This window comes from Pinus tabuliformis, chromosome 9 (genome assembly GCF_031772625.1).
Source record: "Pinus tabuliformis cultivar Carrire ecotype Pingquan chromosome 9, CPIR1, whole genome shotgun sequence".
NCBI lineage: Eukaryota > Viridiplantae > Streptophyta > Pinopsida > Pinales > Pinaceae > Pinus > Pinus tabuliformis.
The window spans coordinates 1,557,269,804-1,557,341,892 of NC_142307.1; positions in this window are offsets into that span (position 1 = coordinate 1,557,269,804).

Below are 72,089 nucleotides of genomic sequence, written 5' to 3' on the forward strand. Positions count from 1 at the left end.
AGGTTGTTTACAGGTTTACAGGTTTACAGGTTTTTAGGCTTATAGGTTTGTACGTTTGCAGGTTTGGTTATTTATAGGTTGTTTACAGGTTTGTAGGTTTGGTTGTTTACATGTTACAAGTGCAATTACAAGTTACAATTTACAAGTTAGTGTAGTTGGCTATAGGTACTAAGAAGAGAGTTCATCATTGGGTAATAGATTGTGAATTTGAGTTGAATGGTATGCCTACATTAGCGCATCTGAATGTACTTCCAATGGGATCATATAGTATGCTTCTGGGTATGGACTGGTTGTATCTTCATAGGACTAAGGTGAATTGTTATGAAAAGGCTATTAAGTGCCTATATGATACTAGAGAACAAAGAATATTGCAGGATAAGAAGAAGGCTACATCAGTTAGAAAGGTTACAACTATGCAAGCAAAGCACAGTTGCAACAAAGGGTGTTTCTTGTTTGTAGTTCATATTTCTAGTGACAAAGGAAAGGATGTTGAGGATGCTGAAGTGTTGAAGAAGTATCCGGTTTTGCAGAAATTTTATGATGTATTTCTAGAAGAGATTTCAGAGATGTCACCTCATAGGGAAGTGGACTTTTCTATTGATTTGGTACATGGGGAAACACCAACATCAAAGGCACAATACAGGATGAGTACTCCAGAGTTAGTGGAATTGAAGTTGCAGTTGAAGGAAATTCTTGATAAGGGATACATTAGGCTAAATGTATCACCTTGGGATGCACCCATGTTATTTTTGAAGAAGAAGGATGATACTCTCAGGTTGTGCATTGATTACAGGTAGTTGAATAAAGTGATGTTTAAGAATAGGTATCTGTTCCCGAGGATTGAAGACTTGTTTGACTAATTGAAGGGAGCATCAGTGTTCTCGAAGAGATCAATGTATCATTAGCTATGCATTAAAGAAGAGGACATCTACAAGGCTACTTTCCAGACCAGGTATGGGCATTATGAGTTTGTTGTAGTTCCTTTTGGTTTGAATAATGCTCCAGCTACTTTTCTGTGTTTGATGAAAAGTGTTTTGCATCCTTATCTAGACAATTTTTTTATTGTATTCATTGATGATATACTGATATATTCTAAGAATGAGGAAGATCATGTCGAACATTTAGCAGAAGCATTGAGATTGCTAAGAGAGCATCAGTTGTACGCCAAGCTTAGTAAATGTAGTTTCTTTCAGACAAAGGTACATTACCCAAGGCATGTTGTTTCCAAGGAAGGCATAACAGTGGATCTGGAAAGGATAAGGGCCATCAATGAATGGGAAACTCCTAGGAATGTGGATGAGGTCAGATCATTCATGGGACTAGTAGGTTATTATATGAGGCCCATCAGGAAATTCTCACGATTTCATATCCTATTACATCATTACAGAGGAAGGGAAAGAAATTTGAATGGACAAAGGAATGTGCAATAAGTTTTGAGTAGTTGATCTAATTGTTGACAAATGATCAAGTTCTCAAGATTGCAAATCCAAATAAACAATTTGTGGTGTGTACAGATTCTTGCAAGATAGGACTTGGTGGATTCCTGATGCAGGAGGGACGGGTGGTATGCTACGAATCAACGAAATTGAATGAACATGAGAAAAAATATGAGACACGTGATCTTGAGTTGGCAACAATAATTCATGCATTGAATATGTGGAGGCACTATCTTCTTGGTAGGAGCTTCATTTTGATGAGTGATCATAGTAGGTTGTTGAGATATTTATTTTACCAACCAAATTTTAATGCCATGCAAGCTAGATGGTTGCCCACAATCAGTCAGTTTTACTTTGAGATCAAGTATATTAAGGGAAAGGAGAAGAGGGTTACAGATGCTCTTAGCAGAAGAATACAAGTAAATCATATAGCAACTATGAGCTCTTATGGGATAGATTTACAAGCTCATATCTTATAGGCAAGACAATAAGATGACATGTATAAGGAGCTTAGGCACTAGTTATAGCAGCAAGGTACATGTGATCAGAATGTCAACTATCGTCTCATAGCGGATGGTTTGGTTAGATTTAGGGACAATATCTATGTGTCGAACACCAGTGAGCTTAAGAAGCTTATCTTGAGGGAATTTCATTTTAAGCCATATTAAGGTCATCTGAGATACTAGAAGACTCTAATAATGGTGAAGAAGTTCTACTATTGGTTGAATCTAAAGAAATAGGTAGCCGATTTTGTGGCTAGATGTTTGGATTGTCAACGTGTTAAAGCAGAGTGTAAGCATCCAGGTGGTCTACTACAGCCAATTCTGATTCTAGAGTGGAAATGGGAGGTCATTTCCATGGATTTTATTACAGGTTTATTGATGACATATAAACATCATGATTCTATTATGGTTGTGGTTGACATGTTGATAAAGGCAGCAAACTTCATTCCAGTGAAGTCTACTTGTTCAACTAGTGATGTAGCACATGTTTCCATCAAGGAGATAGTGAGGTTTCATGGTGTTCCAAAGAAGATTGAGTTAGACAAAGATGCTAAGTACACTTCTAGGTTTTGGAAGGAGTTATTTGTAGGTTTGGGTACAAAGTTGGCCTTCAACACAACTTATCATATGTATACATATGGATAGACAGAGAGGGTCAATAGGATTTTCGAGGACATATTGAGAATGTATGTTATGCATCAGCAACGAAAGTGGGAAGAGTACCTACCACTGGTAGAGCTTACTTACAACAATGGGTATCAGAAGTCACTAAGGATGAGTTCTTTTGAGGCACTTTATGGGTGGAGTTGTAATACTCCCATAAGTTAGAGTGATCCAGTGAATAGGGTGTTGAAAGGACCAGAAATGCTGGCAAAGATGGAATAGGAAATGTAGGTTATCAAGCATAATCTAAAGGCAACGCATGATAGACATAAGAGTTATGCAGACCAACATAGGTAATTTAAGGAGTTTTATGTTAGGGAACATGCATACTTTTGCATCAATCCCAAGAAGATATCCTTGAGGATTGGTTCATGTGCGAACTTGGCAACTTGGTATTGTGGTCCTTTCGAGATCCTTGAAATGATTGGACCAGTGGCCTACAGACTTGCACTACCTCCGACAATGTATGTCCATGATGCTTTTCATATTTCATTTCTTAAAAGATATGTAAAGGATGTTGATCATGTTATTGATTGGTTTGTATTGTATGTGGAGCCAAAAGGAGAATTCCATCCGGAACCTCAGTGCATATTGCAGCGAAAGAATCTCAGGCTCTAGAATCAAGCAATCGAGAAAGTTAAAGTGCAGTGGAATCACTTTGGGTTCGATGAAGCTACATGAGAGATGGATGATTAGATACGAGGTATGTATCCTTCATTATTTTTCGGTGAAGGAAAATGATTTTTGGTATATCTACATATTTATGTATGTTTGTCATTGTAAATAATACAATGAGTTATGTTATAAAGCTCCAATAAGCAGTATGGGTGTCATGTTGGTTTTCTTTTCAGTAGGTTTATCATTTTAAATACTGCATTGATATAAGTTATAAAGCTCCATGGGAAGTGTGTTTTTCTTTTCAACAGTCTTGTTGGTTATAGGTGTTATTAAACGCCGAGGGTGGTGTTCCCCTAAGTGGCAGGGGTTTGTAATATCCCTCAGTTAAAACTTCATGTAATAAAGTTAATAAAGGCAAAGTAAGACTAAGGTCATGGGACATGTATTCCAAATTTAATGTTGGGAAAAACATCCTAGTGGGTGTTCATTTGGCTTATTATGGCTAAGGGAAATTGGAAAATACATTGCCAAAGACTTTGAAAAGGGAAAGAGGCATTAATTGGCATTTTATTTATGAAAATAACAGAAAATAGGAGAAAAGGAAGGTGAAATTTAACAAGTTGCATATGAGGAGGAAATTGAAGGAAATTTGTGGAAATTGAAGAAAATAGAGGCCTCATTAATAAAAAGGATTATGAGGGTTAGTTCATGGCATTTTTTAGTTTATCCTTTTGACAATTTTGGGTTGGAGCTCACTCTCTATTCTCCCTCTCTCTCATACTCTTTCACACTTAGATAATTCTTGGAGCACTCTAGCATTGGACAAAGGCGAAGGAAGGACAAGGAGGCAAAGGGAAGGAAATATCAAGCAAGGAAGAGTTGGATTAGGTGACTTCAATGAGATTACTTATAGGTATTGAGTTGCATATATGATTTCCTTGCTAGTTTTGGCATGCATGGTATATGCATGCGTGTATTTGGTTCTCTTTCTTTCATTGGCATGGGTTTTTCCTAGTGTGATAGTGATTTCAACCTTGACTTGTCATTTCCAGATATCCATGGTGTGATGGGGTTCTTTCATTTAGTTGAGCTAGATTGTTGGATGGTTTCAGAACCAGGTGAGGTGGTCTAAGGAAAATTCCCAAAGGCCTAGAAATCCCTTAACCGATAATGGTGGGATACACGGTAAATCCTGAGGGTGGAGACGGGAAAATTACTCAAGGTATTGGTGAAGAAATCTGGAGGCATCCATGCTTTTTAGGGCCTAGTGATCCCTTAACCGATTTTGGCGGGATTGCGGTAAAGCTTGATAGTGTATGTTTTGTTATTTGGGCCTAGGAATCAATTGACCAATAATGGAGGGATACATGGTAAAGCCTGGTTGTACAGATGAGGGTTTCGAGCCTATAAATCCCTTGATCGTTAATGGTAGGATATGTGGTAAAGCTTGAGGAATCCCTGGTTGGTTTTGTTGTGAGTCCCACATTCATGCTTGGAATATGGCATGGGGGTGATTGGTTGAAAGAAAGATTTGGTTCAACCCAATATATGGTTGGGTGGTACGTGGAAGTCCCTGACTTGGTGGCTTTTGCATATGTTAATAAGAGCTCCATTTTCCCTTATATTTCATGGGTAAATGTACTTGCTATTATGTGGCTTTGATGGATGTTCTATCATTGTTATTATTCTCGTTATATGTTGGTTATAAGCATGATTTATGATAGACTCTAGTTATGGCTTTCATCATTTTTTCATTAGTAAATGAATGGTGATTGAATTCATGACATAATAGATGTTTTTTAAGCTATTATAGAGGTCATTGGACCTTCTTGATGATTCTTGGATAAGTATGAGACCCCTATGTTTAGATATGTAATTATGACCTATATATTACATGTTCACGATGTGCTTGATGAAATGTCTGTCATGGTTGAGACAGGTCAAGTTAAGTCCCTTTTTAAGTTTTGAATTATATGCCTTCTCTGTGTGTTATTTATCATTTCTGAGAGTTTCATTAATTCATGGGTATAGGTTTGGATCCTAGCCCTAAAAAAGTGTCTCAAATATCAGGGTCACTAGCACAAAACTGAGTGAATTAGTCTACAGTCTCTAGGATGTAGACTTATGGGAGTGACTAAAGGGTCTCAGTTGTTGGATTTCCTTGTCATGGGAGTGACTGATAGCCTGGGTCAGTGAAAAAGCAAGTTAACCCAAAGCTTGGGCACCTGAAGTGGTTGGTTAGCTCCTGGGGGTCCTGTAGCTCCTGAGGAAGTTTTGTTTGGTTTCAGTTCATCAATTCCACTTTCTTAACCACACCTAGGAGGTTGATTCATATCATAGTAGTGCCTCATCACATATTTACCCCAATGGACCGGTTAACTTGGGTAAGTGTGGGAGGAGGGTGTTACAAGAAAGCTATGTCACATTTCCTTGAGGATGCATACTTCATCATGAAGAGGGGAGAGCCTTTCTACTGCGCATTCTATCATTTGAAGGGTCTTCAGATGACTCACTTCCCACTAGAACTACACCATGCATAATGGAGGCAAGTAGGAGTTAGTCTTGGGCACATTCATCAAGGGTGAGTAGGAAGAGACTAAGTGTTTGTAGAAGAGATTTCCCTTCGGATGGAACAGTGCACGGCTGTAAGAGCTAAGGGATGCATCCTTGCTGACTAAGAATGTGCAATTTTCTCTTCCAGTAGCAGGGAGTTTAGGTATGCAAAGTGTGAAGACAAGGGAGAGGCAAAAAATGGCTAAGTGTTGAATCAATGGAACAAGAGAGAACACATGATATAAGCAAGTTCCAAAACAGATTCACACACATGTATACCATCAAACACAAGCCAAAAGAATTCATAGTGTTATCACTCATAATTTCTTGGTTTTAACAAAAAATTATCGAGGTAACCTTGAACCAATATTTTATATTGGAAGCTAGCCCTTCCAACCCAGAGAGGGCTCTCTCTTAAACTTAGTCACTCAATGTCAATACAACAACTGGTTTTGAATAAATGAAATGACTAGATCTTATGTGTGATAGGATTTAACATGTGGTAGGGCAGAGTGAAATATCCATTGGGCCTGTGGTCATGACTGTTAGCAAGAAATCTGAAGGATCATCCATTACTGTCGTGGCAGAAAAAGTCGTTTGTGCGGACACAACTGACCTCCCTAGGAGTCTAAACTCTCTAGCGACAAACAAGACAAAATGGAGCAATCTTTCTCTAAATACATCTTTTAAAATATGAAAACTACAAGTGTTTAGGCTTACCTTATTCCAAAACGCTGTTGTTGTAGTCCGTCCTTGTCGATCCGGATGAGCTCCTCCTTCACATCAATTCCTGCAACCACAAACAATCAAACAATTACCAAGCACTTGCATCTCATATAATAAAACATATATTCAACATGCAGACCAAGGAACACATGAAATAACTCATTAACACAAGCTATTGAGAAAAATGAACCAGTTTGTATTAATAACGAAACAAAGAAACTCTTACAACCTGGCCTTGGTGTTGTGCAAGTTCCTTCCAGGGTCCATCAAGGGTTTTCCTCTACTTTGACAAAGCTCACCCACTTCCAAGTAGAATCAAGCAAAGACAATCTCTCCTCACAAGGTTCTAAATGGGAGTCCTAATTCCTGCAGCATTTACCCAAAGAAAATGTATAGCTTCAACCTCCCCTCCCTCTGGCTCAATGCCTTTATTTATAGTGTTGTAAAGAGGTTATTCAGGTCCACCATCAATGGGATAATCCCCCTCTTTGGGTGGGATAGCTCCCTTATTGATGGGATAAGTTCCTCCTTAATAGGGATACATGAACCAACTGGAGGCGCATCCATTTCATCAAACCGACCTCTAGAAAGTTCTAGAAGTAACCACAAGTAACTTTTTTAAGATGAAACTTGCGCATTTTGCCTTTTACAGAAGGACGCACCTGTCCCTTAATATACAGAGCGTCCAAAGACGCAGTCTTTGTGAACATTGTGAGCGTCCCCGCAGCTAAGGCTTGAGAGAACCTGCGTCCCCAGAGATAAACACATTTTTTACAAGACTTTCTCTCTTCTTTGAGTTTGAGATGGATAGCAGAGGCATAGGACTTGCCTAAGAGGGTAGCATGACTGTTGATTGAGCCATACTAACTGTAAATAGTCATGGTGACATTTTTTAGTGTAACAGATTGCCCCCTAAAGTGCGAAGCCTGGAATAGATTAGGGTTTTGTAAATCTAGGAAGGGTGAAGCGCTTTATCATTTCAAGGATTGTCTTGTGGATGACCTGGTTGGAACCTGCAATTTTCAACACAAAATACATGTATAAGATTATATCATCACTGAGGTAGGCATTCCCATACTCAGATTCAAAACTTTAACTAATGGACTAACTACTTTGATACAGGAATGATCTTGCAGTACATCATTTTTATAGACTTTTGTAGACACAGTATGGACGCAGCCATCTGTTTATGATTAGTCTACATAGATAATGAATACAAAACTCCTCGCAGCCTGGATGGTAAAAACTAGATCCAGGGTCTTCACTTCTACTTCCCGAATTGGTACGATTCTAGCCATGTGATTAAATGATTTGATGTCGAACATGTTAGAAACCACTTGATTACCAGTCGATGATGTAAACTGTTAACAAGCGTGAGAGAGACCACCAGTAATGTCAATGGTTCTCAAAGTACCAAGCACAACCCGTGAAATGTGAATAGATGTTTTGATGTCGAACACTTCACGGAATCCTTTGATCGAAAGTCAATGATGTAAACTGACGTCAAAGGCGAGAAACCTGCCATTGATGCATGCAGACTTCAAGGTACTGTCGATTCCTAAGTCATCTTTCTAGATAATGTGTCGATGTCGATAGAAAGCGACCCGTTGCAGGCAAGCCCGCAACACGAAATCATTGTTCAAGTTGAAGAAATGTTGCTGTAAGGACTGACTCAGGGATGGTCAAATGGATGACAAGTATTTTGCAGATGAAAGTTTTGCTTGCAGACCTCTTGAACACATAACGACACGACAGATGGCTTGGTGACGAATAACTCAAAGTTAATCCCCGGAACCCGGTTAAAGACTTTCAAAGTGGTTTGATCAACTGTGAGGTAAAAGATTTCCCAACCCAGGTGAATGAAAAGTGTCGTGTTCAAGAGCGGTAATAAAGTTTCTTTCGAGACAAAAGGTAACAAACAGGTTCATTCTTCTCTCTTTTCCCCCACCATTTCTGGCAAGTACCTCTTTATTTTTAACAAGCTTGAGGAGGATAACATATGCTTGATTATAAGCTCATCCTTCGGACGAGTCCAACCTAGTTTAAATTCGAACCCTAGGAAGGAGTGGTTCGTTCCTGTTTGTAATTGAACAGGTCCTCTACTGTAAAAGTTTAACGAGCCCAGTATAGGAGAAACTCGGCGTTTTTCAATTTTAGAGAGTCTGAAAAAACTAAAGGAGACTCCACGTTGAACTTTTTCGTACATTTGTGTCCCTCAAGCCCGAAAAAGTATAAAATAATACCTGGGGGAACCGCTTGATCTTGCGACCAAGGAGTACTTTCATAATAGTGTCGTTGACCTGAAAAGTAAAAAGCGATCAAGGACACGTCGTTTTATTTCCTTATCGAGTTTGAAACGACAAAAACCCGGCAATCTTTTCCTGATTTTGCGGTCAGAAAAGAGCTAAAAGGGGACCGTCTTTTAATTCCGTTTTAACGAGTGTAAAAGAAACGCTCGGCGATCTTTTCATGTTTTAGGAGTCAGAAAAGGGCTTAAAAGATGACTCTGATATTTTTGTTTGTGAAAAATTACAATTTCCCTCGAAATCCCTTTGTCCTGCACAAAAGAAACACATTACTCATACCTGTTTAAAATAGGCAAAAATACATCGAAAAATATCTTTTCATGGTAAAAAATGAACTAATTCATCCAAAAAACCTATAAAAAGACCTTTTACCATGTCATTTTTACCGTTTCACTGTTGAGGTTGAAAAAGGAGCTTTTGACAAGAAAATTTCCCGTGGTCGCTGCGGAAAATCCGACCGTCGGAATCGAACGCCGTCTTATCCAGGTATTTTACACATCCTACTCTGCATTTCTATCCGTTTAGAATTAATTTTTAGGTCTTAGTTTCATTTTTTGGGGGGGTTTTGGTTTTGGAATGCGCCTCTCGGCGGACGCGGGTGCCCTTCGGGTGACCCGCGTCCCCCGACTTTTTCTCATACGGGAAAATGGTCGGAAGACGCGGCCCGCCTTCAGGCCAGCCGCGTCCGGGCGCCCTGTGCTACAAAGCCGGGGTGCGTCTTCCGAGAAGTGCGCATTTCAAAACCCCAACTCCCTCAAAAACTACCAAAAATTCCCAAATCAATTTCTAATTGCTATTTTTGATGTGCAGGGTATTAACCATGTTAGATTGGAGAGAAAGAGAGCATGTAGAGGATGATGAAGTTGCAATAAATCATCAACCTTCCCTGGATGCCCTAAGAGCATGCGGATTATACAAATACTGGACCATACCGGGCATGAGGGGCCAGGTAAGATTCTTGGAATGGCTGGTTGAGCGATGGAACGTTCAAGAACAATGCTTTTACATAGGAGGGCACCAGCTCGAGATAGAGCCCTCGGATGTATACTTTCTCACTGGCTTGCCGAACAGAGGCGAGCAACTCAGTCTTGCGGGGACTAGGCCGGGTGGCCAATCCCTTGATAGTCTCCGCGACGAGTGGTGCACACCTGGGGCTCACCATTCGAAAGGCATAGAGATAAAACACATCACTCTGCGTGAACTCAAAGTCATAGCGTTCACGGTTACCAGAATTTGCGGCGCGGCCGCTTTACACATTGCTTCCGGATCCCAAATGCGGATGGCAATTGACTGTTACCAAGGCACCATTTTCAACTGGTGTGAAGCTGTGTCGGCTCATATGAAGAGCCAACTGACCAAGGCAAAGAACGGACGACTAAAGACTTTTGGATATGGGCCTCTAGTCGTGAGCTTTGCCTTGGAGAGAGTTCCAATGCTGATCCCTCAGCAACTCACTGTTGATATCTTGGGTCCTCGGGAGCCAAAGCTGATACGATGGGTTGCGGTGATGGCCCGGCATCCTGACGAGGGCACGGCGGTGGTTCGATTCTCAGATAGTTACTTTCACTGGTTAGAGGACCAGGTTTTTTCGATACAGGACTTTCCGTATGCCGGAGTGGATTTTAGAGGTGATCCGGACATGGTTCTTCCACAGGGAGAACAATGGGATGACAGAGGTACTTTATTTTTCACAAGTTTTCTAATTATGTATTTTTTTATTTTTCATATATATCGTCTCAAAACTAACAGTAAAATTTTCAAAATGCAGATGTTGGTCCACAGCGTCCAGCCAACCTCCGGCCTTTTGATAGACTACATCCAGCTGCACCGGTACCGGCCCCACAGGACGCGGCTACAGAAGTACTAGCTGAGTTGGAGCATGATCTAGAGCGTCTCACGGCAGATATACCTGAGACTACTATGGACGACATTCCTACCAGGCTTCAGCGCTTCGTAGTCGCGGTCCCTGGACCGTTTAGGAGATTTTTGCGTAAGGTAGCCCGTGCAGTGGTGTCATACAGAGAGCACCACCAGTGATTGACTAGTCACTTTTGTAGTCACATGTGACATTTTGACTTTTTGTACTTATCATTTTGCCGATCATAAGGTGTTTTTCAACCTATGATCGAAGACGATGTATATATTTTGACACACTCCTATCTATATATATATATCACTATTACCGGCTTATCTTGTTTAACATATGTGATGAAATGTTTTTAAATTTACTTGCATGATTATCGTAAATGTCTGTCCAACATTCGAGAAGCAATTGCATCTGCTAATGTATTCAAAGACCTTGGAATATGCTGATATTCAATGTAATCAAATTCACGTTCCAAGAGACGCACTCTCAAAAACAACCTTAATAACACAGGATTTCTAATGGCATAAACTCTATTAAGCTGTAATACAACAAGTTCAGAATCTAACCTCACTATCAAACGTCGAATTCCAAATGAAATAGATTCGGATAATAATTCAACCACTGCACTGTATTCTGCAATGTTATTCGTTGTTTGACCGAGGCTTACCCCATGCATAGAAACTAACTCGTCAGAGGGCGAATAGATAACCCAAGCTGCGGAAGAGATATTCCGTGTACTACGACAAGCACCATCAGCAAATCCAATGTATGTTTGGAGAGGCGTCGACATCTGCAATATCAAGAGTAAAACCAAGATAAGCCAGAATAATGACGAAAAAACACACTCTCTAAGCTAAGCACACTGACTAAACTAACAAACACGCTAGCTAGAAAGAAAATCTAACCTATCTAAAGATTTCTCCATCCACCATTTAAGCATAATACCTCTTTAGGTAAAGTCCATTTCTGGGTTTACCCAAAGAGTCCCCATCAAAATCAACAGCTCATAAGCCCCTTTTGCTAGCTTTCGCTTTACAATGTAGGGTCCATGCCACATAGGAACGAATTTTCCAGCACCTAGCTTATCGTTAGCTTGATCATATAATAGCACTAGGTCTCCTTCCGAAAAACTTCGAGGGGTTACATTTCTATCATACTGAGCTTTCATTCGTTTCGCGTGAGTCTCGATTGCCAATGTAGCGTCACGTCGAGTCTCATCTAATTTAGCCAAGTACAATAAACGTTTCTCCTCTTCGGAAGTAGCTGGAAGTAATTCGACAGCCATTTGAAGTGATGGGATTTCGCATTCAATGGGTAACACAGCTTCCAAGCCATAAACTAGCTGGAAAGGAGTGAACCCTGTTGAATTTTTCACTGAGGTTCGGTATGCCCATAGCGCTGAAAATAACATGTTGTGCCAATTCGACCGATGAACACCAATGGTTCGTCGGATCATGATAACCAGAACTTTGTTGATAGACTCAACCAAACCGTTGGCTTGCGGATAATAAGGAGTAGAGCTATCGTGGCGCAAACCAAGCTGGCTTGTAAGCTCAGTCATCATGATGTTTCGAAAATGGCTCCCATGGTCAGTAATGATTGCTTGTGGGACACCAAACCTAGTTATGATATGATTGAATACGAAAACTGCAGCTGTTTTGCCGCTTGCGTCGAATGTAGGCATCGCCTCGGCCCACTTAGTAAAATAATCAACCGCAAGGATGATATACGCATGCCCCCCGGCCGAGTGAGGGTTACAAGTAATAAAGTCGATACCCCATTTGGCGAATGGACCAGCGGCAATTATAGGGTGGAGAGGAGCAGGTGGAGCGCGCATCTTGCGATCAAACACTTGACAGTTGTGGCATTTTCTGACGGCAATGATACAATCCTTAAACATAGACGGCCAGAAATAGCCAGCGCGCAACACCTTCTGAGCTGTGGCATACCCAGACATATGACCGCCACATGCTCCAGAGTGACAATCATTCAAAACTCTCTCAGCCTCTTCGTGAGTTAAACAACGTCGAAAAACTAAGTCTGCCCCCCGGCGATAAAGTGTATCTCCAATAATTCTGTATGGCTGGGATTGAAACCGAATTTTTCGACGTTCCGCTTTGGAAGCTTCAGGCCGAAAGGTTTGGGTTTGGAGATAGATGATTATATCCCCGTACCACGGATCTACAGTACTGATAAGAAACAAAGATTCGTCCGCAATGGACTCTTCTGCCACAGTCTCTGTGTCAGCACTCGGGAAATCACACATCAATTCCGCGAAAACTAAGGATTTCTTAGACTTGGACTTCTCGAACTCCAAGTCGAACTCTTGCAGGATAAAGATCCATTTAGAGTACTTGCCCCCTAGCAATTGTTTTGTCAAAATATAAATCATAGGGTTGCAATCCGAAATAACTGTAGTTTTACGGAGAAGAATGTAGTGACGAAAACGCTGGACAGCTTGAACGGCTGCCAGGGCCAATTTCTCCACATGCGAATATTTTAGCTCAGTGGGATTCAAGGTCCTACTAAGATAATATATCACATGCTCCGCTCCGAATTCATCTTCTTGAACTAACACCATTCCAATGGTGGAATGCGAAGCTGCGAGGTATAAGAAGTAGTCCTGGTTGTAGTTGGGAGGATGCAACAACGGTGCATGGGTCAACGCGTGTTTAAGTGCATCAAAAGATTGTTGGGCAATCTCGTCCCAAAAGAATTGTGCGTTCTGTTTCAACAACCGTGTAAAACCTTTAGTGACCTCGGCGTAGTTTGGGATGAATCGGCGTAAAAAGTTCGCTTTCCCTTGCAAACTTTGGAGTTGGCGCAAACTCGAAGGAGGAGGCAATTTGATGATAGCCTCGACTTTCGAGGGATCGACGCGAATGCCGGCTTTTGAAACAACAAATCCCAGCAATCGACCTGTTTCTATACAGAAAACACACTTGTGGGGATTCAACCGAATTCGATAATGCCTACACCTCATAAAGATTGCTCGTAGGTGGACAAGGTGATCAGCTCGATGTAAAGAATGAGCAGGCAAATCATCGAGATAGGGTTGCACAATGTGCTTGATGTCATGAAATGCATAAGACATCGCCCGTTGAAAAGTAGCCCCGGCATTCTTAAGCCCAAAAGGTAATTTGCAATAAGCAAATGTCCCCCATGGACAAATGAATGCCGTTTTTGGTTGATCGGCAGGTAGAATATTGATTTGATTATAGCCCGAAAAACCATCCATAAAGGAAAACATTTCACTTCCGGCACAATCATCAATAATTTGATCGATATAAGGCGTAGGATAGTTGTCTTTTGGACAAGCTCGATTTATATCCCTATAGTCGATACAGATTCTTATTGTTCCTTGTTTCTTGTTGACTGGAACAATATTCGATACCCAATCCGTTAACGGGATCGGATAAATGAAACCTGCTTTCAACAGCTTTTCGACTTCTGCTTTAATCGCAGCCGCTTTTCGAGGGTGAATCTGACGCAACCGTTGCCGGACGGGTTTAGCATCCGGGTAGGTCTTTATTTCATGAACAACAATGGCAGGATCGATTCCCGGCATTTCCTCGTAAGACCAGGCAAACACATCGCGGAATTCTTGGAATAGGGCCTTGTAAATTTGGATTTCTTCTTCAGTACATGCGGCACCTATATGAATGTTCTCCTCAATTCCGGGCTTCACTGAAATATCAATGGGAATAGTACGAGAAATATTCCCTAAATTCAGCTCTGAATCAGAATGTTTCGTTGGATCCTGAGCGTCTTTGACATATTCAGCGGTAAAGATAGATGAAAAATCATTTTCAAATGCATCATCCTTAGGTAAAAACGAAGATCTGTGATGGAGATCCTCCCATGGTAGATCATCTACACTTAGGATTTCGCGAAGTTGTTCGTCAGATGACACGACTTCGGGAAATGCTATCCGTTCTAAGGTTGAGGTGAAAAGTGATTCTTCACTGACCACATTCATTTGGTCGATTTCGGTTGAATGCGAGTCGGTAAAAGACATGACAGCTTCATAAGCAATTTCATATGGACTCAAAGGCATAGCATCACCGAATGAGTCTATCTCAGAGTCAGATGGGACAATCCAAGGATCGTCATAAATAATATTTTCTGATGTAATCATATGAATTGTCGCAAATGAAGGGTCTACGTTGAGTGGAGGGAGAGGAAAAGTTCCCAGTAAACCGGAATCCTTAACTAAACCTACACCAACGTCCCTATAAGGGATTGTCGTCTTACCGACATGCTGGATACTCTCTGAAGAGGCTGGGTCGGATGAAAAGTATGTCAGCTGATCAATAGTCACGATCTTACCGTTATGTGGAAACTTGATTATTCTGAAGACCGATGAAACAACCGCTGTCATAGCATATGACCAACTTCGACCCAAAAGAAGGTTGTAGTCTAGAGGGGCATCAACCACTTCCACATCCAGACTAACGGTTTTACCTTCTACCCCTATAGGCAATTCTTGTAGAATACCAAACGGACGGAACCCACGGCCATCAAAGGCCTTAAGGATGGTGGGGGATTGGTTCAACGAAGGAGAACCAAGGGATCTCCAACATTGAATCGACATAATACACGTAGAAGCTCCCTCATCAATCACAGTCCGATGAATAGGTCTGTTTTTGACTATCACTGGAATTTGGAAAGCCATTTGATGGGGGAGACGCGGTGTACTATTTTCTAGATCGAAGATCATTAGATTTGGATCCTGAACATCAACAGCTCCGATAGCCGACAAAAGCAATTTTCGTTGTGCTAGGCATGATTGCAGCACTTCTAACGCCGACATTGCTGAGGGTGAAACAGCTAAGTCCTCAACAATGTTGTAATTCTGGGCTGCTCTCGCATGTGGATTGAAAGCAGACCTTCGAAGTACACCCTTGGCGGGCGGCTTAATCACTAAGTCTGGGTTAGGTTTTTCGATCTGTAGTGGATCGGAACCAGGAGCTGAGGTTGATGGGTTAGAGTGAGAAGATTCTGCTTCCTTACCATCAACAGGATTCTTACTACCATAATCTTGCGATCGAGTCGCAATCCTCACATGAGACATCATCAAAATGGGTTCTTCACTGGCATTCGAAGAAGAACCTATCATCTTATTCTCCTGCTCCGGAAATGGATTTTTTAACACAGCAGGAGTGGGAGCACCTTTGACTATTTTCACAACCTCGGCCCGATGAGGGCAATCTCTCGTAAAATGATCCTCTTCACAAATAAGACAAGGATATCGAGGTTTGCGCTTTTCGTCATTGGTTTCCGACTTTTCTGTTTTCTCCTTCGAAGCCTTGTCTGCTTTAGCCTTCTTCTTTCCTTTCTTCTTTCCACCGTTTTTTGATTTGGCCGTAGATGACTCTACAGCGTGAATATCGGCGGTAAGTTCAGGAGGAGAAGACTCTCCTGTCGGAGAATCAGGCAAAGTGATAATTGGAGTATTTGAAGCCTTGGAAGACTTCTTCTTGCTCTTCGTAGTCACGATACCAATCATACCATCAGCGGCATGAGATCCCGAAGGAGCAGCAGCGATTTGATTTGATTTTGGAAGATCCGGAATCTTCTCGTGTAATGTACCCGACTGAGTGTAAACTAAGTCAAGGTATTGTGCCTGAGCAATGACTTGCTCCTCAGTAACTACTCCGGCCTTAGCTACATCTTCAGTAATCTTCGGTAATAATGATTTGACAAACCATTCAGCTAAGATTTGGTCCGGGATAAAAACTTTCACTAACCTCCTACGACGTCTCCACTCATGAATGTGATCAGAAATATACGTGGACGTCGATTGTTTTAGTGAAGTTAATAACTCCGTGCCGTTATCGTATCTGACCGGCAACTGAAAGTGAGTTAAGAACGACGTAGCTAACTGACTAAAGTTGTAAAAAGAGGCCCGTGGTAACTCAATGTACCACTTGGCCGCGAGACCAATGAGTGTACGCTGAAAAAGACGTAAGCGGATGGAATCATCTGAGATAGAATTCGAAGCACACCAGAGGTGGTAAGTCATCACGTGATTGGACGGATCCTCTCCAGACTTACCTTCAAACTTGGGTATATCACTGGGCAACTTGTTTGGCATTGGCGGCCAGAACGGAAGATATTGAATTGGATCGTTCGTTAGGCGCGTCAAGTCTGGTAAATCCAAAGTTGCGATAAACGGTAACTGCCGGTTAGGATCTCTAAAACTCTGGGTCACAATACCAGCCCCAGGAGGAGGATATCCAGGATAACTAGGAACAGGAGTCGCATTTGGGATATTATATCCTCCTGGAAAACCAGGATTAACCGGACCGTACTAGGGTTGTTGAGGTTGTTGATAAGTATACCCAGGATACGGTTGATACTGGTAAACCGGTTGTTGGACAGCTTACCCATGTTGGTACTGTCCCTGGTACGGAGGTTGAACAAATTGAGGTTGAGTAGTAACAACCGTACTTATACCAGGCTGACCTATAGGCATCTGGACTGTGGTTTGAATCGTAGATCCGGACAACGGTAAAGATGTCTGAGGTATGGTAACAGAGACAGTAGAAACTGGAGCCGTCGATACTCCAGAAGTAAGTATGGTAGATGTAGCGGTAGTTGCAGCAGCCGTTTGAGATGGAGTGCTAGGTGCAATTGGCGGCTGAGTAACTACCGAAGTTACAGAAGTTTGAACATTTGGCTGGACAGGTTGCGGTTGCTGGGTTGGACCAGAAACTACGGGTTGTCCAGCTTGAGGAACCATCTGTACACTTGGCTGCAACACCTGTTGACCCTGTGATGGATCCCATACTAACATTCCAGGGTATTGACCCGTAATAGGTTGAGGATACTGAGATCCATAACCGGATTGAGGGTAGGATTGATAATTGTAAGGTGCAGTTCCCATACTTGGAACATATGACTGACCTTGAGGCGGTTGATAACCTTGACTCGAGTATTGACCTTGAGGTTGATAACCTTGAGGTAAATACTGATACTGGGGTTGACCTTGACCTTGAGGTTGGTACCCTTGAGGTTGATAACTTTGGGGTTGATACCCTTGAGGTTGCCATCCTTGAGGTTGCCATCCTTGAGGTTGATATTGATACTGAGGTTGACCCTGGGGTACATATTGAGGCTGGGGTTGACCTTGAGGCGCGTATTGCACCATAGGTGCATACTGACTTTGAGGTTGCCCCCCAGACACGATTTGCGTACCTTGAGGTTGCCCCCCAGGCGTTAACTGCGGTTGCCCCCCAGGCGGTAATTGGCCACCTTGAGGTTGAGAAACGGGAACTGAACCTGACATCATGTAAATGTCTCCTACACCCAATGGTACATTACCACTGTTTCCAATTAATAACCCACGATCAACGGGTTGAGGAGATGCCCCCGCAAAGGTACCAGAAAGAGATTGATACCCAGTGGGAACAGAAGGACCGCCGTGTAAAAAAGATTCAGGACTTTGAGTAAACACGGACGACTGACCAGTCATATTTACAGGAGTATAAATACCTCTAGGTGGAAAAGGAGTACGAGGTGGAGAAAAACCTACCCCTGAGTTGTCCAAATAATTGGTTAACGAAAGGTACCAAGTAGTACTTCTAGGAGGACTGTAAAAGATGGATTCACGCTCCCTTAGATCAATAGTAAGTTGACCTTCAAGGTTAGAGACACCTATATCCTCCTCTGGAGCAAGTTCTTCTATAGCAATCAAACCAGTAGGAAGATTTTCGGTGATAATTCTTTCTATTCTCGGTGAATCTGGAACACTAGAAGTTGGAGTAACAGGTTCAGATATTTCAGGTTCTTCGCCTGTATCACTAGCAGACGAAAAATTACCGACAAGCTCAGAAACTGAAACAGCTTCGGGATTATAACCTGTCTCTAAACTTTGGTAATCCGGATGGACTACCAAGGAAGATTCTCCTCCTTCAGGTGAACCTACTCTACTGTCACTAGGAGGAGTTACAAGGACCTTTAAACCTTCTAAATTACCTGGGTCGTCTCGAGGAGGTGATCCCCTAAGTCTACGGGATCTTCTCAACAATTCGGCCACAGAAACAACTTCAGGAGACTGGCCCCGAAGTCTACGGGACTGTCTCGGTAATTCCGCCACAATTAAAGATTTTTAACTACAACACACAAAAACAAAGTAAAAATTTCAAATCAAACCACCTAAAGTCTTCTAAAGAAGCAAACAAATTTGAAGCACACGCCTAAAGAATCTAGAGCGTCAAACCAAACACAAACAGTAGTCTTCCGGACCAAAAGCGCTAGTTGGTGATGAAATCCAACCTCGCTGGATTCAGTACAGAAATGGCGGGTGGAACAGTTACCCCGGCAACCTGCTTAATGAATAGACCGGCACAAGTTCCTCCACTTTAACCGTCTCGAAGTGAAGTGAACCCCCCGGAAAATCCAAGTGAGTATAACCGACGTCTGTTCCAGGTACAGTGGGACCTTCCCTCCACCGTCACCTCGGTAGAACCCTAAAGATTATGGTCACTAAAGTTACCAATCACAACAATTACACCTGGGGGAACAGTCTAAACTCCGACAGCACGCAAGGGCAGAGTAACAAGCTCAATCCCCTTACCGGCTCCTTGACAGTAATCCAAGGTTTACCGATAAGTGACCCCTGGCTCCTCGACAATGGTTAATCCGAGGTTTACCGTTTGTAATACGTACTGTCTGGCGTCGTTCCCAACGAGGGGGGAATGATCCCCTCACTGGTTCGGACACGAGCTCGTGCTTCTCCTTTAAGAGGAGCTTTCCCAGAATGCAATTGAAACAATTGGATTTATTCTACTCAAGATAAACTATCTGTTTGGTTTTGTAGTCTTGGAGAGTTAAGTACTCACCTACTCCAAGACCCTAGCCTAAGCTATGTTGGTGTTTCAGAGCCCTAGAAAAATAAAAATTACTAGATTGATTTTAATTTAAGCGTTACTTTTAAGGTTGTTTCTTAAGTCAAAAGGTGATGGAAGTGAAACCAGTGGTGTGTTGACTCGACTCGAAACCACTACAAAATGCACCTAGGATGATTTACCCACTACTTTACTTTTTCGATGAATTGTTTAACTAAAAAGTGGAGAGAATGCACTTTTTATAAAAGCAACTTCTTAATTAAAGACAATCAAAGAAACAATTTGTTTGTCTTTTCCAAGCATAAAAACATGACCGCTCTTTACATGCACGAAAAAACTCTTTTTCTCTTTCAAAAACAAAAAGCTACTTGAAACAAGACTTTTAAAGAAGATGTTTTTGTATTTTGCTTATTTAACGAAAAACATAAATCTATTTTAATAAAAATCAATTGCAAACTATGAAATCTATGAAAATTCACTCAAAAAACAAAACAAAGCAAAAGGAAATTACCTTAATTAATCCTAATGAGGCAAAGCCAACAATGATTATTCTAAGGTGTTTTACTTGATCACAATCAAATCAAGGACTAGCTTATTGCAGAACCAAAAACTAGTCAAAACAAAACTCTAATCTTTTTGTTCTTTTGTAAAATGGAAATCAATACTTTATAAACAAGTAATTCGAAATTTGACCCAAAAGACAACTTAAATGGCAAGCTGCTCACACAAGGAGACTTTACGACAGGCCCGACTTCTAAGAAGGCTGACAAACCAGAGAGATCTAAGGCTGGACAACTTTCTACCGTCAAAGTCACTACAGGACCTATTCAAAAATCAAACCCTAGGCCTAAACTTCGTTGAAATCCACTAAAACACTCAAAGCTCACAAAACAAGTTCAGGTGAAAATTTTTGACAGGGTACTAAAGGATCTGGGCAGAAAACACTGAGAAAAAACAAAATCTAAAAGCAATTAAAGCAAGAATGGAGTTTTTCTAAATTTTTACAGGAAGACGCAGGCAACCCGTTATAACAGGCGCGGGCCCGCTCTGTGCAAACGGCAACAGCGCGTCCAAAGACGCACTGTGCAGTACTCAGAGGGTGCGTCTCTCTGGAAAAGTTAAGAAAAACCAAATCTAACTAAATCTAAAGCTAAGCCACCCAAATACTAATTCTCACAGTCAAAAACTAGAAAATAAAAATGATTTTCTCAGAGCAAAGTTCACACAAAGGAAAAGACTTTCACATTAATGGAGTCCCCAGTGGAGTCGCCAATTTGTCGTGGCGGAAAAAGTCGTTTGTGCGGACACAACTGACCTCCCTAGGAGTCTAAACTCTCTAGCGACAAACAAGACAAAATGGAGCAATCTTTCTCTAAATACATCTTTTAAAATATGAAAACTACAAGTGTTTAGGCTTACCTTATTCCAAAACGCTGTTGTTGTAGTCCGTCCTTGCCGATCCGGATGAGCTCCTCCTTCACATCAATTCCTGCAACCACAAACAATCAAACAATTACCAAGCACTTGCATCTCATATAATAAAACATATATTCAACATGTAGACCAAGGAACACATGAAATAACTCATTAACACAAGCTATTGAGAAAAATGAACCAGTTTGTATTAATAACGAAACAAAGAAACTCTTACAACCTGGCCTTGGTGTTGTGCAAGTTCCTCCCAGGGTCCATCAAGGGTTTTCCTCTACTTTGACAAAGCTCACCCACTTCCAAGTAGAATCAAGCAAAGACAATCTCTCCTCACAAGGTTCTAAATGGGAGTCCTAATTCCTGCAGCATTTACCCAAAGAAAATGTATAGCTTCAACCTCCCCTCCCTCTGGCTCAATGCCTTTATTTATAGTGTTGTAAAGAGGTTATTCAGGTCCACCATCAATGGGATAATCCCCCTCTTTGGGTGGGATAGCTCCCTTATTGATGGGATAAGTTCCTCCTTAATAGGGATACATGAACCAACTGGAGGCGCATCCATTTCATCAAACCGACCTCTAGAAAGTTCTAGAAGTAACCACAAGTAACTTTTTTAAGATGAAACTTGCGCATTTTGCCTTTTACAGAAGGACGCACCTGTCCCTTAATATACAGAGCGTCCAAAGACGCAGTCTTTGTGAACATTGTGAGCGTCCCCGCAGCTAAGGCTTGAGAGAACCTGCGTCCCCAGAGATAAACACATTTTTTACAAGACTTTCTCTCTTCTTTGAGTTTGAGATGGATAGCAGAGGCATAAGACTTGCCTAAGAGGGTAGCATGACTGTTGATTGAGCCATACTAACTGTAAATAGTCATGGTGACATTTTTTAGTGTAACAATTACCTAGATATGGCTATCAAAGGCAGGGTAGATGACACTTTCTTAGACACTTAGATTATCATTGCATCTGAAATTTGAATGGAGACAATATTCCACTATAGTAGAGCATCAAGCAATGATGAATTCTAAAGTAGCTTTAGAGGGAAAACATGAAAGTATTTTATTGTAGGAAATTAGAGCATCACTATTAAATTTTGAAACCTTTGCTTTCAAGTATTTACTAAAGATTACACATAAAATGAAATCACTTAGAAAATAAAAAAAAATTGACCATAAGAAAACATATACATGAAAGTATCATCACAATAATCTTTGGGCCATAAACTCAAGAACTTATGATCCAGTCAGATTCAATTAATCTCAAAGATATTGCAAACTTACACAACATTTTTTTTCTCTTTGAAACCAAATCCCTCTTACATTACAAATCATGAAATATACAGCAAATACTATCTATTAGTTGTTGCTAGTTTTTAGGAGTAAAATCTGATTATTAAATCTAAAATTAACAATAAAATAAAGACAATCTTCTAATTTGTTACAAATATTTTGAACTGTTGAAGTTCTTCCTTGCTACTTTATGTCACAAAATCTGGGACTGATATCTTTGATTTCCATCAACAATTGACTCGTCGTTCAATTTGGAGCTAACCAACTATTCCTAGAGTTACGAATGGTTTGAGTTGCAGGACTGAACCTAGAACATGCTGTCAAGTATCTCAAATGTTGGAGGTAGAATCTAAAGTCGTTGGATTTTACCCCTTTAAATCTAGGCTTAAGATTTGACCTGTTGATATTACTCCTTCGGATAATGGATATTGATCTCGAATAACTTCAAGTCTGAATATGTGCCACTATTTGTTGATATTTAGACATTTGTCCGTTTTGTTTACATTTCTGTAATGAACATTGTAATGACATATATAAACAAATGATTGGGACCACTATGATAATCTTCAAGAATGAAGTATAATAAAAAATATTCTACAACAATCTTGGCATTTGGATGATAACATTGAACAACTTTACAACTACAATACCAACCATAATCACGACAAATACAACAACCAGGGCAATTGATAATGCATATATGAATTTCAAGGAATGAAATCTCTAAAAGGACACCAATGAAATCCAAACCATTCTTTAAGTATACATGCATGATGCATGTCGTTTGAAGATGCTCCAAATATCATATCACCTATGATATTAATGTATACAATAAGAATGCCCAAATTTTTAATAATAACGCAGATTTGTAAAAGCATTCTGAAAATTGTAACGCTTTATTTCACATTGTCTACACTTGGGCTTTTGACTGCTTCATCTGAATCCACAGTTATTACATTCATAGGCATTTTTTGAGACATATGTAGCATGAAAAACAGTGACAATTTACTGTTGATTTGGAAATTTCTTTTGGCTATTCAACGATTTACAGTTGGAATATCGCTCTTAAAAGGGTTTGGAGTTATGCCTTTTAATGAATAGATATGATATGCAATGAGTAGAGCAAAATAATTCTTCTCCTATGATACGGGAACTTGTCTATTTGATTCTTTCGAAGTTGGAACCTTAGCATTAGATTTGTAAGCCAAGCTCTGTAACTAAAACCTCATTTTATCCCTTCATTTGACTTGTTGCTAAACTGCTCATTTGGGAAACTGGCATGATTCTACTGTTGAGTGCTACATTTGGCATTCATAAGATATCATCTTGCACTTGTCTCTAGCGTGTCATTCTAAGTTTTAATCAAACATAAAAGGAGGAGGCATGTCCAAATTTTGTTCATCAATATGATTAAATGCTCAAGATTTTGGACATGTGGATTTGACAAATTCAATGTTGTGCATTGTTGTTTTTTTTATTTGTTCTGTGGGATTTATCCCATATCGGTGGGTGGAATATAGCCTTTGTTTTGTATATATTTCAACCCTTTCCAAATTCTTTGACATGTTTGTCACAATGCACGCCTCTTGTTGGCTCCTCCCTCCGTGGCTTGGTGTTGGGAGTTGATGTATGTTGTATTGGCTTTAGTGTTTGTAGACTTGGGTGATAACTAGGTTGCAAACTTGGAGATTGGGCCTTGGGCCTAATATTTTGTAGACTTGGGTGATAACTAGGTTGCAAACTTGGAGATTGGGCCTTGGGCCTAATATTTTGTAAAACAAAGTTTTCTCCCTACTAAAAAAACTTGGGTGATAACTAGCTCTCCCTACTAAAAAAACTTGGGTGATAACTAGGTTGCAAACTTGGAGATTGGGCCTTGGGCCTAATATTTTGTAAAACAAAGTTTTCTCCCTACTAAAAAAACTTGGGTGATAACTAGGTTGCAAACTTGGAGATTGGGCCTTGGGCCTAATATTTTGTAAAACAAAGTTTTCTCCCTACTAAAAAACCTAAAAGTATTAGTAGATTTGTTTTCTCCCTACTAAAAAAACCTAAAAGTATTAGTAGATTTAAAGATCAATTTATTTGCCCAAACTTATAAATTTTTTTGCCAAAATTTTGTATTTTTGTTGTTGGTAAATATGGCACCAACAACTAGCTTCATGGGGAATTTGGGCACTGCAAGAAAAACTTGAAAACACAAGCGTTGTGAAATGACTGAAATCGCAAGAACTACGAAATAATTTGGTAGCACTCATGAGTTTGCATAGAATTTATACAGTGCCAACATTTATCTTTAACTCATCCAATGTCATCAAAATAATCCAACTATAGGAGAAAATGCTTCTAGAATGAATACATTTAGCGATGCCAAAACTATGATTTTTTAAAGGTTATTACTTCATTTGGAAACACTTTCTATTTATAACATAATGATGAGAATTGTCGAATTAAAATACAAAGTTTGTTTAAAATTGGCAAATCAATGTTTTTTAGGACCCCAGACTGAAATTTCAAATTTAGGAGAGTTGATTTCAAAGGAATATTTTATGTGCTAGCATATGGCTCCAATGGGGATAGTTGGGTTGTGTTATATTCTTTCCACGACTAGCCCACGTAGTTAACCAGGGGGTTAGAGGGAGGGCAGAGCCCTCCCTTCGTTGGGCCGATTACGTAGCGAGGGGGTCACAAGGGGTTTGAGGGGTGCATGTAACCCCACTCTATGGGGTCTAGGGCAGTGCCCCGGAAAATTTTGTTTTTGGACCCTATATTGAGTTGGGCGGACCTACCTATGGTTTTGTGCATGATTTTCACACATGGTTTTGGACACGATGGTTTTCAGTCCATGGTTTTGGACGCGATGGTTTTCGGTCCATGGTATTGGATGCTTCGGCATGTATAAATATGTATTGTAACATTGAAAGGAATATAATGAAAAATCAAGTTGGTAGTGCCAGTTTTGGGATCCAGGGGAAAATCTCTGTGTATATGTGTTTTATGTGTTATGCTCTCACATTGTTTATCTTCTGTGTTTTATAATTCATATGCAAGTAATTTCTGTACGAGTTTAAAACCTACATTTGGTATTGGAGTTGTTTTGGCTTCAAGGGGACGCCTTTGTTGCTGAGGGGTTTCGCTCAGGCCTGTGGTAGACCTTGTTCAGTGGGAGATCTGCGAGATTGATTCTGGTGGTGAAGGAAGATGGCGAGCAGTGGAAAGATAGAGATCGAGAAATTTAATGGTCAGATTTTTGAGTTGTGGAAACTCAAGATGGAGGATCTGTTGGTGGATAAAGATCAGTGGATTTCGGTAGATCCGGATACTAAACTAACGGGACTATCCGATGAAGAATGGAAGAAGTTAGATCAGAAGGCAAAGAGCACAATACGATTATGTGTCTCAGATTCAGTATTACTGAATGTATCAGGGGAAGCTACGGCTAAGGCTTTGTGGGACAAGTTAGGGACTTTGTACCAATCTAAGTCTCTGGTGAATAAATTGTTCTTGCGGAAAAAATTGTATAACCTGAGGATGAAAGATGGAGACTCGGTGACAGAGCATCTGAATGCATTTAATACTGTGGTAAGTTAGTTATTATCTGTTGATATTAAAATTTCAGATGACGATAAGTGCATCGGTTTGTTGTGTTCTCTACCAGATTCGTGGGATAGTCTAGTTATTGTAATAGGTAGCAATATAATTGCCTTGCAGTTTGATGAAATAGTCTCATCTTTTCTTACAGAGGAGATGAGACAGAAAAATATGGAGAGCGAGAATGGTGATGCCTTGTCTATACGAGGACGATCCCAGAACAAAAAACAAAAATAAGTCATCGAGTGGGAGATCTAAATCTCCAAGAAAACCTGTAAAGGTGGTGTGCTGGAAATGCAGAAAGGAAGGGGACTACAAAAGGAACTGTAAATCTAAAAATCCTAATAAAAGAAATGGATCTGATGATGCTCCTTCTACAAAGGCGAAAACCACCTCAAATGAAGGTGGGGATGTGTACTTGGCTTCTTCAAGTACACATGTAGATCATGAGGCATGGTTTATTGACTCAGGTGCATCCTTTCACTTCACTCCCCATAGAGAGTGGTTCTGCGAGTATACAAAATATGATGGTGGTGATGTCTTCTTGGGGGATGACAAGAAGGCTAGAATCGTTGGTTGTGGAAAAGTAAAGTTGAAGTTGTAAGGTGGAAGGGTTGGAACATTTCCGGGTGTTCTGCATATTCCTGCATTAGCCAAAAATCTTATTTCTGTAAGCAAGTTGGATGATGCAGGTGTAAAAATAGTGTTCGAGAAGGATACCTGCAAGATGGTTCCGGGGGCACTGGTATTGATGCAGGGAGTTCGAATTGGAACTCTATACAAGTTGCAAGGTAGCACTATTGTTGATGGGTGCAACAATTTCGTGGTTCCTGAAAGTGGAGCACAAAATCTAGTGGTCTCTGGAGAGAAGACCATGCTATGGCATCAAAGGCTTGGACATATTGGAGAGAAGGGCCTTCAAATACTTCATGGTAAAGGTATGGTACAAGGTATGAGTAATAGCTCTCTGGATTTTGATTTCTGTGAAAATTGTGTATATAGGAAGTAGAATCGGGTGAGTTTCCCCTCAGGTGGTAAGAGGGCGAAACAAATATTAGAACTTGTGCACAGTGATGTGTTTGGACCTGTGAAGGTTCCATCACTGGGTAAGTCTATGTACTATGCATCATTTATAGATGACTTCTCAAGGAATACATGGATATATTTCCTTAAGAAGAAATCTAAAGTCTTTGACAGGTTTAAAGAATTTAAGGCTCTGGTGGAAAACCAGACAGAGAAGAAGATAAAGATGTTAAGGACAAATAACGGTGGAGAGTTTTGCAGTAAGGAATTTGAAGAATTCTATAAGAATTGTGGTATAGCACCGTGGAAGACTACTCCATACACACCTGAGCAAAATGGAGTTGCAGAAAGAATGAACAAGACGTTGATGGAAAGGGAAAGAAGCATGCTCAGTGGTGTCAGGTTAGGACAAGAATTCTAGGCAGAGACGGTGGAGACAACATGTTAGCTGGTCAACAGATCACCTTCATCAGCGTTGGAGGATAAGACTCCACAAAAAGTATGGACTGGTAAGAAACCCTCTCTTTCACATCTGAGGGTATTTGGATGTGATGCATATGTACATGTTCCAAAGGAGAAAGGAACCAAGTTGGATAGTAAATCTGAAAAGTGCATCTTTATTGGGTATAAGGATGGTTTAAAGGGTTATAAACGTTGGAACCCAGTAATAAGGAAGGTTGTGTATAGCCGAGATGTGGTGTTCAGAGAGGTAAAATATGTTATTAAACATGAAGTCCAACCAAAGGAACCTGAGAAGATAGAGTTTGAGCTTAAGGAGGAAGAATCAAACTCTACAACAGAGGAGGAATCAGAAGATGAAGAGCCACAAACTCCGGGTGTGAGAAGATCAGTTTGAGAAAGAAGGCAGCCAGAAAGGTATAGTCCATCTGCTTTCTGTTCAAATTTTTCTTTATCTATTACTGATGATGATCCCAGAACTGTGAAGGAAGCAGTAGATTCAGAGGATGGAAAACTCTGGAAAGAGGCCATGGTTGATGAAATGGCATCTTTGCACAAAAATGACGCTTGGGATCTGGTGGAGTTGTCGGCTAGAAGGAAACCCATTGGCAGCAAATGGGTGTTCAAGAAGAAGACAAATGCAGAAGGAAAGGTGGAGAAATACAAAGCTCGGTTGGTAGCAAAAGGTTATTCCCAGGTGTCGGGAATTGATTTTGGTGATATTTTTTCTCATGTTGCCAAGGTAACTTCTATTAGATTACTTTTATTTGTTGTTGCTGCTTTTGATTTTGAGGTAGAACAGATGGATGTGAAGACAACATTTCTTCACGGGGATCTGGAAGAGGTGATCTACATGAAGCAACCTGAAGGCTTTGTGATGAAGGGTAAGAAAGAACTGGTATGCAAGTTAAAGAAGTCTTTGTATGGGTTAAAACATTCACCAACGATGTGGTATCAGAAATTTGATACATTTATATGGGAACTTGGCTTCACCAGAAGCAAAGAAGATCACTGTGTGTATTTTAAATTAATTGGTGACCATGTTATTTATTTGATCTTGTATGTGGATGATATGTTGCTGGTTGGAAATGACAAAGAAATTATCCAGGATTTGAAGACCCATTTGTCCTCCAAATTCGACATGAAAGATCTTGGTGTTGCAAACTATATTTTGGGCATTGAAATTAAAAGAGATCGAACAAAGTGGAAGCTTTGGTTAAACTAGAGGATGTATGTCGAGACAATATTGCATAGGTTTAATATGCAAGATAGTAAACCGGTGAAGGTTCCTATTCCTGTAGGTGTAAAGTTATCTGTTGAACAGTGTCCCAAGACACAAGAAGAGGAAGAGGACATGTCTCGTGTTCCATATGCAAGTGCAGTCACTAGCCTGATGTATGTGATGGTCTGTACTAGACCAGACATTGCACATGCAGTGGGAGTATTGAACAGGTTTATGTCAAAACCATGGAAGGAACACTGGACAATAGTGAAGTAAGTTTTTAGGTATTTGTGTGGCACTAGTGATTATGGTTTGTGCTACCAAGGAAGACCAAGATTGGACAGAGTGTTGGATATTCGTGGCTTTGTTGATGTAGACTGGGCTAGAGATCTGGATCAGAGAAGATCTACAAGTGGGTATGTGTTTAACCTATTTGGAGGTGCAGTCAATTGGATGAGTAAGAAACAATCTATAGTGGCACTATCAACTACAAAGGCAAAATACATGGTAGCCACTCATGCAAGCAAGGAAGCAGTTTGGTTGTAGAGATTGTGTTCAAGTATGGGGTTAGTACAAGGAGTTATAAGGATAGACTGTGACAGCCAAAGTGTAATTTTCTTGGCAAAGAACCCTGCATACCATTCAAAGACAAAGCACATTGATGTTCAGTATCACTTTGTGAGGGCTATGTAAAAGACAAAAAGGTGTTGCTGGTAAAGGTGGACACTTTGAAGAACATTGCAGATGCATTGACAAAATCTGTGAGCTCTGAGAAGTTCTCTTGGTGTAGAGAAACAATGGGTGTTGCAGGGCTGGATAAATGACTAAGCTCTCTTGTGGCCCCCTATGGAAAGAAAACAACAAGTGGGAGAATGTTGGCTTGTGTTATATTCTTTCCACGACTAGCCCACGTAGTTAACCGGTGGGTTAGAAGGTGGGCAGAGCCCTCCCTTCGTTGTGCCGATTGCGTAGCCGGGGGGGTCACAAGGGGTTTGAGGGGTGCAGGTAACCCCAAATTTTGTTTTTGGACCCTATATTGGGTTGGGCGGACCTACCTATGGTTTTGTGCATGATTTTCGCACATGGTTTTGGACGCGATGGTTTTCGGTCCATGGTATTGGATGCTTCGACATGTATAAATATGTATTGTAACATTGAAAGGAATATAATGAAAAATCAAGCTGGTAGTCCCGGTTGTGGGATCCATGGGAAAATCTCTATGTATATGTGCTTTATGTGTTATTCTCTCGCATTATTTATTTTCTGTGTTTTATAATTCGTATGCAGGTAATTTTTGTACGGGGTTAAAACCTACAGGGATGTTGTCCTCCCTTTGAGGCAACAAATAACCTATAGACCAAGTACCTATCCTTTGGGCTATTCCCAAACTCTGAAAACCAACAAAATGAGACTAATCCTACTGAAAACAAAATCGTTGCAACTTGAAAACTAAAAGATGCTACAAACTGACTTAGACAATTGCTAAAAATCCAATGCTGAAAAAATGAAAACAAAATTGAAACAAGTGCTTTCCCAGCAAGCTTATTTGCACAATAATCCTACTGCTACACTACCCAATCAGATACTAAATCGAGTGATCTCAAATTTCCAATGTAACCAATCAAGTAATTGGATGCTCAATTTGAATTTTTTATTGTGTTTAAACAAAATGAAAAATGGACAATATAATGACAACAAATGATAAATTTGGTTTTCAAAGTGAAAACATGGTTGAAAATTTTAGCTGAAAAATCCTTCCTTATAGATAACTATAGGATCATAAAATTCATATATGCCATATCTTGCTTGATGATCCTCAAGGTATTTTGTGACTATATTATCTTGTTTACATTGTTCATATGTGCTCTCTATATAAAACCATTGTTTCAATTGTGAATTGTCAAACCCATAATCAGAATCAAAACTTTCCTCATTCTTGACAACTGAGGGCAACACTACCTCTTCTTCTTTATGTTGGAAAATATTTTCAAAAGACTGGCTCTCATATTGAAAATCTTGGGACTCTATTTGAATATTTAAGATCTTAAGTTCTTTTTCAAGTTTCTCAACAATTGTTTCCTAAAAAAAAATCTTATTTTAGAAGAACATTTGCATGAATCTAAATAAATAAATAAATAACTTGAGAAAGATTCGTCCACTTGATCATCATCAAATGTGTCCCAATATTTTTTTAAATATTCAATAGAAATAGGGTCTGCCACAAACCCTTTCATCTTGACTAATAAGGCAACTAGATCCGTACGTTAAGTTCTAAATTCTTTAGATAGTGGAACCACCAAAAGAATTTTTAGGCTAATGATTCTTCGGATAATGGAGTCACTGTAGAGCTATAAAAAGGGTCTCTTTCACCTCTAATTACCTCACATTAATATGTTAATCTGGGAGCGTTTTGTTACTTCAAAGAGTGTCTCAGTCTGAGGCTATCATTTGCCAGAGTAATGCTAGTAGTACAGTGTTTCAGAAATACAAGAGTAAATGGATGCTTGTCTACAGCATAACTACTTTAAAAGATTAAATCACACATTCAAAAGACTAAGTAACTTATCAATCAAGGGTTCGGTAGCAATAACCCATCCCTTTGGAAACTGATGGAAAAGGAAATCAGAGAACAGATCGTGGATCTGGGAGCCGGACAGTAAATGCCAATGCTCACTACAGCCTTAGATCGTTCTTCACACCAACACCAATAAATGGAACGACAGATGAGAAATAGAACAGCAATTAAGAAATCGAACAGCAAGTCTGCAATGGAACAGCAAATCCGAAAATGGAACAGCAATTCTGAAATAGGACAGCAGCTAAGAAATAGAACAGCAACTAAGTCTCACAAGCAGTAACAATCTTAATCTATCAGATCAAATGCATTAATCGTAATCAAACGGCAATCTTTCACTCTTAAGGGCGAATCAAACAGCACACACCAATGGAACAGCACTGATTACTGATAAATTATGGAACAACGCTTGAGAACCATATACGCACACAACACACTTAAATAGTAATCTGATCCAAGTATCAATCTCAGTTAGAAAGAATACGACTGCGTTTCAAAATAGAACAGCATTGTTCATAAATCCAACAATCGTAAAGAACATAACTCCCAAGATGAATTCCGTAACGTTAATGAATAGGTGCACAGCACAAAAGCTCTGTAATGGAACAGTAACAGTATTCTGTCAAGACTAGGAATATTAGATCAACTCTTAAAAGAATAGTAATATGATGCAGAGTCAATACAATAGTTCTGTCTGTAGAAACCTTAATGAATTAAACATAACAGAGCATGTGATGTAAACTTATAAAACACATCAGATTACCAAATAACGTCGATAAGCAAACCACGCATAAACCAAACGTAATAATACAGGAGCAAGTGTCCTCCAGGGCCGGGCCCTTAGCCTCCAGGGGTACACTGCTTGAAGTTAATCCAGACTCAGAGATGAAGTAATAACCAAGTTTGTATTAATGCATAAAGCAGAATTACAATAAACCAGTTCTTAGCGAGACTCGATGATCAAAGTTTTGATCTTAAAAGAAATTACATAAAAACATAATCGTATCTAACTCCCTCTCGAGCTAACAGTGTTGCCCCTTTTATAAGGGTGACGACGGAGATGTCTAAGTGCAAAAATAGATAAAACAACGATCCCTCAAGATCAAGGATCCTGAGGGATTCGCCGAACCGTTAGTCCTCAGTCATTTCTTTTCTCTCCTGCGCCGAGCTGATATCTCCACCTCCTTTACCGGGCTGATTCGCTTTGATTTGATTTGCCTTGTTTGCATTCGGTCTCCCGTCAAAGGGACAGTGGTTAAACCATCCTTGTCCTTTCCTTTGGAACGGCAACTTCTCGTTTTCCCTCCTTCCTGCATAAGGAAATGACAATTGTCAGCGTTTTAGTCTTGCATATTAATCTCACATGTTTTATTATAATTCTTTATCATTTTCCGAGTTCATGATGCAAAAGGTTTGCAAGTTCTAATGAAAAGATACTAAAATAATCATCAAAAACATACCTTCTTTAGTACTCCACACACCCCCCTGCTTACCCTATTTCATGCCCTCATGAAAACATTGTAGTTGACATGCAAGGCAGTGAGAGAATAGGCTGGAGATGGAATCTCATGTGGAGGCCTACAGCCATGATGAGTAACTAGGTAGTCAAAGAAATGGCCTGTCTGATCCTCAGGCATCTCATACAGGGTTTGGTATCCGGGTGGAGGGTGCCAAATAATTGGACTCCAGAACCTATATCCTAACCAGGATGGCCCTTGCCTCAAAACTATTTCGCCATAAAGGTGCAAGAAATTGGCAGCTAATTTAAAATTCTCATACTTAAACGGTTCCCTAAGCTGGATATTCGGATTAGAAATTTGATACCGAAATTTAGCTGCATCAATGGCAAGGTCTTTGATAGAAAGAAAGTATTCTAATCCATGTCGAATGAGTGCCTCATGCATGGGTCCTAATGCTTCAGTTACACCCGGAGTCTTCATGAGGTTTCTATGTGCTCTCCATAGCTGTACTGGGTCCCTAGGCTCAGCCATTACCCACAAATCTAAGCTGTTTTCTTGCCTCTGGAAAGTATTATAGGCTTTAAGCCATTTAATTTGATTAACCCCAAATGATATGAATGCCTGCAATTGGATGTCTCCAACAAAAGGGCCAGGGTTCATCTCGGTCTCCTGGTCTAATACAAGGTTATGTAAATAGAACTCACATAGTAGTCTCTGGACTTTTACCCCGTAGTGCTTACAGCAGTCTATAAAATCATTGACAGTGTTAATTTGTATGGGAGCACCTGCTTTAAGAGCCTTTATTTTTAATTTCAAATATTGTTCCAGTAGAAACAAGGCATAATTCTTGGCAGGGGCTCTACATGCTAAGACGTCATTGTATAAAGAACACAAGGTATCCATCTGCTTGATAACAATATCTAGCCTACGAGTTACCTTTGCGACTTTCTCTTGTTCCCTTCGCCACCCTTCAAAAGACTGGCTTTCAGATTGATTGACGTTCCTAAGCTGCTGCTATAGCTCTTCATACTTTTCACGAGGGACCGTTTGCTCTCTAAGCTTTTATGCTTCTTGCTAAGCTTGCTTCAACCCCTTTCGTAGGGTTACTGTTTTTGGATCTCTTCTCCATGCAGCGGTGGAGGCCAGGAGTTTTACCTGAACTTTCCTATTGCGTTGATTTGAGTTCATAACCCTTATCACTCCCGAAAGTGGTGCCTCCGTCTGAATTTCCTTATCACAGGTCATCATCTCATCCATTTCTATCTTAACGTGAATATCAGTCCATTGCTGTTCATTTTCAATTGGAACAGCAGTCTGTTTCTCAGCATCATTTGGAACAGCAGCCTGGTTCTCGACAGGGTTTTGAACAGCAGGATGAATTTTGGTCCTTCGCCCCTTTGCCTTGCGAGGTTTTGCTGGAGTGGTCACATTTTTCCTTCCTGAAGTCCTTTTTACCCTTTGCCTTGCTTTCAGGATCCTAATCTGCTGGTGGAGCTGGACTATTATATTCAATAATCTCTGCTATTCCTTTCGCAATTCTTTAATTTCCAAAATTTCCTTAGAAGGAACAGCAGGCTATTTACTGCAGCCTGGACTATGACTGACTCCCGGATTTTCCTTCTGGGGTGTTTCTTCACTGTTTTGCTCTGGCTGTTCTGGGGCAAGAACCCTAACTGGTTCTGTCATTTCTTGGGCGACTTCTCTTTCTGCCCCTGCTTCCTCCGGAATTTCTTCTGGTGTCTTCTGCTTAGGAACGGATTGTTCCTGTTCAGTATCTCCTATCATTTTTTCATCATGAACAGGCAGATTCTCTTCTTCTGCCTCCTTTGGATGTGATTCTTCAGGTGCATTTTCCACCTGGGGTTTCTTTTCGGCATGGAGGTCTGATGGACTGGAAGGTTGGCCATATTCGCCCATATTGGCCAAGACTTCGGCCAATTCATCTTCTCCCACTGGGTCCTGCAATGAGCTACCTTCCTGTTGTTCCATTTCCTCCTCCTACTCGGATTGCTCGGCTTCGTCTTCAGATTGCTCGGCTCCCTCTTCAATTCCTTCTTCTTCTTCAGATTGCTCAGCCTCTTCTTCTTCTTCTTCTTTTTCTTCTTCTTCAGATCACTCGGCCTCCCCTTCTAGCCATGAGGGTTGCTCATCTTCAATTTCTACCAGCTGGCTGGTGTTTTCCTGGGGCTTCTCCAGCCTCCCTCGTAGCCGTGCTAGCCAAACCGATTTCCTACGTTTTTCTGGCCGTTCGGGTGTACCGGTGGCATGTTTCCTTTTTGCTAATTCCCTGCGTTTTTCTGGATGCCTGGGTGTACTGGTGGCATGTTTATGTTTTGGGGATGGTGCAGTCAATCCCCCATTTATCATGGCAATTAGCTCTTCCTAGCTGCTCTGCTGCTGGGTGAGGTTATGGCTGACAATTAACCGAATCAACCCATGATGACTAACAATTGACTCTACATGCTGTGCCTTTTTTATGCTCCGTGCAACGTCATGAAGTAATGAATTCAAAAATGCAGGTAAATTTACAGAGCATTTTTTCTTTAGTACAGCTAAGAGTTTGAGATGTCGTGGTCTTACCACGTCTTTTCTGCCTTCACAGGTGATGTAGCTTTGAATGGTCCTTGCCAATTCTGCCCACGGCTCTCCTAGTGTTGTTGGCAGAACTCCCTTTCCTCTGATTGCCAGGCTCTGGCCTTCGCCCCGAAAGATTTCTATAATCTTCTGCAATCTCTCCTTTTTTAACGTCCATATAGGTCCGGTGGCTAGTAGTCCCGAGACTTCTACGATTATGTCATCGGTGACTGCTATGTGTCTCCCCCTCACTGTGTAGTAATCCTCTTGCAAGTTCTGCAAGAATTCAATTGCCACTGTCTCGTTAGACTCCTGCAAGCGGTTGAGATAAGTCAGCCACCCTGCTCTTGCCAGGCTTTCCCGGGCAGCAGCAGAGACTGTTAACACCTGCGGTTCTCTCCAAATCGATCTACCTCCCATGGTTTCACTGTAAACTCTCAATGGAACAGCAGCTATTCGTGCTGTTTGAAACACAGAGAGGCTAACAGACGCAAAACTTGTTCAAAAGAAGAGTATACAATAGAAATGGCTTATGAACAGCAATTCATGCAGAAAAATAAAAACAGTATGCCGTTGAGCCGTGCCATACCCTAGTACACTACTTCCCGAATAGTGAGCTGACACGTATTCCATGGAATGATGAGGTTAACCTCCCCCCCGCAATGTGATAGGCTGTCCTAGCCGTCAAATAAAGGAGCAGCGCCCCCTCTGAAGCAGAGTCATAAAGGAACAGCATATGGCAATATGCCATGTTTACAAAAACAGCGAATTACCGAAATCGAGGGATAGAGTTGGATCACTTATTACGTAAGAGGCTGCGATGATATGATGTGAGACTGGGAGGATAGGACATCTACCGTACATCTCGAGTCTCATGCGGTCATTGTCAACTACTCTGCCATGATTGGTGATAATAAATTTTCAGGCGTTATGTAATTCGGGAAATGATATATGATTAATTACTAAGGTATAAGAAACAGAAGGGTGCTTATAACTTACCTATTGGTGTAAATAATGTGACTTCAATACCATTAACAGTGCTCTACTGCCGACAGGTGTCCATAACCTTGGCAGAGTTGTTTATTTCACCCATGGAACCATGATCCTTTGTGTATACTTAGGAAATGTTGTGTGATGTCAAAATGTAGGCCATTATGCTAGCTTGGTGACCAGTTAACCATAATGCCATTCACGAGGAAGGAGCGAAAAGTGAGCAGGCCGGCTCGTGATGAGACCTCCTGTTCCAAGGGTTGTTTATTTGATATACCTTTTGGACCATATCCCTGGTGTGGTGGCCATAGTGGGAATGCCACTTCGCTTTCGTCCTCATGATCATGATAGGCTGGCTCTTGATGAGACCCCCTATCCTGCATTTGACAACTTATAAGTCATGTTTACTCTTTTTTCTTTTCTTTTTCATAAAGTACTTTCCCTTATTTATACACAAAGGGTGGTTCAACACTCCTTAAGAGTAGGAATGGTGGAAGAAGTCTTAACATCTCAATAGGAAGATATAAACCCTTTGCTCTTATTCCTAAATAATAATCAAATAGGATTAAAAGGGATCATCATGATAAAGATAACCAATCAGAGCAAAATTAGTAGAACAATGACAGCAAAAGATGATAAATAAGTGTGTCTTTCCTTCTATCCTCTTACCAATGCAGAGCCTTATAAAGATAGCAATTTATGATTGGCTGATTTCAGTATGTTGTGATTTTGTATCCGTTGCATAAGTGCATAGCTGTATTCTAAAAGACTTGAAAGAACAGGAGCAATAGGCATCCTCAATTGAGAACAGCAAAAGGAACGAGCTGTAAGGAGAGTAACAGCATGCAAGTGGTGTTCCTTTTGGAAAAAGGAACAACAAAAGACCACAAATAGCAGAAAATGCAAATGTCGTTCCTTTGAAAAAGGAACAGCAAAGATGGAAAAAGTTGTTCCTTTGGAAAAAGGAACAGCAGAACACACAGATGTCGTTCCTTTGGAAAAGGAACAGCAGAACATACCAATGCCGTTCCTTTGAAAAAGGAACAGCAGAAATCAAAAATGTTGTTCCTTTGGAAAAGGAATAGAAAACACACAGAAATGTCGTTCCTTTTGAAAAAGGAACAGCAGCAACCAAAAATGTTGTTCTTTTGGAAAAGGAACAGCAAAAGACGCAAAAATGCCATTCCTTTGGAAAAGGAACAGCAGAAATCAAAAATGTTGTTCCTTTGGAAAAGGAACAGCAAAACACGCAGATATGTCGTTCCTTTGAAAAAGGAACAGCAGAAATCGAAAATGATGTTCATTTTGAAAAGGAACAGCAAAACGGGCTAATGTCATTCCTTTGGAAAAGGAACAGCAAAAACACACAAATGCCATTCCTTTGGAAAAGGAACGGCAGAAATCAAAAATGCTATTCCTTTAGAAAAGGAACAGCAGAACACAAAAATAAAGAAAAAGAACCAAATTACAACAAGATGACGGCTGATCCAAAGGTTGTTTCTCTTTTGAAAAGGGAACAGCCAAAAGAAAATGTTGTTCTTTTGAAAAAAAGGAACAGCAAAAATAATAACAGCAAAACGTTGATTCAAAAAATATGTACAAAAATGATTCAAGAAAAGAACTTATGTACAAACTGTAAAAGAAATGAATTCCTTAATGAATTACAGGTGAGGAAGACTTCTCTTCCTCCCCCAAAATCTCCATATCAGAGTCTCGGCGTAGTTGCTAGCAGAAGGACTCCCGAGTGAGTGGTTTGCAATAGAGACGAACTCGGTGGCCATTTGCCTTGAAGGCTTATCCAGAACCGTCAATAGTGACTAGAGTAAGGGTCCCATTGTCATGTACCTTCTGGATTTCGTATGGTCCCAACCAACGAGTCAGGAGTTTCCCGGGGAAGTCCTGAAACCCGGAATCGTACAAAAGAGCCTAGTCTCCTTCGTGGAAGACTTTATTTTTAATGAGAGCATCATGCCATTTAGCCCGCTATTGTTGGATCAGGGCAGTGTTTTGAAGTGCAGAGAGCCTAATTTCATCCAGCTCATTGACCTGCTATAATCGATTAATCTGTGCCTCGGTTAGATCTAAGCCAACTTCCTGTGTTGTTCGTAATGTTTTGATTTCAAATTCTATGGGGAAAATGGGTTGTTTTCCAAACACTAGTTGATAAGGTGAGTAACCAGTGGTGCTTCTCCATGTTGTTCTGTAAGCCTAGAGTGCTTCAGGTAGTCTGGCAGCCCAATCACGTCTGTGTGACGCAATGGTTTTCGTTAGGATTGCTTCTATTATTTTATTGCTACTTTCTACCTATCCATTTGCCTGCGGGTGGTATGGAGTAGTGATTTTATGCTGGACATGATAGTTGTTGAGTGTTGCAGCTATTCTGTTCCCAGCAAACTGTGGTCCACCGTCTGTAATTATTTCTCTTGGAAGGCCATAACGTACAAATAGATGGAACAGGAACTGTATGACAGAGTCCTCTGTAGCTCTAGGCAATGCCTCTGCTTCAACCCACTTGGTGACATATTCTGTTGCCACCAAAATATATGTTTTCTAGTTTGATGATGGGTTAATTGGTCCAACGAAATCAAGAGCCCATTGCTCGAATGGTTCGATGACTAGCTGTGGTTTCAGAGGCATCTCATCAGATTGACCAGGGCGTCTTGCTCGCTGGCAACTGTCACATGTTTGGACAAATTTCTTTGCATCTTTGAAAATCGTGGGCCAATAATACCCTGTCTGCAGCACTTTATGTCCAGTTCTGCGATCGGCGAAATGTCCACCACATGGCCCGTCATGGCAGGCTTTTAAAATGTCAAAGATTTCATCTTCTCGAACGCATCTCCTAATGTGCATGTCTGCCCCTGTGTGAAACAAATAGCCCCCAATCCAAGAAAATCGAGCACTCCGCTGAACAATCTATTTCCGCTCATTAGGGGTTAGATGCTTTGGTAATTTACCTACTGCTAGGTAATTGGCAACATCAGCATACCAGGGTGTTTGAACAGCCACAGCAAACAGATGCTCATCTGGAAATTGGTCTTCAACTGCTACTGCATCGATTGGATTTGGCATTCTTGAGAGAAAATCGGCTACAGGATTTTCTTTGCCCGGTCGATCCTTGATTGTAATATCAAATTCCTGCAATAAAATCAGCCATCTAGTTATTCTGCCATTTTTGATAGGCTTGTTTGCTAAATATTTTATGGCAGAATGATCTGTGTACAAGATAACAGGATATCCAGTAATGTAATGTCTAAACTTATTGATAGCATGTACTACGGCTAGAAACTCTTTTTCAGTAACAGTGTAGTTTAATTCAATAGGGGATAAATTTTTGCTAATATAATAAATTGCATATGGTTTTTTATCCTCTTCCTGCCCAAGGACCACTCCAATGGTTGTATCTGAGGCATCAGATGATATCTGGAATGGCAAATCCCAATTTGGTCCTCGAAGGACTGGGGCTGTGGATACGAGCTTCTTCAGATCCTTGAAAGCACGTTCACATTTTTTTGTCCAAAGAAAATCAACGTTACCAGTTAGTGCATATAGAGGTGCAGCAATGTGCGAATAATGTTCTATAAATCTCCTATAATAACCAAAAAATCCAAGAAAACTGTGTACCTCTATTTGAGTGGTAGGAGTGGGAATAAGCAAAAGTATTTGGATTTTGGTTGGGTCTACCTGAATGCCAGCTGCTGAAATATAGTGTCCTAGGATAAGTCCTTTAGTCATCATCATATAACATTTTTCGTGGCTTAAACAAAGCCTGGTAGCAATGCAGCGTTGTAGGACTTTTTCTAGGGTATCCAATGCTGGATCAAAATCATCTCCATATGGTGTAAAGTCATCCATGTATACTTCAAGTCTGTCATTTATTAAATCTGCAAAAATGCTAAGGATATCCCTTTGGAATGTGGCAGGAGCATTGCATAAGCCAAAAGGTAGAACTCGGTAGGAAAATGTTCCCCAAGGACAAGTAAAAGTAGTTTTGTCTTGGTCTTCAGGGGCAATCTGAATCTGATTGTATCCACTAAAGCCATCCAGAAAGGAAAAGAATTTCTTTCCTGCTAAAGTGTCTAACACTTGGTCGATGAATGGGAGAGAGAAGTGGTCTTTTTGTGTTGCTTTATTTAGTTCCCTGTAGTCCACACAGATTCTCCATTTCCCATTCTTTTTTGGTACCACCACAAGCGGAGAGACCCATTTACTATCAAAGATAGGATAGATAAAATTGACATATAAAAGTTTTTGAAGTTCAGCTTTTACCACATCTTTTAGATGAGGATTAAGTCTCCTTTTAGGTTGACGAATAGGTCTCGCATCTTTTTCTATATAAATGTGGTGTGTACATAATTGGGGGTCAATTCCTTTCATATCAGGGTAGTCCCATGCAAATGCTTCTTTATATTTCCTTAACAGATGGATGAGCTTCATTTCTTGTTCAGGTGTGAGGTTGGCATTAATATTTAAGGTTTTTCCCGGTTCAATTTCCACAATTTTACTATTTGCAACAGAAGTAACAGGTATTGTTTGATCATGTGTATCTTTCAGAGGATCTTCTTCTAATTCATTATCAAATGTTGCTTCTATCATGTGACACTGTGTGCAGGATCTGGATTCAGTTTGACTAATGAAATTATTAATGGCATTGTCTTCTGTTTGGTCTTTGAAATCAAGTGCCTCTTGTATAGTTAATGGAGATCTAATGTTATCAGTAAGGTATGATACAGGGTGCTTATTAGTTTTGATTATTGTGACACTTGGCTGCACTGGAGGATATAGAACTAAGTTCTTGATATTTGGTCCTCTGGTTATGGTCATATTTCCTTGCCGGCAGCCGATATAAGCATCGGCAGTGGCAAGCCAAGGTCTACCTAAAATCAATGGATGTCCATCAAGTCGGGTTTTGGGATTTATTATCAGAAAGTCGGTTGGATATTCCCAGGAGTCAACAGAGACCATGACATCATGTAGTGTACCCTCCGGCCTAACCACAGATCAGTCAGCCAATTCTAGAAAGGTAGAGGTGGGTTCTACAGATGTAATGCCTAGATTTTGGCAAGTAGTGATCATTAAGATATTAATTGCAGCTCCTAGATCAACTAAGGCATTGGACAGGGTCTGACCATAAATTTGGACAGTTACAATTGGATTTCCTTGGTCTTCATATTTAATGGGTGTTTCTTTCCCTGATAGCAAGTCAGATAAAGTGCCGACTACTTGGACTCTTAGATTATTTGTTATATTCCTCCTTGGTTTCTTTATGCACAATTCTTTGATAGTTTTTACGTATATCGGGATGTCTTGAATGGCTTGGAGGAATGGAATTTTTATGTACAGATTTTGTAATTCTCCCAGAATGTCAAAATCAGGATATTGTATAGGTCGTGGTATGACTAATCATTCTGGGAACGGAGGAGAGGATGTGGTTGCTTGATTATGAGTTTGTTGTTTATTCACATTCTCTTGTTGTGACAGATGTTCTCTGGGTAACTGATCTTCAACCTGAACTGTCTTATCTCCCTCGGTTTCAATAATACGCCTAGATCTTAACTGAAGATCATTACACTCCCTTAGATCGGCTCCTATCTCAGGTGTTTCTATGATTTGGACAAATTGAACCGGTCTGTTATTTGGATTCGGGTTGGGTTAGGCTGGGAGTTGCGGTCTCAGATTAGACTGGGGATTTTGTTGTAAGGCCGGCAGTGTAGGTTGAAGGAGCGGAATGGTTCCTACTGGCTGATGCATCGATCTCTACCAGTTTGTCTGCCAGGCTGAACTTTGTGAGGTAGGGGGAGTCCATTGTAGTGGATATGAGTTACCTTGCCAATATGGTGGGGTATAAGGAAGATTCGGCCAACCAGATTGGCTTGCCTGATTCAGCCACGGGTTTGAAGAAGGAAACGACTGTGGTGACCAGTTTGGAAACGGGGATTGGGATTGACTTTGCCACATATTATATTGTTGAGCATTATACTGCGGAGGCTGAAAAGAAGAAGTTGGGTCTGGAAACATACCAGATTGTCTCGGCTGCCACTGACGGTGCTGGTTGAGCAAATACACTGATTCTGGCTCTTCTTCCGCTTCCTTATATACCGCTTTCAATCCAGGAAGTGAGGGACAGCTCTCCGTAAGGTGATCTTTTGTACAGATGGCGCATGTTTGGACTGTATCCAGTGGACACTCCTTGTGGCTATGCTTTTTCCTGCATCGAGGACAGAAGATCGCCAAATTCTGTTCTGCCTCCATTTGCTTCTGTTTGGCCTGCATAATATCAAGTTGTGTAGTTAGTGTCCCTAGTATATCAGTTTTAAAATTTTCCAATAAATTTCCAATTTCTACACGCGTTACTCCTTCTATCGAAATTTTATTATCTCTTACAAACCGATCATGTTCTGCCAGTTTTACTCTTGTGCTGCCTCTCGAACTCCTGATACATAAATCAATAATGTCAACAAAATTTTCTTGATAAATATCCCATTTTCCCATAATATTTAAGGTTTCAATCCATTGTTCCTTCATGCCCCTTATTAATGTTGTTTTTAACACATTATCAGGTAAAAGTAGTGATGCATAAGGAGATCTTTGTAGATTATACTGGAAACATTCCACATACTCCTCTAATGTTTCATTCGGTCTAGCTGTCATCTGGAATATTTCATCCTTCAGTTCTCTAGACCTGCAATAATCCTGATATTTTTTTAGAAAGGATTCTTTCATTTGATCCCATTTATTTATAACCCCGCCACCTAATCCCATAAACCATCTTAAAGCAGCCCCTTTTAATGTAGAGGGAAATAGTTTCAGTTTCTGGGGGTCGGTGGTGTAATCATATCCCCTGCACAATACATCAAATTCAAATAAAAATGCATCTGGATCTTCTAATGTAAGACCGTGGAATGTAGGAATATGTTGAAGAGGGATTGCTTTCATAGGCACATTTGCTGCAGAATCCACTATGGGGTATTGTGATGTAGAGGTTTGGGTGTTTGGCTGGTTTTGAGCCATTGGGTCGAATATATGCCAATAACCTTCTAGGATATCTAGGAGGGTATTCCTAGGTTGAGAGGGAATGGCTTTGACAGGAATAGTTTTAATAGCACTTCCTCTATCTGGGATGATGAGAATGCCTGATGTCTGAGGAGATTGAGTTTCTTCAACAATGATTTTTGCAGCACTTCCCTTGTCTGGGCTGTTAAATGGCTAAGTTGTTCCAATAGGAGACCTTGGTTCCTCAATTTCCCCTGTCTCTCCTTCTCCTTCACAAAGATTGTTGAGATTCCCTTCCTGCAATAATTCTGGAGTAGAATTTTCAATTTCTTGAAAGTCCTGCTCTTCAGTTTGACTATGCACCTCAACAAAGGCTACAGATGGTGATCCTATGGCCTGAAGGGAACTAGTAGGCTGTTTAGAAATGACTTTCTTGGGTCCTACTGAGGGCTGAGATTCTGATCTCTTGTAGATTTCGTCTATGAAGGTTGGTCGGCCAAGGGTCACTGGCCCATTAGTTTTTTCTGGCTTGGGTAGAGGTTTGGTATTTTTTTTTGGTTTTTTCTGCTTAGTCATGCACTCAAATTAACTAATAAATTCTATTCAAACAAAACAACAGCAAATCTATAGGAAAGCGGACAGAGGAGCAGGGCTTTTACATGCTCCACACGTAGGTTCTTACCTTCCGTTTTTAAAATCCAATTCTTCCCTAGCAGGTTCGTACACTACTCTGAAAAAAAGAACAAATGGCTACACTCTTTCCCCGGCAACGACGCCAAAATGTAGAGCTATAAAAAGGGTCTCTTTCACCTCTAATTACCTCACATTAATATGTCAATCCGGGAGCGTTTTTTTATTTCAAAGAGTGTCTCAGTCTGAGGCTATCATTTGCCACAGTAATGCTAGTAGTATAGTGTTTCAGAAATACAAGAGTAAATGGATGCTTGTCTACAGCTTAACTACTTTAAAAGATTAAATCACACAGTCAAAAGACTAAGCAACTTATCAGTCAAGGGTTCGGTAGCAATAACCCATCCCTTTGGAAACTGATGGAAAGGTAAATCAGAGAACAGATCGTGGATCTGGGAGCCGGACAGTAAATGCCAATGCTCACTACAGCCTTCGATCGTTCTTCACACCAACACCAATAAATGGAACGGCAGATGAAAAATAGAACAACAATTAAGAAATCGAACAGCAAGTCTGCAATGGAACAGCAAATCCGAAAATGGAACAGCAATTTTGAAATAGGACAACAGCTAAGAAATAGAATAGCAACTAAGTCTCACAAGCAGTAACAATCTTAATCTATCAGATCAAATGCATTAATCGTAATCAAATGGCAATCTTTCACTCTTAAGGGCAAATCGAACAGCACACACCAATGGAACAACACTGATTACTGATAAATTATGGAACAGCGCTTGAGAACCATATACGCACACAGCACACTTAAATAGTAATCTGATCCAAGTATCAATCTCAGTTAGAAAGAATACGACTGCGTTTCAAAATAGAACAGCATTGTTCACAAATCCAACAATCGTAAAGAACATAACTCCCAAGATGAATTCCATAATGTTAATGAACAGGTGCACAGCACAAAAGCTCTGTAATGGAACAATAATAGTATTCTATCAAGACTAGGAATATTAGATCAACTCTTAAAAGAACAGTAATATGATGCAGAGTCAATACAATAGTTCTATCTGTAGAAACCTTAATGAATTAAACATAACAGAGCATGTGATGTAAACTTATAAAACACATCAGATTACCAAATAACGTCGATAAGCAAACCACGCATAAACCAAACGTAATAATACAGGAGCAAGTGTCCTCCAGGGCCGGGCCCTTAGCCTCCAGGGGTACACCGCTTGAAGTTAATCCAGACTCAGAGATGAAGTAATAACCAAGTTTGTATTAATGCATAAAGCAGAATTACAATAAACCAGTTCTTAGCGAGACTCGATGATCAAAGTTTTGATCTTAAAAGAAATTACATAAAAACATAACCGTATCTAACTCCCTCTCGAGCTAACAGTGCTACCCCTTTTATAAGGGTGACGGCGGAGATGTCTAAGTGCAAAAATAGATAAAACAGCGATCCCTCAGGATCAAGGATCCTGAGGGATTCACCGAACCGTTAGTCCTTAGTCATTTCTTTTCTCTCCTGTGCCGAGCTGATATCTCCACCTACTTTTCCGGGCTGATTCACTTTGATTTGCTTTGCCTTGTTTGCATTCGGTCTCCCGTCAAAGGGACAGCGATTAACCCGTCCTTGTCCTTTCCTTTGGAATGGCAACTTCTCGTTTTCCCTCCTTCCTGCATAAGGAAATGACAATTGTCAGCGTTTTAGTCTTGCATATTAATCTCACATGTTTTATTATAATTCTTTATCATTTTCCAAGTTCATGATGCAAAAGGTTTGCAAGTTCTAATGAAAAGATACTAAAATAATCATCAAAAACATACCTTCTTTAGTACTCCACAGTCACCATGAAAACTTCAAAATCTATATTCTTGAAAATGGAGTCATCGGGTGAATGATGCACAACTTCTTTCTTGTGTCTATTTCTGTTCACCATTAGAATGCAGAACTCAGATCTGAAACATTGTCGTTCTCTGAGGTATTTTACTTGAAGTCTTCGCCTCCTCGGAAATGACGCCAAAATGTTATCACTCAAAATTTTCCTAGCTATAATAAAAAATTGTCGAGGAAACCTTGAACCAATCTTTTAGATTGAAAGCTAGCCCTTCCAACCCAAAGAGGGATCTCTTATAAACTCAATCACTCAATGTCACTACAACAACTAGTTTTGAATGAATGTAATGACTAGATCTTAGGTACCATAGGGTTTAGCACATGGTAGGGAAAAATGAAATATCCATTGGGCATGGAGTCATGACAGTTAGCAAGAAATTTGATGGATGCTCTGTTACCTAGCTATGACTATCACAGGCAGGGTAGATGGCACTTTCTTAAACACTTAGATTATCGTTATAGTTGAATTTGAATGGAGATAACAATCCATTATATTAGAGCATCAAGAAATGAGGAATTCTAAGCAGATTTAGAGGGAAAACATGAAAATATTTGATTGCAGGAAATCAGAGCATCACTGATAAATTATGAAACCTTTGCTTTCAATCATTTACCGAAGACTACACATAAAACAAAATGACATAGAAAGGAAAAAAATTCACCATAAGAAAACACAAACATGAAAGTATCATCACAAGAATATTTGGGCCATAAACTCAAGAACCTCTTATCTAGTTAGTTTCAATTAATCTCAAAGATATTGCAAATTTACAAAACATTTTTTTTCTCTGAAATCGAACCCCTTTTATATTACAAATTATGAAATATATAACAAATATTATCTATCAACAATTGCTAGTTTTTAGGAGTAAAATTGTTATCACCTAGTCATTTCTAACTAGGTGGATTGAAATACACCATGTAGGATTAATTTTACCATAGTAAAATCACTTTCACCATAGGAAATAATTTAGTAAACCATTTTTATTAAATTATTTCTGTTTAAAAAAAACCCATGAGAATAATTGAATAAATCATTATTTATTTAATTTTCTCTAAAAATAATTATTAAATCATTATTTGATAATTATTTCTTAACATATTTGACCAAATCACCTTGGAATAATTAAATAAATCACTATTTATTTATTATTCCTTATTTTTATTTTTGGAATAATTGTTAAATCATTATTTAATAACTATTTCGAATTCACACTTTTCTTAATCCTTTCAAAGTGATTAATAAATCATTTTATTTGTTAATTGCTTTAACCATTTTCTAAATAAAGATATTTGACCACTTTGAATATCTTTTCCTTCTCCAAAAGATATAATAAAGTATTCCTAACGGTTAGATCTTGATTTGGTCAACAATATTTTATTATTTTCCAAATTCTAATTTAAGCCAATATTTTGTTATAAATAAGAGGGTTTTCCATTTGTTCTTCACCATGATCGCTGTCATCGTCACCATTATCGTCTTCTCACATTTGAGATCCCACTTGAGTTCTATCTTTCTTTTGGGTTTTCTGCATATTGAGAGAGAGAAACAGAGTGCTGAAGCACAAGGACATCAAAGGACCCATCCCACGGAGGAGGATTTGCAGACCCTTGTTGTAAACCTCCTTCACCAGGCATTTTCTAAACAAAAAATTATTAATTTAAAGTCTTCTTATATTGGGTTATTGAATTAGCTATTTCTTGTTGTTCTATGTTTTGGATTGCATACAATATTTTTTCTACAGGGTTTTCTTCTTTTTTCATTGCATATTTTAAGCATAAACAACCATATCTTGTTACTAGGGTCACTTGTCACCAATGGCTTAAATGAATCATTTTTGGTACACATTTTTGAAATCTTTACACTAAAAAAAATCTGATTATTAAATCTAAAATAAACAATAAAATAAACATAACATTCTAATTTGTTGTAAATCTTTTGAATTGTTGGAGTTCATCTCTACTATTTTCTTCCACGAAATCTAGGACTCATATCTTTGATTTCCATCAAAAATTGACTCACCATTCAATTTGGTGCTAACCAACTATTTCAAGAGTTACGAACGGTTTTAGTTGTTTGGACCAAATCTGGAACAAGCTGGCAAGTATCTTGAATGCTAGAGGTAGAATCTAAAGTTTTTGGAGTTGATCCCTTTAAATTTGGGATTATTATTTGACCTATTGATATTACTCCTTAAGATAAAGGATATTGATCTCGAATAAATTCAAGTCTGAATTTGAGCCATTGTTTGTTGATATCCTGACATTTCTATGTTATGTTTGCATTTCTGAAATGAACATTCTAATGACAGATATAAGTAGTCATAATGATTGGACCACTGTGACAAGCTTCAAGAATGAAGTATAATCAACAATATCCAACAAAAATATTGGCATTTGGATGATGCCACTAAACAACTTTACAACTGCAATACCAACCATAATCCTGACAAATACAACAACCAGGGAAATTGATAATGCATATGTGAATTTCAATAAATCCACTCTCTCGAAGGACACCAAAGAAATCCAAACCATTGTTTAAGTATGCCTACATGATGCATGTCATTTGAACATGCTCGAGATAGCATGTCACCTATGATATTGATGTATACAATAAGAATGCCCAAATTGTTAATAATAACACAGAGCTGCAAAAGAATTCTTCCAATTCTAAGAGCTTTGTTTCACATTGTTTACACTTGGGATTTTTGACTGCTTCATCTGAATCCACATTTTTTACATTCATAGGAATTTTTCCAGACATCTGTAGCATGAAAAACGATGACACCTTAGCAATGATCTAGAAACTTCTATTGGGTATTCGGTGATTTACATTTGAAAAATCACTCTTAAAATGGTTTGGAGCTCTATTTTTTAATGAATATATATAATGCACAATGAGTAGGGAACAATAATTCTTCTCTTATGATCTAGGAACTTGTTGATTTGATGCTTTCAACGCTGGAAACTTAGCATTAGATTTGGAAGCCGAGCTCTGTAACGAAAACCCCATTCTATCCCTTTGTTTTACTTGTTGCGAAACTATGCATCTAGGAAACTTGCATGATTCTACTATTAAATGCTACATTTGTAATTCGTAAGCTATCCCCTTGCACTTTTCCCTGGCATGTCATTCCAAGTGTGAATCAAACATAAAAGGAGGAGGTGTGTCCAGACTTTGTTCATTAATATGATTCAATTCTCAAGATTTCAGACATGTCGCTTTGACAAATTCAACGTTGTGCATTGTTGTTCTTTTTAATTTGTTTTGTGGGATTTACCCCACATGAATGGGGGGAATATAGCCTTTGTTTTATATATATGCCAACCCTTTCCAAATTCTTTGATGGTTTGTGCACAATACACACCCCTTGTGGGATCCTCCCTCTGTGGCCTGGAATTGTGCTTTGATGTGTGTTGTATTGGCTTTGGTGTTTGTAGACTTAGGTAATAACTGGGTTGAAAACTTGGAGATTGAGACTCAGGCCCAATATTTTTGTAGAACATATTTTTTACCCTGCTAATAAACCCGAGAGTATTAGTAGCTTTAAAGACTAATTTTTTTTTCCCAAACTTATAAGTTTTCCACCCAAAATTATGTACTTTTGATGTTGATAATGATGGCACCAACATCTAGCTTCATGGGGAATTTGGGTGCTGCAAGAAAAACTTGAAACCACAAGCACTACAAAATGACTAAAATCACAAGTGCTACGAAATAATCTGGTAGTACTCATGAGCCTGCATAGATTTTATACAATGCCAGCATTTATCTTTGAATCATCCAGTCTCATCAAAATAATCCAGCTATACGAGAATTTGCTTCCAGAAAGAACACATTTAGTGCTGCCAAAACATTGATTTTTTAAATATGGCCACTTCATTTGGAAGCACTTATTATTTATATCGTAATGATGAGTGTTGTTAAATTAAAAGACAATTCTTGTTTAAAATTTGTAAATCGATGTTTTTTAGGACCCCATACTGAAATGTCAAACTAGTAGAGCTTATTTCAAAGGAATCTTGTATGTGCTAACACAAAGTACTCAATATCCACATGCATACCTTGAAATGACAATAAAGAGAAACTTATTTCTAAGTGTGATAATTGAAACGTAACTTTGCAACACTTAGAATACAAGTTTGAAAACTAGAGTCGACTACAACCAGAAAGTGCGCTAAACTATGGGAAAGTGTCTAGCACATATTCTTATGATAGACAGGATCAACTAATTGTTAGTATGAAAAATCTTATCAAGTGTACCAAAAATGCTTCACTTAAGTCACTGGTGACAAGTGACCCTAACAACAAAAATATGGTTGTTTACGCTTCAAATTTGCAATGAAAAAGAAGGAAAAACCCTACATCAAAATATCATTGTTGCGGGTGGAAACACCCTAGGGTCTTGGGTTGAAAACCCTAAGAGAACGGAGGGCATACAACATAAAGAAACACACAAACAAACAATCTAAATGCTTAAACTACTGAAGTAGGAAGTAGATGTATTACCCAGAGGTCCTACGTTCGAGGTCAATCCTGCAGGGTCCAAACCCTCTGCTCCTTCCAATGCCTTTAGAACCTGTAACTTATCCAAGCAAAGCATATACAACAGCAATAATAGAAATCATGTTCATGATATAGGTGTTAAATCATATCAACATGTGAACAAATGAGCATTAACATAATATTTCATATGTAAATCATAACATAGATTAATGCATAAACACAATAAATATAAGGAACAGAACAACATTTCTTTATTGATGTAAGCTAAATGAAATGTGGAAAACTACAACCTGAGTCTTCCTCTGGCTCCAAGCGGAACCGTCCTCTGGATATGTCCTGCATAGGCCTTAGCAATATTCCTCCATCGGTATACACGGGGATGTCATAAAAGGGATGAAGGACATCTCAAAGAAGGAAACTAAGGTTTCCTATAACTTGGGAGTGCAGGAGGCACGGGGATTTATTCGAACTTGATCAGGGATGTAATCAACTATAATATTAATATCTCATCTCTCCTCCTTTTAGGCCTTCCCATGGAGGTTTATTTATACTTCTCCAAATTAGTTTTTTCAGTTGGGAAACAGTTGGGCCACGGGCTATAATAGGTGAGTAACAGGTAAAACCTGTAAAATCCACCTGAATTTAAGGAGATTATATATTTTTTAGTGTTTTAACACATATACGTGGGTTGGGTATAGATTGAACCGCGTGTACACGCTTTTTATACAGGAGGGGAAAATAGCGTATGGGAAGTAAAACACTGTTTTTTAGAATTTGGACCAAGTCTGGAAAGGAAGGGTTTCCCTAGGCCATAACCAGAGCATCAAATCTACCAAGAGTGGTAAATGGTGTTATAACAGATTCCCCCTAATATATGAGGTCAGAAGGGGTACATGATGGCCGAAATGTATTAAGTGTATAGAAGAAATCCTGCCAAGACCTGATAGGATTTCACCAGAATTCAACCTGCCAAGCCAGTGAAAGAGATCAGAAAGAAAAGTTGTTGTCTGAGGCAGGCATACCCATGCTCATAGATAATAAAGCATGTCTACATGTCAAGTAAATCCAATATGTATACAAGCATAAAGGGAATGAAAATACATATTGGATCATCTAATCATATCCATAGAAGTAGATGTCTCAATATCACATATAAAGAACTGTTCAATGATGCTGAAGTAGAAAGATGATCCAAAAAGTACCAAGTCAAATGGTAGAACAAATGGTACTACACGCAACTCGGGTGCCAACATATAAGATGTTGTTGTAATGCGCTGCAACATATAAGGTGGATGGTGTCAACTGGCATAAACAGGAGCAACTGACAAGTGAACCAAGAAATGTTGATGCAAACTCAAGGTCTTCATCAAACGTCGTGGTACATTTCTACACAATGGGAATAAATGATCTAAAGTTGACCATGTGAGAAATCATTTGATTACCGGTCATTGATGTATACCATTAACAAACGCGAGACTACTCACTGATAATGATTATGAGAGCCAAGGTACCTAGTACAAACTAACAAGTGCGAATAAATAAGCTGAAGTCGAACACTTGGAAGAATCTATCAATCAGGAGACAATGATGTTTTCCCACTGTCGATAGCGAAGGAGTCTGCCACTGATGACTGCAAACCCTAAGGTACTGCGAAATGGACTCTAGACCTTGTTCCCAGAGTAATGAGTTGAATTCTATGAGAAAATATCTGCTAGATGGAAGGCATTAAGGCATCCTTCATCAATCCAGCATGAGTGTAACCCGTAGGCTAATAATGTGGAAGGAATCGAACGAAGAAAGGTGTAGTAACCAAACCGAAGAAAGTTTCCGGCATATACAAGATATAGCTAGTGCACAATAGAAACCCTCTCAACCAACCAATAATGAAAGTTGACACAGAGGCGAAGAATCCACCAATAGGGTCAAATGGAAAACAAGGTACTGCACGAATCCCAATGTGTGATAATGAAATCTGACGTTGAAAATAAGGGAAACCACTCAGTCAAATACCCATGATACTGATCGATGTTGAGCACAAGGTGACCTATCAATAATGAAAATAGGGCCAAGGTGCATCTCTAGATCTGCTCTCAGAGAAATTTGTCGTAGTCGATAAGAGCAAGACCCACCAGCAAGAACTCAATGGAGACCTTCTCAAACTAGCACGAGAAAAGGACCAAATAGCTGATGTGATAATGAACATGACTCTGACAACTAGGGATGGCCAACTGAAAGTAGGTCAAGAGACACTGCAGAAAGGCCAACTCAGGTTTACTTCCCTTGAACAAGAGCACGACTCAAATGTGACTACATGGCAGAATATGATAACCTTGTATAAGTTTGTCATGCATGAGGCATAAACAAGCTCTCCATATGATTGGAAGAGATAACCAATCGAAGGAGTATTGAATCAATAACACGGTTAAGTCTCTCCTAAGTCAAACTAAATCCCATCCCAATGGAGGAAAGACTTATTTTGAGTGATTTGTTTAAGGGAGACACAATTGACTCTGTTGGAAATAATACTAAGAGGGGGGGGTGAATCAGTCTTAGTCAAGTCAATAATCTTTCATCTTTTCATACTCAAATTTATATACGCTACTTCCATGTGGGTAACCCGCATGTATACACAACTGTGTTTAAGGAAACAAGCGTATATCTTGCAAACTAATGATTCAGTTAATTCATCATATGTTGATCTTTAATATGTGCATCAGTACTTTATTAAACATTAAACAGTAACCATATGCAGTTAATAACAAAGTGAACCATCACACATAAGAAACACACATGAACACCAAGATTTAAGGTGGAAACCCAATGTGGGTGAAAACTACCTGCTACTGTCGTCTCTGTCTTCTTTTAATAATAAGAAAATATGTTTAAAACATTGTACTGGTGCAGACTCATACCAGTACGCAAGCTTCTACCTGCAAAAGGTTACTACCTTCTCTCGTTCTCCAGCTTCTACTGGAAGGGAGCTACAACCCCCTAGCTCTTGTACTAGCCGATATGTTTACTAGTACATAGGCGCCGACCTATAGAAGGCTACGACCTTCTTTCTTCCTCCAAGGACCACGTTTCATAAATTTCCATAATGTATACTTCTAGTACACAACACCATAATCTGAAGACCATGTTTCATCCAATTTTCATAATCTCTGAATCACCCATGACTGAATCACTGAAAGCCCATCGTCACTGAAGCAAATCACAATCAATCAATCTGAACAATCAGTATACTTTCATCAAACTGTAGTCACTAGAACACAGAGCATAACCCAGAATTCCAGATCATCACATTTACAGAATAACGCATGCATCAGTATTCAGATCTAGAATAAACATGATCAAACCATATAAAGATAGTTCATTTCAAGCCTTAAGATCTTGATCCATCATTAGATCTTATCTTCCATCAACCGCTAAGGTTCCTCCTTGGTTCAGATCAAACAAAGCACCATAAGCCAATAACCTACATACTGGATCTCACACTTCATCATATATTCAATACTTGCACCCTTGGCCTAATGATCTTATCCTCCTTTTATAGTTTTAGGCCTTTCTCAATACCATGGACCAAAACCACTTAGGACCAATACCTTGGACCAAATACCTAGGGTCAATACCACGGACCAGATACCTTGGACCAATACCATGGATCAAAATACCATGGACCAAATACCTCGGACCAAAACTTAGTTTTCCAAGATATACGTGCTTTTCTTTCTGTGAAAGCGTGTGTACGTTATACGCTCCTTTTGTTCTATTAGCCTGCGTGTATATGCAACTTGGTCAAGGTGAACCTACGTATACCTCTCTTTCTTCATTCTTTGTAGTCTGAACTGTAATTCTTTGTTGTTGTCATGATGTACTGTGATCTTTCATCTGAGTGAGTTGCCTTCTAAATTGATTCCTTGAAACTACCCTGCATTTCATCACATTTGTAAACACTACTATCATGTATTTTGTCACATCTGATATCTCTTCTATAGATTCATCTAGTTACCATATACAAGTGAGTTGTTCTACTACAAGTGGGTTGCCATCAAGTACAACACATGCATCATAATGCCAACAATCTCCCCCTTTGGACTTGATGGTAACCATGTTGGTGTTGATTACTGCAAGCTATAGAAACTATTAGAGATGACAAGCAACACCAAAATACTCTCCCCCTTTGACATCAAGGGCAAAGGGCGGACAAGATAATCTCCCCCTTTGATATCAAGAGCAAAGGGCTGACCAAAATGAAGACTTTCATATCTGACTAGCTAAACATAAATATTGATCATGCTACCCCTAAGCACATGCTGAATTCTCTGATTAAACTCCCCCTTTCTACATGCTAAGGTGCACTATATCATCCATGCTCCCCCTGAGCACATGCAGAGTCTGCAAATATTTTCCAAAAGAATAACATGACTCTATAACTCAACTAAGTGACTTTAACCTTCCTATCACCAATGACTCATACATGTATCAATCTCCCAACCAAGTGGGGATATACCAATTGTTTATACATGACAGAAATATAATTACATCATCCATCCTATGAAAAGTGGGGATACAAATTACATCATATGACCAAAAAGGACTCATCAAAAGACAAATTATTACATCATAGGTCTTTATATGACCTTTACATCACATGATATACATGACATTTATAACAGAGACCAAATGTCTAAACAAGACCATGATAGTCATCAGCAACTATCATACACCATGTATGATATGCACCATAACCATCTATCAACAGCATTTAGACCAACAACCTGTATATGTCCATCATTAGTTCCCAAGATATGATAGTGTAAATATCATCAACCTGTGACAAAGTATGATGTATATAGATATCAACTCATCCTCTTGATCTCATCAAGATCAACTTGCTTCGTTTCCTTAGTAGAAAGACCCTTATCATAACCTTCCATGAATCAACTAAGCATATGTCATATCTCCAAGAAGTAACACAAAATTATTCACATCGTATCATATGTGAAAACACCATAGTCATCACATCATCATCAAGAACTGCATGATCTTTCACAAGAACCCTTAATATATCAACCATGTTTCATCACTAGAGAACATCCCACATCTGATAAGCATCAACCATGATAATCAATATATGTGAGTACCAATCTATCATCATAAGGTAAGAACTCATCATCATTATGTGTCTAAGTAAGCCATTTCTTTGAATATCCATGTCTTCATGCGACCTGCAATAACACCATTCTCTTGGCCAACCAACAATATGCAACTTAAGTAATCATCCATGTATCCATCAAAGAGATATCAATATGTATCTAAAAAACCATGAGCTCATGCTCATTTGTCAAGATTTATTGATATCATCAATAGCAACAATCCTCAACCATGTGAGAGCCAAGAACTATAGGAATCCTGCATCATAACCGCACCATATGAAATTTATGCATCTTTGAAGGCATGATGACAACAATTAAATAATGAAGTTGTGTACTCAAGCTTTGTACTTCTCCTTGTCCTTATGAAGATCACCATGTAAACAACATATATGAATCATCAAAAAGTCATTCACAATCATTTGAATACCAACTATGCGATCCCAAGTATCATCTGAGATTTTATCATGTGCAACTAATAACCGTAACATAGCAAGATGTATCGTTTAGCCATATAATCATCATTGATTTGGTACCAAAGAATTCTAAACATAATGCAAACAATGCTTTATTAGAAGCATAGCATGTTCTCCCCCTGAACCTGTTCCACCTGTTTACTGTTAGATCTTATCATTGCATATATCAATAAGAAGCATCAAGGCATCATCATCAATCAAATATACATAAAGTTATCAAAAACTTGTGAGGATCAAAAACACTTCTAAATAGCATCCACAAACTATAGTCATCTATCATCACAACAGAAAAGATAACTGATAATTGTCAGAATTATATCAAATCAGTTTTTCTGAGTTTGTCCCACTACATTTTTCTTCAAACCACATATACGCGACTGTATAACTTCTAACTTGCATATATACGCAACTTGTCTTCATGAAACTTGCGTATGAGATTTAGAACATTGAAGTTTCATACTTTCGGCTTCTCCTGAGTCTGACATGTCTGTACATTGTGCCATGCCACATTTTTCTGACTGTACTTCCTTCTTCTTCCATATCTTCGAGTGTGATGATGTTTTCTTCTTTTGGTATTGTTATCACTCTAGGAAGCTCTCCTAGGTTGTAACTCGGAGATTCCTAGTAACATATAAATCTTCAATATTGTTCTCTGAACTATTGGAATGGATGATGGTTTGGATCAAGTCAGATGATTGTTTCAACACTGTTTTCACTCAAGACATGCATGAACACCCTCAGCTTTACAAGGCTTTAGACCACTAATGTTCAATAGTTTATAGATTCAATGGATAGATGAAGAATACTGACTGTACCAGCAGATGCATACATACACACATATGAATGGCCAGCTATAGGAAGTAAATGAAGCTTTGCAAATCTAATTTATCAATGCAGAGATAAGATGACAGTTATCTGGCATTAGACACAGAAGAAAACATGAATAACCTATTCAAGTGCAATCTTAGAACAAAAGATAAAATGGGAATTGAACATGTAACAGCAAAATAAGCTTATATTGCTCGAATGAAGATGAGAAGCTAGAGTAGCAGAGTATCCACAGTCTCCAAAAGTTGAACCCCTGTTACCCTGAACTTTCAAATATTTGTAGGCCTTTTACAATGCTCTTGAGCCTTTTGAGGCTCAAGAGGTCTTAATCTATCCCCTCTGGCTTCTAACTGCTTGATGCCACAATTAAACAGATATGAGCGAGAGGGCTCCTTTTCTAACAGCGCATTAACCAATTCTGGTAATTTGCCGTGCTGGCAGGAGGCTCGCTCGTGCTGGCGATGCTCCATGATCTCTTTGGGTTGATTCAGCTACATCGTGCTGGGCTTTTCCCTCTTCCGGCCTTTGTCTGTCGGCTGCTGTCTCCTGGACGAATCCTTCTTCCAGCGTCAGCAATCGTCGCTAAACGCTTCTAAGGATATGTTGGCCACTTGTACCTGCAATGGAATGGTTATCGGGCCTATGAAATCCCTGCAATGGCCCCTTTCTGTTTTACACAGAGAATGCTGCCATAGTGTGAAATTCCGCCAAAACATTGCTCATCCGGACTTCAAAAGTCCTTAAATATGGTCTATTCTCCCATTGGGTCTGCCTGTGATCGCTTATCACAAGTCGCAATGCCCCTTCCGTGGCTTCCCTTTGGATTAAGAAAATACATTAAAAACATTGAAAATATCACAAAAATGGCTTTATGTAGACTTGAAATAATATACATTAGCCTTAAGGAACCCTTTTGGGTCTGGCTTATCGCATCATCACTTCATCCCTTTGTATTTCGTTTAATAAACGAAATATGCAAATACAAAGGAAAATGCTTTTTCTGTGGATCTCAAAATCTATGCAATGAGGTTTATATAGCCATCAGGTCTGGTTCATTGGATCGCATAAATGTATAACAGCCCTACTCCTTTGCAATGTTCTGACGCAATATTGCGATGCGACTTGTTGCAATCGCATATCGCCCAAGCCCAAGGTCTTTCCATATAACATGGCCTATGCCCCCGCCGATTGCAATCCACCGATATCGAAGATCATGATATCGCATCGGCCCAGTCCTATCGCGCGTCCGCCTCCAATATCCTCCGACTGCCTTAGCCAATTGTGATTTTCCGATCAGATCTGGACCGTTGATCGGCCAAATCCGATGGCTCCTATTCATTGACTGTTGCCACCGCCGATAGCTCTGTTTTTTCACTGTTTTCTTGGGTTTTTACCTCCCGATAGTGTTTTTCCGTCCTTCTAAGGGCTCTTCTCATGTAGTTGTTTTGATCTTTTGAATGATTTTTAAGAAGGTTTCGAGGACTTAGAGAGTGTTTTGGATCCATTTTGGATCTCATGCCAATAGGGCTAACACTGGCTCCTTCTAGGGATGAAAGCCTCCCTGTGAGGTTTCAAGAACTGCAGACCACTGCCTTTCCTTTAACAACCAAAACACTTATCTCCTAGTGTTCCATTGGGCATGGAGTTTATTTGCATAAAACAAAAACTGAAAATAAAACCTATTTACAATATTAAGGCCTTAAAGCCTTATACGAAGTAAAGTTTCAAAAACTGCCCATTGACTGGGCCATCAAAAACACCTTCCCCCTCCAAATTGTGCAAAATGAAAGTATTGTTCATCTGAACTTGAGCAATGACAAACGGTCATGTCCATAAGGAGTCAAACTTACCATGATTACCTTTCTTTTCCTTCAAGGAATCCCATTTGAGAACCCAATCACCAACTTGGAAATTGTCCACTTTTTCCTTCCTGTTAAAGGTTTCTTTGATTTTCTTCTGATGAACTCTTGACTTCTCAACCAATTCCTCTCTGATCTGCTGTAACTCAGCCAGGTTATTCATTCTCCTTACCATGTCATTCGTTTCATCATGTTCTTCTTGAAAGAATTTGGCCACAAGGAGAATCAGTTGGATAAGAAAAACAGCATCAGCGCCATAAACCAGCTTAAATGGAGAATTTCCTATGGACTTCTTGTTGGTAACTCTGTCAACCCACAGTGCAAACTTCAACTTGGAATCCCAGCTCATTTTGTTGTCCTCCAACAGTTTTTTGATTATCCTTACAAGACTCTTGTTAGATGATTCTGTCAGGCCATTGCCTTGAGGATAATATGAGGTAGAATGCACCAATTGAATGCCCATGGATTCACACATGTCCACCAATTCTTCAATGGCTTCGTTTTCTTGGTCAATGTGCATTTCAGCAAATTCATCAAAGACTTGTAAAAGCCTATTAATTTCATCATCATCTTCAAAAACTTTCTATTATTGGACATTGTCAGGCAGAGATGGTCTATATTTCACCTGAACTTCATAAGTCAACTTAGGAGGCAAAGGAGGAATAAACGTGCTAGCAGAGACAGCAAGGGAATCAGCAAGCTGGTTCTTCATTCTTGAGATGTAAGAAATGCTGAAAATATTAAAAGAGTCCTTGAGCTTCCATACCTCATCTCTATATGCTTTCAGCCTTGGATGCTTTGCTTGGAAACTTTTGTTGACCTGTTGAATGTTAAGGTCTGTGTCTCCAAACACTTTCAAACCTTTGATGCCCATTTCTTTAGCAGTGTTTAAGCTCGATATCAAGGCTTCGTACTCTGCTATGTTATTTGTGACCTGAAAAGTTAATTTGAAAGATAAATGAATGCATTCCTATGTGGGGGACACAAGGACTACACCTGCCCCTGCAACTTCCTTAGAGAAATCTCCATCAAAGAACATGTCCCAAATTTGTGGGCCTTCTTCCTCTGTGATCTAGCAAAATGGCTTCTTAAGCTGCGTGGAGGCCAACTAGGATTCTTCAATATGAAGAATACAAGCTCCAAAATCAGTGTCGATAGCATAAATGGGATGATTATTGGGATTCCTTTCATCACTGATGACATAAGCCAACTAAGCTTCTCTGTATAATCCCCTGCTCTCACCTCCAAAAATTGGGACAGTAGCGTAGGATAGATCATTTTGTAATGTTCCACCTAATCTCTTGATCCAACCACTAGAAAGCAACATGCCAAACTTGGGGGGTACATCTGCTACCACAATATCCATCATCATGCTCTTCATGGGCAGCTGAGACAAAGTGATGGCTAGGTCCTTGATTAATCCCAGACATTTCACTTTTCTAGAGTCAAAAGAAAACATGTCATGATAAGGCTTGGTGATGTCAAGACCCAGTTCATCCATGATAGCCTTGGGCATTAGATTATGGTTGGCTCTAGTGTCCAGAAGGCAGTTATGAAGGATTTTGTCATGAATAGTCAGAGAGACATAGAATGATGGGGAGTTGTCTTCACAATTTTCAATCATTGGGCTAAGAATAACTGTTGGTTTGTCATCTTGCAGATTTACATAGTCAGTGGAGGCTTGGATGGCTTTAGGCTCAAGGGCCTCGAGGATGGATCTTTTGAAGAACTTGTTCTTCACTAGTTCAATCAGAGGTATAGGTATTCTTAGCTTCTGAATTTCTGATTGAAAACTGAAAGGAGAAGGAGACTTGTCAAGGCCTCTTACATCATGAGCTAGAGCTTTGAGGATGATGGGATCAATTGTCGGTCGCCTCTACTTATTATCTTGTTGTACTATAGGGACAGCAGCTCTCTGAATAGGAGTTTCCTTGGCATTATTCATCTTTGACCTCAGATCATATCTGTGTTGATCATCAGTTTGTAGAACAGCTTCACCATCCCACTCTTGGCTGATCTGGTCATTGAATAATGACTTTTCATAGGCAACTAAAGTCAAAAAGGAGGCACTGCCTTTGTCTTCTAGACAATGGATCTCATCATCTTCTTCAAATTGCTCTTCTTCCATGACTACATTCTGGAAAGGGTTCTTCACCCTTTGGTCTTCGTTGGCATCTTTGCTTCTTTGCAAAATCTGCAACTACTCATTAGCTCTTCTATATGGATTTGGATTCCTAGGAGCAAAGGTATTAGGAACTCTTCCTTTCCCGGGGTGGTGCTCAACCTTTAACTTGGAGATTTTAGAGGCTAATGACTCTATCATCTTGGTCATTTTATCTATCTTAGGATCTGAAGATGATGAAGACTCGCCCCTCTGTCTCCTTCTATCAACATTTCCCTTGAGCTTCTCTATAGCCATGATGTTTGATTCTACTTCCAAGGTTGCATCCTGCATATCAGCCAAAGTAGCACATCGCCTCTCCCTCAATAGTAGACAGAAGTCAGAATCAAAGGCACTAGCATAGGTGAGTTTAGTAGAGGTAGTGGTGGGTTTTACTTCAGTTAGTATTTTGTTGTACATGCGGTTAAATCTCCTATTGAAATTAGACAACAACTCACCATTTTCCCTCTTTAAGCTCCCAAACTCGGTGTGGTAGTAGAGTAGATCCTTCTTATCCCCCCAATGCTTTAGGAATGCATCATCTAAAGCCTCAATATCTTATATAGACCTTGGGGTCAGTTCTCTTAACCATTTTCTAGCCTCTCCATCTAGGCTTTGGACAAAGACTCTCATCCACACATCATCTTCACTAATGTCCAGGTTATCAACATAGCTATAGAATGATTTAAGATGTTCTTTAGCTGTAACACTTTCAGTCCCAGTGAACTTAGGCCTATATTTCTGATATTCTCCAGTAGGCATGGCATTCAAAGGAGTGGGCAGTACTAGAGGTCCATACCTAGCAGCTATGATTCTTTCCATTTTGGTAGGTGCTTGTGGTCCTGCCATAGCTGTGGTGGCTATAAGGGTACTGGCAGTCTGAATGATAGAGGGCTGAGGAGTGACTGATAAGACTAAAGGAGTATGATGGATAGGAGGTGAGGTTTCCTTTGGGTTTACAACAAAAGGAGAACCTAAAGAATAAGGAGCTTTATGAATCTCTGAGATTTTTTCTTCACTGCTAGTATTAGATGCTATACTCTCAACATGTATTTGTTCTATTGCAGGATTTTCTTGAAGAGATATGGAATATTGTTTAGATTTAGCTAAACTTGATGCTCCTTTCTACAATACCTTTCTTTTTCTGATGATTTTTTTAGGGTCAGGTACTGGGTCAGCTTGTGACTTCTGAGGATTTCTCCGAGTATGCCTCACAAACTGAGCTAGAACTATGAAGTGGAATCGCCAAGAGGTTCGTCCTCCAGTAGAGTCGCCAGATAGATGATTACAACCGAAAAAGTGCCCAGACTTTGTCTATCATCAAAGCTGGATCTGTGTCGTCTCCCAGGGAAGATGAGCTTCAGTTTCCTCTCCCTGGAAACGGCGCCAATTATGTTATCTCTCCAGGAAGCTCTCCTAGGTTGTAACTCGAAGATGCCTGGTAACATATAAATCTTCAATATTGTTCTCTGAACTATTGGAATGGATGATGGTTTGGATCAAGTCAGATGACTGTTTCAACATTGTTTTCACTCAAGACATGCATGAACACCCTCAGCTTTACACAGCTTTAGACCACTATTGTTCAATAGTTTATAGATTCAATTGATAGATGAAGAATACTGACTGTACCAGCAGATGCATACATACACACATATGAATGGCCAGCTACAGGAAGTAAATGAAGCTTTTCAAATCTAATTTATCAACGCATAGATAAGATGATAGTTATCTGACATTAGACACAGAAGAAAACATGAATAACCTATTCAAGTGCAAGCTTAGAACAGCAGAGAAAATGGGATTGAACATGTAATAGCAAAAGAAGCTTATATTGTTGGAATGAAGATGAGAAGCTAGAGTAGCAAAGTATCCAAAGTCTCCAAAAGTTGAAACCCTGTTACCTTGAAATTTCAAATATTTATAGGCCTTTTACAATGCTCTTGAGCCTTCTGAGGCTCGAGAGGTCTTAATCTATCCCCTCTAGCTTCTAACTGCTTGATGCCATGATTAAACAGATATGAGCGAGAGGGCTCCTTTTCTAATAGTGCATTAACCAATTCTGGTAATTCGCCGCGCTGGTAGGAGGCTCGCTCATGCCGGCAATGCTCCATGATCTCTTTAGTTGATTCAACTACATCATGCTGGGCTTTTTCCCCTTCGGACCTCTGTCCACCGACCGCTGTTTCCCGGCCAAATCCTTCTTCTGGCGTCAGCAATCATCGCTAAACACTTCTAAGGATATGTTGGCCACCTGTACCTGCAATGGAATGGTTATTGGGCCTATGAAATCCCTGCAACGGCCCCTTTTCTGTTTTACACAGAGAAACATTGCCATACTGTGAAATTCCACCAAAACATTGCTCATTCGGACTTCAAAAGTCCTTAAATATGGTCTATTCTCCCATCGAGTCCACCTGTGATCGCTTATCACAAGTCGCAATGCCCCTTCCGTGGCTTCCCTTTGGATTTAGAAAATACGTTAAAAACATTGAAAATATCACAAAAATGGCTTTATGTGGACTTGAAATAATATACATTAGCCTTAAGGAACCCTTTCGGGTCTAGCTTATCGCATCGGTGCTTCATCCCTTTGTATTTCGTTTAATAAACAAAATACGTAAATACAAAGGAAAATGCCTTTTCTACAGATCTCAAAATCTATGCAATGAGGTTTATATAGCCATCAGGTCCGGTTCATCGGATCGCATAAATGTATAACAACCCTGCTCCTTTGCAATGTTCTGACATGATATTGTGATGCGACTTGTCGCAATCGCATATCGCCCAAGCCCGAGGTCTTTCCATATAACATGGCCTATGCCCCCGCCGATTACGATCCGCCGATATAGAAGATCGCGATATTGCATCGGCCCGGTCCTATCACGCGTCCACCTCTGATATCCTCCAACTGCCTTAGCTGATTACGATTTGCCGATCAGATCTGGACCGTTGATCGGCCAAATCTGACGGCTCTTGTTCATTGACTATTGCCACCACCGATAGCTTTATTTTTTCACTGTTTTCTTGGGTTTTTACCTCCTGATAGTGTTTTTCCATCCTTCTAAGGGCTCTTCTCATGCGGTTTTTTTTTATCTTTTGAGTGATTTTTAAGAAGGTTTCAAGGACTTAGAGAGTGTTTTGGATCCATTTTGGATCGCATGCCAATAGGGCTAATAGGTATGGTGCCTGATATTTTCTCCTGCATTCCTTTTCTATATGTCCAAACTTGTTACATGCATAACATCTTATATGTCTCATATTTCTTCTATAGTAGTTAATGGCTTTGTGACCAAACATATTGCAAGAAAAACAATATCCCTTAAAATACCTAGAAGCTGATGATCTTTCTGTGTGATGGTCTTGAACCATTCTACTTCCGCATCTTGCTACAACATGTCCAAGATTATGACATATAAAACATTCAACATTATTCATTTGAGGAAATAACCGACTATCATTTCCATGGTTAGGAGTGAAATATTTTCTTTGAAGAATTTCTTTCCTTGGTTGTTGATGGGATTGACCTCTCATCTCCTTGTTGAGAATTTCAGATTTTGCATTAGAGTTCCTTGCCTCACTTTGTGAGCTAGATTCACCTTCAACAGATTCATGAAAACCAAGACCAGTTTTGATGGCAGGAGACCTTTGACTACTGAGAATATCATCCAAAATCTTAGTACTATCTTGAAATCGTAAAAGCTTATCCTTTTCTCCTAATTTACCTTTTAGGATATTTACCTCAACCTGATATTGCTCTTCCTTTTCAAGATACTGCTTCTTCATGATTTCTTCAACTTTTCTTCCTTCTTCCACTTGTTGCCTTAATTCAAGAACTTCGTTTTCTTGTTTTTCAAGAGCTTGGAGTAGTTCTTCATTCTGCTTATTTGAGTTTTCAAGATCTTCTTTTAGAGAGAGGATCTTAGTTTTAAGGCTTTCATAGTAACTGGATCTATCTTTAAGTTTCTTGATTGTTGTGCTCCTTTTATTTACTTCATTGATGTTACTTCATCCTGCAGCTTTTGACATTGATATTCCTTTTCCTTGTATTGCTTCCTTACTTTGATTCCTTCCTTTTTTAGTTTGGTAGCTTCTTCTTTGAAGGCACACTCCCTTTTGTCCAATAGATCTTGTTGATCTTTAATTTTGTCTGTGAGCCTTTTAAATTCTGCCTCTATTTGATATCTTTCTGTTTCACCCATAAGAGAAAATTTATTTGTTTCGTTGTCACTTTCATCATCTTCAAATGGACAGAGAAACGTATCACCAGAGGATAATGAATTCATACCTGATAGTTCTTTTTCTTGTTCATCTTCATTTTGAGGTGATTCTGAATCTGAAGAGTTGCTTCCACATAATCCCCAGTCAACTCTCCCACTGTCATAGTTCCTTTGAGATGTCTTCTTCTTCTGAGACGCTTTCTTCTTTATCTTCTTTCCCATTGTTTTACAGATCTCCTTCAAGCGATCAAGCTTCTACCAAAGGACCTGCTCTGATACTAATTGTTGGAAATAATACTTAGAGGGGGGTGAATCAGTATTATTCAAGTCAATAATCTTTCATCTTTTCATACTCAAATTTATATACGCTACTTCCATGTGGGTAACTCGCGTGTACACGCAACTGTGTTTAAGGAAACAAGCGTATATCCAACAAACTAATGATTTAGTTAATTCATCATATGTTGATCTTTAATCTATGCATCGGTACTTTATTAAACATTAAATAGTAACCATATGCAGTTAATAACAGAGTGAACCATCACACATAAGAAACACATATGAACACCAAGATTTAAGGTGGAAACCCAATATGGGTGAAAACCACCTATTACTGTCATCTCTGTCTTCTTTTTTTAATAAGAAAATCTGTTTACAACATTGTATTGGTGCAAACTCATACCAGTGCGCAGGCTTCTACTTGCAGAAGGTTACTACCTTCTCCCGTTCTCTAGCTTCTACTGGAAGGGAGCTACAACCCCCTAGCTCTTATACTAGCCAATATGCTTACTAGTACGTAGGCACCGACCTATAGAAGGCTACGAGCTTCTTTCTTCCTCTAGGGACCACGTTTCATAAATTTTCATACTAGATACTCATGGTACACAACACCATAATCTGAAGGCCACATTTCATCCAATTTTCATAATCTCTGAATCACCCATAACTAAATCATTGAAAGCCCATCGTCACTGAAGTAAATCACAATCAATCAATCTAAACATTCAATATACTGTCATCAAGCTACAGTCACCAAAACACAGAGCAGAACCCAGAATTCCAAATCATAACATTTACAGAACAACACATGTGTCAGTATTCAGATCTAGAATAAACATGATCAAACCATATAAAGATAGTTCATTTCAAGCCTTAAGATCTCGATCCATCATTAGATCTTATCCTCCATCAACCGCTAAGGTTCCTCCTTGGTTCAGATCAAACAAAGCACAATAAGCCGATAACCTGCATACTAGATCTCACACTTCATCAGATATTCAATACTTGCACCCTTGGCCTAATGATCTTCTCCTCCTTTTATAGTTTTAGGCCTTTCTCAATACCATGGACCAAAACCACTTAGGACCAATACCTTGGACCAAATACCTAGGGTCAATACCACGGACCAGATACCTTGGACCAATACCATGGATCAAAATACCGTGGACCAAATACCTCAGACCAAAACTAGTTTTCCAAGATATACGCACTTTTCTTTCTGTGAAAGTGCATGTGTACATTATACGCTCCTTTTGTTCTATTAACCTGCGTGTATATGCAGCTTGGTCAAGGTGAACCTACGTATACCTCTCTTTCTTCATTCTTTGTAGTCTGAACTGTAATTCTTTGTTGTTGTCATGCTGTACTGTGATCTTTCATCTGAGTGAGTTGCCTTCTGAACTAATTCCTTGAAACTACCCTGCATTTCATCACATCTGTAAACACTACTGTCATGCATTCTGTCACATTTGATATCTCTTCTGTAGATTCATCTAGTTACCATATACAAGTGAGTTGTTCTGCTACAAGTGGGTTGCCATCAAGTACAACACATGCATCATAATCCCAACAGACTCTAGTTGCCATCAATCATGGAAGTAATGTCTCATTCCTGCTCTTTTTGGAATATTAATTTTTTCATCTTTTTCATATTTATGAAGCCTAAAAAAATAATAAAAAAATGCCTATAGTACAGTGGAAAGAACGAGTGTCCAAATACAAATGCACTAGTTCCTGGGAGGGAAACATTCCTATGCTCAATGCAAGGTGACAAAACTAGTCAATGACACTCAAAGAAATGTTATTTCCATGGGAAAAAGGTGTCAAGTTGCAGAGGCTAAGCAATTTCAAGGTTGATTTTGCAAAAGACATGGTCAAAAGGTGGCTTAAACATGAGTCCAAGCGAAGTCGACTTAAGGCCAACGTGTACAAATGGTCAACATGCAATGCAATAGTACAACTCAACACAAAGGAGCCTCTAGGGTATAAAGCCAAAAAAATAGAAAAGAAGTAAAGGAATGAGGCTTCATGACAAAGTCATGGAAGGACTAAAGAGGACTCCCGAGCCTAAGAACAAAATTTCAACATGGATGCCAAGTGGCAACAAGGTACTATCTAGGGCGCCCATGATAAGGTAGGCTCTACCACACAAGTTATGACACTTCTAAGCAAGGAGAAGGTTCTACATAATATATTGGTGGGGTCAATCCTAAGGCCAAAATGGGAAATGAAACTGATAAATGCACAATGCAGGTGAAGAGCCTAACCTATATGCCAGTTTCGAGAACCAATACCTATCAGAATAGATCAACCATAAAAATATCCAAAGGAGAAGTCTTCCAAGTTCCATAGACATAAGTAGAAACACTAGACAAGAAGTTAATACATCCCATATATAAAATTTAGATAAAATCTTGTGTTATAGAATACAAAACTTGAAAAATGCATTCCTTATATGTACAATATGGTACAGGGAACCATGGAGCCTTGCGTCTTACGCATGACAGTTCTTCACGACAAGCCCCTTGCGAGGCTCAGGCCAAGGACTCCTTTGGTAGTTAAAACTCATGGCTTCAAAAAGTTCCTCCTGTGAAGGAAAATCAAACTCCAAGAAATCATGAAAACTACAAGGATCAAAAGAGGGAATTAAGGGGTCCCATGTCCCCATAGGAGGAATCACTCAGTGAATTGCCGGGATCAAATCCCAAGAAGGAAAATAATAGTTCAAAGGATCATTCTCAGAAGAAATTGAACATTGAGGATTCAATGCCACAAAGTTCACTCGTGGCGGGGTAGAGTCTACTTGAACACTTGGAACAAACCAAGGGGTATTCTATAGTAAATCTGATTTAGGGTGGTGATTATCATATGCAAGTTGATCAATAGTGACTATATTTCTGTTATGAGCAAAACACATCACTCGAAAGAGTGAAGACACCACAGCATTCATAGCATAGACAAAATCATGCCCAAGTAGCATATTAAAGTCTAAAGGGTGATAAACCACCATCATATCGATAAAAACAGTCTTCCCACCTAAAGTAATAGGTAATTGAGGAAGAACACCCATAGATTCACCAGGTCTTCTATCATAGGCTAACAACTAACTATCAGTTGTCAACAACTTTGGAGAACCCAAAGCTTTCCAAGTCAAGGAGGATATAATACTTGCAGAGGATCCTTCATCCACCATACATCAATAGACGTTTGTGGAATTAACTATAACCTTTATTTGGAAAGGTGTAGCGGAAGGAAGATGAGGCTCGACAATATTATACCAATCAAAGGAGACACTCCTAGAACTTGGAGTGTGTACATTTGGAGAGACCAGAATGCCCCCTAGACTAGAAGACTCTGTACTAGAAATCAAAAAGACTCTGTTGTTAGGCACTTCACCCCCCAAAGGAGGAGTGTAATCAGCCAGAGATTGCACTAGCTTGACCACTTTATGAACCAATGGTTGATGAGACTGTTGAGAAACCACAACAGATTTAGGATTAGAAGAACCTTCAGCCTTAGACCATATCCTTTGTACCTATGGAATACCAGGGCACAAATGAGGAAGATGGTCTCCCTTACATATCTTACAAGGGAACTTAGGTTTAAGACTCCTACACTTAGGTTTCTGATCAACATCTATTCTACCAGCGTAACTAACAATGGCTAGTGGAAAGTCCCTAACATGACTTGCAGAGGTTAGTGACTCTTTCCCTAGAGAGATAAGACTTGTGCCCCCAGCCCTACTCACAGAAGCAGGCGAGTCAACAGAAATATGACTCATAGAAGTAGGTGACCCATTGCTAGTATGACTCACAGTGACTAGACTTATGCCCCCAGCATAACTTGCAGCGGCTGAAATCTCATTTCCAACATGATTAGCAGAGGTTGATGATGGTTCATGGCTAGTATGACTTGTAGTGACTAGCCTTATGTCCCCAGCATCACTTGCAGTGGCTGAAAGCTCATCTCCAACATGACTCGTAGAGGTTGGTGATGATTCATGGCTATAACCATTCTTCTTCTTCATCTTCCTCTTTCTCTTATTTTTAGATCTCTTATTACAAGAGGGAGGGGAAAGAGGAATCCTAGATTTATCTTTTGAAGAAGATGAACAATTAACACCCATTTGATGCCCTTGAAATAAATCATTCATCTGAGGAGCTTCAATAACGTCAGGAATATTTGGAGTGGACCACAGCCAAACTGGTAGTCCAAAATTCAATCCAGGAATATTCAAAGTGGCCATCAAGGGGGTACCAACGTTTCCAAAGAAATGAAAAGCACAAGGATACCCTTTTGGAAGGGTACGTTGGTTGGTCTCCATCGGAATATTGACCATGGCAAACTTATTCGCAGATCCTTCCCTTGCGAGAATGTACAAATGACTTTCCAAGGAAGAGAGATGTGCAATCAAAACCTTTTCCCTTAAGGGGGAACTCCACAACTTTCAAAAGAAATATCAAAAGCCTTTCAAGATCGGTGGAGTGGTAGGTTAGTCACTCAGAATCTAAGGTCCAAAAGTGACAAGAAAAATCCACCTAAAGCCAACTAAATCCAAATAGCAAAGAGCACTCGACTATAAAGTCCCTAAAGATGCAACCAATCAAGCAACTTCTAAGTATTTCTGCTCCGGGTGATGAGGACCAGACACCATAATACAAGAAATTGAAGTAAGGGGCCTTCCGAAGAAAATCTTGGATAATAACAGCCCAATCCTACCAGCGAAGGTGAAAAAAACAACTACGTTGGCCTTCATACAAAATCCTTTACCGATGCAAGCACCCAAAATTCGCAATGGTGCCCTCCAAAAGTACTAATCAATGTGATGCAATGTCTGCCTCAGGTGCCGTGGGATTCCCCTCCGCAGCCACCTATGTGATCCCTAGGAATAGCAACTATGGGCACCAGTTCGTATCAAAAGTCAAGTGGAACAGTCTCTAGGCGGCATCCAACAAGTAGGAGAGGGGATATCTCTCTTCCTTGCCTTCACTCTCCCTCGTTGTTGTTGGGAAAAGTATCCAATACGGAATGACCCTATCCCACTCTAAGGGTGATAGTACCTCAGCAACAATCGAAGCAAAGCTATCTAAGATTTCTTCTTTATGAAAGTAAAATAGGGGAGAAAGAGATCCACTAACCGATGTCTTTCGCTAATGGTTGATCCAATCTTCTCTTCTTGCTGCTTGCTCCCAGCTCCTTGCTCTTTCACTGGCCCAGCTACACCAAGATCCTGCAAAATGGCAAGAGAGGGAAACTACAAGAAGCATACATTCATAATTGATTCGAGGATTAGAATAAATCAAATACACAAGTATGACAATACATCATTGAGACACATGCATATAGAAGAACCTCAAATGCTTTATTAATGGAAGAAGTAAAGTTCAGGAAGTGATACAACCATAAGAGGCCCAATCCAGCATCACCTTCCCAGCAGAAAGAAATCTCCTCTTCACCTCCTTCAAAGCAAATCACCCAATAGCTCTAAACTCAAACCAACAGCACTTCCTTACATTCACAAGATTCCAGCCTCCAGATCTCATAGGGTAGAGATCCTTATATAGAGTTTTGGAGAGAGAATGAGTCAGCTTGATGTGTGACTAGTGTCCTCTCTAACTCCAGTTATTCTTCAGTTCTTGAGTCCACTTGGAGGTTCTTGCTTCCACTTGGAGATCTAGACCCTCTTACTCATCACCAGTCGAATTCCTTGATCCAAGTGTCATTTTGGAAGCTTCCTGGGCATTGACACCTTGAGGAATGACTGTGCCACTTGTCCAAGTACGCTCAGCGTAGGTGGCCTTCTTTGCAGTTGACATTCAGCGCAGGTACAGAGTGGAGCACTTGACATTCAGCGCAGATGCTCAGTGGAGCAGTTGACATGATCCAGAATTTGCTTGTTTTTGAGTGTTTTCAGGTGGAGAACTGATATTCAGTGCTGTGGTTTGCTGACCTTGTTCCTCTAGGGGTAGGAACAACATGTTTAGGGACTTTGGATCCCTTAGATTATGGACATTTCATGCTTCATGCTGTAAGGCACAAAAATGTCTATAACAGTTGCCCCCTAAAGTATGAGGTCGTTTATCGGGTGAAATGCTTTATCTGGAGGATCCGAAGTTCATTCAATCGCTGAGAGGTGACCTGTAATAAAATACAATACAATACATTATTTTTCATTCTGCTTTCATGATCTAGCTGAGGCGGGCATTCCCATGCTCAGCTTTATAAATTCATTTTGGTACATAGAACAGACGATCGTCTGATGGTAGACTGATAATTCTCTGCTGAAATTATCATCCTTTGAGTAGGATGATCATCTGCTGCAATGATGCACATGTCAAATGTCTTTATATTTCTTGAATATATATCGCAGCCCGGATGGATGAAACTAGATCCGGGGTCTTCAAACTCGTTTGATCTTCACTCTAAGTACAAGTCGATCCATGTGAGAATTGCGCTGAAGTCGAACATGGAAAGACATCGCTTGATTACCGGTCAATGATGTAAACCGTTAACAAGCGCGAGAGGAATCACCGATAATGATAATGACCCTCAAGGTACTGCAGTACAATTCACGTGGTGTGAATAAAGGACTTGGCGTCGAACACCACGTAAAATCTTTCGGTCGAAGGTCATTGATGTATACCTGTCGCCAGAAGTGAGAAACTTGCCATTGAGGCATGCAAGCTTCAAAGTACTGAGGGGGTTGTTCCTAGATCAACTTCTTGGATAATGAGCTGAAGTCGACAAGAAGTGATCCGTCAAAGGAGGGCCTTAATGAATCCCACATCAGTGACACGGAACGGAGCTAATGATTTTAGTGGAGATGAAAACAATCTGTGACATATGATTCAGGGAGGCGGTCATGGATGGATGAAGGATAATGTATGGCAGTGGATGGGACACGGTTGACTCTTTCTGAACAACATC